The sequence below is a fragment of the Sinohyriopsis cumingii genome, chromosome 6, assembly GCF_028554795.1.
Source record: "Sinohyriopsis cumingii isolate HCF-2022 chromosome 6, ASM2855479v2, whole genome shotgun sequence".
In the NCBI taxonomy this organism is placed as follows: Eukaryota; Metazoa; Mollusca; class Bivalvia; order Unionida; family Unionidae; genus Sinohyriopsis; species Sinohyriopsis cumingii.
In genome coordinates, this window is record NC_142966.1 from 79744679 (window position 1) to 79816767 (window position 72089).

Sequence of the window (72089 nt, forward strand, 5' to 3'; positions counted from 1 at the left end):
CTTATTTTAATTCAAACAATAAAGAGCTATCAGCCTTCTGTAATTTTCACGTAAACAACCATACAATAGATGATAAACACCGATTGGGTTGCTAGTGCTTAGGCTGATTGGTTAGGTATTTAAAGAAATAGAAATGGCTATTATAATTATAGATACCTGCTGTATTAAGCATGCCTGTAAAATAAATCTCACACGAGTTACATTATTAACATGTACAAGTACTACCTAATTACTATAAAATAGGCTACATGCATCAAAATAATCTTTGAGAAGAAGATTGTTTAGGGTCGGGAATCTCGGCATATAATGCAGCCTGCAATCTTTCCATGGTTGTGCTGGGGCTTGAAGTCCGCGTAGCACGAGATGTATGCATTTTTCATTAAAAGAAAAAGAGGCTTATTGAACATCCTTTCAATGAAAAGTGTATACGAGTGGTTTATAATTGATACAGCGTACATACTGTACATATATTATATTTATATCACATGCATATACATGGGTTTGCACTTTGAATGGAGTTTAAGATTGACTACCGGCAAGTGTTTATTGACCGAGCGAATGAAGTACTCGCATCCCTACCAAGTGTATCCACTACGAAATGAAGTATGTGCCTTTTGTTGCTATTTAAAATCACCTTCGCAATTTTATAAACTGATTGTTTTCTTTTTGATTTTCTACTTTTTACATTGATAAAATCAATATAAGACAATTTATGATTTAAAATTGAAAGATGGTATTAATGAAGAAAGTAGAGAACTACAAACACATGATTAGCTCAATCACTGACATGAACGATCACCCCTTCACGGACCAGCTTATGGAAATTAGTGTGGAATAAAAACCAAGCGAAATTATAAACAAACAAGACGTAATTAAAATATTTCAATATATTTACAGTTGATCTAAATCATTATTCTACTTTAATAACAGTAATAACAACCATAAACTCTTTCTGTGTGTCTCTGTCTCTCCCTTTGGTCGGCTTGAATTAATTTTGACCATCATTCATAAGTCCAGAGGCATATTGGGATGACACAAACGAAAATCCTCCTGTTAGTTCGTCTTTTCATAGATTTTCGCCCGTATCTTTCGCTAATATGGTCCAGAGAGAGAGAGAGAGAGAGAGAGAGAGAGAGAGAGGGTGGGTGGAATTTTCATATTTAATTAATAATAATCAATTTTGGAACATTATAATAGGTTAAAGAAACAACAACTAAACATTAGATACACAACAGTATGGAGCGCTCCGGTGGACTAGTGGTTAGTGCGTCCGCGTTGGATGCGAGAAGTCGCGGGTTCAATACCCAGCCTAATCATACCAAAAACTTATAAAAATGGTAATGCTGCCTCGCTAGGCGCTCATCATTAAGAGGTTAGTGTTAGGACTGGTCGGCCTGGTGTCAGGATAATATGACTGGCGGGGGACATAAGACATAACGATTTTAATACTCACAATTTCTGAGAAAATAAGTAATATTCATAACGATTTCATGCATATATCATCACTCGATCTAGAAACGTTTAAAGTTTGCTAGGCCATCCGGTAAGCGGCTACGCTTTGCCACCACCATGTTGGCCTCTTTTGATGCTAGATTGGTTTTCATAACTTCCATGTAAGGAAAGATACGGAATCTAGCTGAGTTTGAAAATAAATATCTACTAGACGAATCTAATCCACTGGTCGTTTGGATTGACTCAGCATATATGTTTACTGCAAGCAACCAAATAATCCATTCTGAACCCTCCGAATATTCTGGTTAGAACTCGATAATTTTAACTCATGATCAGTTTAGTTATGACTCAATTACGTGATCATTTTGGGCGTCAATTGGTGGCGGAAAATTCCAGGGGTTTTCCCCGACTTTCATCAATATTTGCAAAATTCCAGAACTTTTCACGGTCGGGGAAAAAATTATCACTCCTCCTGACTTTTTCCCGATTTCCCGGTATGGGGTATCACGCTGCTGTACTACCAAGAACACATTATCCTAACATCAGGATAACAAGTGCCAACATTAAACTCTTAATGCTGAGCACCTAGCGCGGAAGCTGTGCCATTTTTGTCTTTGGTATGACTCGGTCACGGTTTGAACCAGCAACCTTCCCCATCCAAGACTGACGCTCTAGCCACTAGGCCAACAAAGTGGTCTATAGGCAAATGGAAATAAAAAGAAGAGATAAAAATACAGAGAGGGAAGGAAAAAGGGGAAATGTAATTTAGATTAAAACATTAGAACTGAAAAGTGAAATGCGACCCTCCCTTTACATGCACGCTTGTGTTTTGATGCTATCATAAATAATAGGTTAGTATCAATTGTTAGAGAAGAGGAAGTAGATTAATATGACCAAGAGAGCATTGAAATATATTTGTACAAAGTGTACTTATTGGCAAAACTAATAAAATCTACACTTCATTGTCATTGCAACAAGCCATTAAGTATGATGTGGTTAAGGAATGTATCTTGAGGGGTGATGAGTTGGTAACTGACATATATCAACACAGGTTAGGAATTTCAAATGGAAACTTGACAGACTTATATTGCAACAAGAAAGTGCAAGTTATTTCTGATCACTAAAGATTGAAAATTAAGCAACATAATAAAGACAGTCTTTCCAAAGGCTCCTATTTTAAGAGGTCATGGTCACAGTCCTGTACTGAAAGCAATAACTTTGTTGGATCAAACAAATCAGTCTGATTTAATTATTGAGAATTAAAAGCCATTTATGTTGAAAGGTTCAATATCACCTGTAGGCAATTCTACCAAAACCTAACCCAATTAAAATATTAAGGGACACAGGAGCTTCTTAGAGTCTTTTATCAGGTACATTGCCCGTACCTGAGAAACAGTCTGGACAGAGTGTTCTTATTCAGGATGAAGACTCAGGCTTTGTTTTTCCTCTCCAGTGTAGTGCATTGGACCATTGGATTATGAAACCCAGTGATCGACCTACTGAGCTGCTATGGCCACCTACCCAATACTGTTTGAAACCAAAGAATTAAAAAAATTAACAGTAGGAAGTTGAGAAGAAATTTAACTGAGCCAGATAAGCATGTATAAATATGACACATATTTCACTGAGTATAGTAAATGTTCATCTCCACAAAAATGTTTAATATAAAATAAAGTCATTTTAGTTAATATGTATGTCTTTATTGAATAAATACAAGAAGCTGGCCACAGCCTGCATATTGAGCCCACTCATGAACAACATTCAAAATGTTGGTTAGAATGGTATTAAAGTGAAAGAAAGTAAAAAACTGTACCAATGAGGATAATCAATGGGTGTTGATGAACGAAAGGACATCAACTTCCATCTAAAAATGGCATCACAGGAAGACATATGCAATACTGCTGCATTGTTACATGAAAATATCATCTTATTTATCATTACCTTCTGCATGGACAATCTCTATTATGATCAGATAAGGTAGTTCCTTCCAAACTTGATAAAACGTCACACTATCAATTTGTTTTTGGAAGGAACATCAAGAAGCAAGAGAATTTCCTTTGTAAAGTGTAAATGTGTTTGAGTAATTCAAATAATTTCATCTTTACATATTCAGAGAAAGAAGCAAACAAAGTTTAAGTTATCTGCGCTATAATTCCAATTAGATTTTTTTCCCTAAGTCCAAAAGAATGATAAAAATGAGACGTGGGCAGCAAACCTTTGAACACACTTAAAATAGGTGCATAATACAAGTCAAGAATATGGATGTGACATAATCACATCGATTAACATTTTAAACATCTGACAAACAGAATGGTTGCATAAACAGATTCATCTGAAAAATGTTTAATAAGTTTTGCCTTCAGAATATTCAGACAAACTTAGGTTGGAGCAATAAAATTGTACTAGACTTGCATTTAAGGTATGCAATGTCCCATTAATCTGGCTCCATGGACAACTTGCCATAATAGTTCCTTCTTCTTTGCCTCTTCACATGTTGCTTTTCCTGGTAGTGAATCAGTTCTTATAAAATGTCCCTGTTGTATGAGTTGTAGCTAGTAAAACAAGTAAACAAGTTTAATTGATAACATCTCTAGTAACATATCAAATCAAAAATGGAACAATGCAACATTAATTAAATATGATTTAGATATACTGGAACAATTAGTTTTGACATAATATGAACTCAGTTTAATGATGTGAAATATAGTTATCACCAATTTTTTTAAAACAAATTTGAAAGTATATATGTTAGCATTAACAGTGATTTCTTTATTTTCATGTGAAAGCTTGTAATATGTAATAAATCTATTTCTGATGCTGCTATAATGTTCTGAAATATAATTATTTTGATACAACAAAAGGTCCAAGCAGTCTAGTATGATACATTTAAATAACATCCTATAATCATGTAATTTCAACTTATAGATACTCCTAAGTGGATATCCTTGACACACGAGCTCGTCTTCCAATGCAGATTATAACGTGTTCTTGCAATTAGTTGTTTGTGGTAACCATCAAGAAAGGAATTCACAGCCTTAGTTGTTTTTCTGATCACATAAGGATTTTTTTAAAGCACTGCACATTAATTTATTTCAGATGCTAAACTCCAGGGGCAAGAAGTTTAATATAATAGTATATAATCTTCACAAAATTCTGCTGTTATGTAAATTTAATTTGCAATGCTTGTCAGTTTTTTATTTTTTATTTTGTATTTTACTGCATACTAATGTAATGCAACATTGTATGCTGGACTTGACCATGTCCAAAATTGAGTTCATCTCCTGCTTGACCTGAACTGATATTTTTTTAAATTTTATTTTGTAAACAAATAATATAAAGCTATAATATTCTCTATGTTGTTGTTGTAGTTGTTGTAGGGTTTAACGCCATTTTTCAGCACAAGATCGGCTATACAAGGCGGCCAGTATAACTGGTGGAGGAAGAACCCTGGAAAACCCAGGGAAGAACCACTGACCCACGAGAAGCTACTGGCAGGCTTTCCCACATGCCCACGCTAGCCGAGCCTTGGACGCGAACCCACGCAGACAGAGGTGAGATGGCAGTGATCTGGAATGGTGAGCGCTCTAGACCACTCGGCCACTCGCAGCTCTATGTGTATAGGCTTATTATCAGGATCATTATTAACAGAAGAAGTAAATATGTTTGCTTGGGTCTGGGTCTAGGTTTTGAAATTCCCTTAGTTTAATTCACATAGTCCAGGTTCTGCTTTCTAATAATAACTAACATTTTTATTTTGTAAGCATTAGGATAATTCTAGAAGGTTATTGTCAATTAGGTATTAGGTTTTGTTTTAGAAAATGCTAACAGTGACCTGAGGTCAATTAGAGTACTATGTAATCTTGTAATTGAGAGGATTTTTCAGTCATGCTTTAAGATCTAGCACTTTCAAGTTGAAATATACATTGTGTTCAGTATTTTATTCCGGACTGGAATCTTTTTCTTCAAATTATTGAATTCAAGTGATTATTTTCTCTGGAAATACAAAAGTGTTCTGATAAAAATCTTGGATAGAGACAGTCACTGGAATACATAGTGAATTCAAACCTGGAATTATACTACTGTGATTCAACAAAAGACTTGGAATGTGAACACCCTACAAGCTACTACAGACAGCAACAACCTCAGTTTTGGATTTAACATATTAATTACATTTTCACTTTGCATTCTAGGGAAATAAATTATTTGTTGAATTTTACAAAGCTTATTGCTTTTCACTCTTTTCTGTTACTTATCTTAAAAGCATATATCTTATGTCTTGCTATGATCTGACCTTTAAAATTGGGACCTAACAAATATGTGAAAATGGTGAGCTGTAATGTATTTTTGCATGTAGTTTCATCACCATATTTCAAGAAGCTAAAAAAACTACATATCGGATATGTAAAACACATTGTTATGGGGTTTAATGCCATTCTGCAGCACAAGATAGGCATACATGGCAGCCAGTACTAATGGTGGAGGAAGAACCAGGGAAAACCCCGGAAAGAACCACTGACCCACGAGAAGCTACTGGAAAGCTTTCTCACATATCCACACTGGCCGAGCCTGAGACTTGAACCCACGCAGACAGAGGTGAGATGGCAGTGATCCATAACGGAGAGTGCTTTAGACCACTCAGCCAACATGATAGAGTAGATGGATTTTAAATGAGCAAGTAAAATATAATAAAAAGTGGTGCGAAAATACAGGGACAGTATGCATACTTTATATTACAATACATTTAGGTATTTTATATTCAGAAGTGCATTTAATTAATCCAATCCTAACTAATCTCATATGTTTTAATTAATTAATTAATTAATTAATTAATTAATTAATAATAATAATAATAATAATAACATAATTTCATTAAAAAAATACATACTTTATACTACAATACATTAAGGGTATTTAATTATAACAAGTGAGTTTAAATATTCCATTCCTAATTGATCCTACTTGTCCTGACATCAAAAGCAAAAAAATATTTAATTAAAGTGGATTAAAAAGAGGAATAACTGTTTCATGTTTAAAGCATGATAATTTGGTGCTTTGATTTATAAGCATTCTTGATATATGTTAGCATATTAATTATATAATGTCATTTAATTATTTTATTTTGCTAATTAAATTTAAAGAAAGAAAGTGATATCATGGTACATACTGATACTGATGTAAGGATACAAGAAAAAACTAATGTTAAGTGGTAATTCAATATATGCTTCTTGTTGTATCATGTTTGAACAGTTGTAAATAATTTTTACTCATTTGTACAAATGCAGTCTTCTTCTTCTGTTTCCTTAGTACGTTCAGCGGTGCACTTTGCATATTAGTTACCTCAACAGAAGCATTTTAATAAGAAACGGCTGATTTTTTCAAAATTATAGAATATATTAAAATGGAATGTTTTCTGCATAATTTGAGTGTGCAGATTTAAAAAATGAACCCATCTTTATGATATCTTTTCAAAAAATTCACAGGAAGCATTCAAACAAATGCACTGTCCACCATTTTTAATATTGGTCTTTGGCAATTATTGAAAATTCTTGACCTCATGTTATTTCAAGCTGAAATTTGCATATTTCTTACATATATTTTATATAGAAATGTTTTGTGAACATTCAGCTTTAAGAATAAATTGACTTTTTATATGTTCCAGGTAATTCAGAAGCCCCCCCCCCCCGTGCCTTTTTGTCAACCTTCCCAACTTTTTGGCATGAAATACTATATTTTTGAGTCATATACAAGTTGAAATTATATGTTGCTTTTAAAATGGAATATTTTCTGCTTAATTTGAGAGTGCAGATTTAAAAAATGAGCCCACCTTTATGATATCTTTTTAAATAAATTCAAAGGACGCAATCAAACACATGTACCGTCCACCATTTTTAATATTAGTCTTTCGCAATTTTTTAAAATTTTTGACCTTATGTTATTTCAAGCTGAAATGTGCATATTTCTTACATATATTTTATATAGAAATGTTTTGTGAACATTCAGCTTTAAGAATAAAATGACTTTTTACATGTTCCACGTAATTCAGCATCCTCCTGTGACTTTTTATCACCCCTCCAACATTTTTGCATGAAATACTATATTTGTGAGTCATTCACAAGTTGAAATTATATGTTGCTTTTAAAATGGAATATTTTGTGCTTAATTTGTGTGTGCAGATTTCAAAAATGAGCCCATCTTTATGATATCTTTTCAAATAGATTCACAGGAAGCATTCAAACACATGTACCTGTCTACCATGTTTAATATTGGTCTTTGGTCACTTTTTGAAAATTCTTGACCTCATGTTACTTCATGCTTAAAGTTGCATACTTTTTTTACATATTGTTATACATAAATGTGTTGTGAACATTCAGCTTCAAGAATAAATTTACTTTTTCTATGTTCCAGGTACTTTCGAAGACTTTCTGTGCCTTTTTATCACATGCCCCCTAACACTTTTGCATCCAATAGCATAATCATGAGTCATACCAAGTTGAAATTGTATGTTACTCTTAAAACCAATAGTGCATATTCATCACAGTGTTCTTGTACATAAACACATTTATCTGAAATCACAATTTAGTAACTAACAATTGCTATTTTAGAATTCAGTTATCATAAGATATATTTGGTCAGTTTTCATATCTATAAAATAAAATCAATGACAAAAGGTTTTCCACTAAGTATTCATTACAGTAAGTCAGGATTTCTATAGTGTCAACTTACGATGGTGCAAGATTCAATTTTGGATGTCCAAAATTTTCGATATTTTCATAATAATTCTGACCATTGTTTTGAGCAATATTACATAGTTCATGAAGTAAAGACAATTGTGGTGTCAGAGATAGAGAAGAAACTGGTACTGAGTTGATTCTCAAGAAATATTTATGATTATGTATTTGTTTAAATGGAGAAATACTACAGATTGATTCTCTATAACTTGGCTTATGATGCCAATATACATATTGATATTCACAAAAAATGGCATGACAATTTTAAATGAATTTGTTTTCATTCTTTTACGTCTTTTCCGTCCCTACTAAACATGAACATTTTAATTTTAATACCAGTCTCTCTACATAAAACCGTAGAACAGATGACCTGACATTGATGACAGCACAGTGATCACAATCACATACATATTATCAATACATCTAGTATAACTGAGTCGTTGAGTGATACTCCGGTCGAGTCTCTTACTTCGAAAATATATTACACAACAAAAGTTGTACAAATATTTTGTAATAAGTTTGGTATAATGAATGACAGTACATCTGTATAATCCGATTCCTTGCTATAAGCATCTGCCTTTTCATACAATCAAGTTTTCGTGTGTTTTTGAACCCAAATTATGTCGTATTGTTGTCATTGTTTACATTTTGTACGGACCCATGTGCCGGGAAGAGTTACCATTCTTGCTGGCACGGGTGACCTATGCAAAGATGTAATTCGTGGTTTTTTTTTCGCAAATATTCGCACACATTTTACCATTATTCTCGAAAAAGAAATCCAAAGTATTTAAAAAGTAGGCGTAGGTGAGCGTATATGTTCATTTATTTAGTTTTTGAGCGTTTTGAAAAATTCGTTTTTCGTTTTTTTTTCCGCTGAATAAGTTGTACAAATGGCCCAGTGTCATATACGCTAAATATAGATATTTGACCTTTCAACCATGAATACATTCGGATGTAATAATGTTGGCTTCCCCTGTTACTATTGGACTCACGGTACTAATTCAACTCCAATGCTTAACATATGGAAACACTATCATATTCAAAATTCAATAACATAAAATTTATGGGTGCTGATAATGACACCTATAATTCTTCATGCACATCTAACCTTGGTGCAAGCTGATGTGTGGAGAACACCATATGACCCGCGGCATTTTGTTTACATACATGTGCATGAAACACGTGTTATTGATTCTGCACCAAATGAATCAGGTGCTACTTTCAGTATTGAGTACTCCTGAGTCAAGCCTGTACAAATGCTAAAATTGCATCAGTAGAAATTTGTCAATATTTCTTTTACATTACGTATAGGTTAAGCTCTCAAAAGGTATTTTCCTAAAATTTTAATTTTCATTATTAACCAATTATGGACCACCAAACCTGTAAATACGCTATTATTTCTAGACTGGTTCACAGATTTTCCGAGTAATTAGAACCGCGTGTCCTATTCTTATCTGGAAACGGTCCCTCTTTGTTTAAGTTTGGCCACGGTTAGAAGGACGACGGATGTTTGAGACTTAAGTCTGAGGAATTGTTAAGTATTGTCTTGATTTTTAATTAACTACAGTTTTCAGGTACAAGTACGCATGAAATTGTAACAATGAATAGTAGCATGCATTTACACTCTGAATTCACAAGCACTTGCTTTCGTTTGACAAAAACAACTCATATTAGCACAAAGCTTTTGTTTGTGTTGTGGGGACGGGAGTGTGTGGCAAAAAGACTTCTCATCTGGAAAATGGATTTTTCAGCGTACATAACGGACTATAAATTTTAATATAAATAGCTTAAAGAGACGTTTTTAGAAAGGTAGTTTTCTTTCTCCTCTCTCATTTACCGAGTGTGTTTGTGAGACTAAATATGTTTAAGAATGTTTCTATTTGCCTATGTAGATCTAAATGCATGAATAGAACAATTTTATTCTTTAAAAAGAGATACCCCGTTTACCCGCCCCCCCCCCCCATGATCTTTTATGTTAAATACTAACAGGAATTGATGCTGCTTAACGGACTTTTATAATAAGGGGCCATCCATATATGACGTCACGCGATTTTGGCCGATTTTTTTACCACTCCCTCCCCCCCTCGTCACTCATTTTTTAAACAAATTACTTCCCCTCGTCACGCATCGTCACACATGTGTGTCCCCCCCCCCCAGGTGCGTGACGTCATTTATGGACGGTCCTTAACACTAAAAGGACTTTTCTGTCAGAAAAAGGACTTCTTGTCTGCTAATAGGAATTTCCTGTGTACAACAAAGAGCCCTTAAAATTGCATATTTGTTTTATTTAATAATGCACTAAAGTAAAGAAATCAATTCATAATTGTGATTATCCTCAGGGGTCAAAAACTCGAATTCTAGGGAGGAGTAACTTCTCCATTAGGACAGAACAGGGAAATGTGAGAGCTGAACAAAAAACGTAATATATATATATATATATATATATATATATATATATATATATATATATATATATATATATATATATATATGTGTGTGTGTGTGTGTGTGTGTGTGTGTGTGTTGTTTTTGTTCTCTTGTTTCAATTATGCCCTCAATTTCTCAGCATTGTAATTAATTTAACTAAGTAGCTACCTTGTAATTGTACTTGCAAGTTAGTACAAATGTTTAGTCAACTACCTTTAATAAAGAATGGGTTTTTTTGTTGGTTTTTTTTTACTTATTGAAAGTTCACTTTAAAAGATTTCTAAACTTGTTTGTAGCAAATGTACACGTCTGTTAGATTATACTGTTAGTCAGAATTTCTTTGTTGCCGATAAAACATTATCGTATACAAACAAGCAGGTCTCCGCTTCTTTTTTTTTTATTTCTTCATTGCAAGAAAGGCCAACTGATCTTATGATCCTTGCATTTATATTCGTCATTTTATAAATGAAAAGTGTACAGTATACAAACTATATAACAGACTTCAAACTGCCTTGACACTAACTAGCGTATATTGTCGTGTACACAATGTACGTGAAACGTATACACCACTGCCACCCACAGGTGCTCGACGCGAGCTTGATGTTGAGAAGAAAAAAAATCCCAATAATCTGAAGGAAAAAAATCATACAGAGTGACAAAAAATACCTTAGATTACCGCCATGACCCGTTCTGAATTAGGACCCTCTCTATCATAATATATAAGAGAGAAGGTACGGAACTTCCAAATACTTCGTTCCACCCATGACCCTCGATTTCCTTCTGCTATTTTCGTCTTTAAAGGCACACGACCATACCATATCCCTTGTTTTACTCCTGAGATATTTTTCTATCCATCAAGCCATCATTGATTTTTCTGCGCTGTACCGAACTGAAGTTACGGGCTCCAAAACGTGCAATTTTCCCGAATTTTTTCATTGTGGACACTTGCGTACACATGTGTAAGCCGGTGACAATAGCTATATGGACAATGTTTTCAACTCTATGGTGCATCCCTTCTTGAATTACAGAACAGCGGTAGAAGCAAAAGTAAGTTTTTCACTTACCATTAACTCGATTCAACTTTAGGAATCCTGTTCCATGCAAGAATTAGACATTTGTCTTCTTCACTGCACATACATTGTATAACTACGACTCTATTTTCAAAATAGGTAAACTATGCGGCACACACGTCAACGCCGAAATATGATTTGCTCAAAAGGTTATACTTAAATAACATCCATGGATCAGAGAATCGTTTCACGATAAAGACTATTGTATCCCGGCAAAAATAGGTAATAACATGATCGCATCATGCTAGGAATCATTTGAATGTGTTACATTAATGACAGTGTACATTAAAGTATAACCTTTATAACCATATATGGACCGTATATACACAAGTTTCATCTGTAAAATACAAAATAATGTATCCTGACAAGCAGCATAGAGGGTGAACAGACCACTTTTTAGAAGGGTCCAAATGCCGAAATAAGCCTTCCTTAAAAAGAAAAGATTAAAATCGTGTAAATGACCTTAAAAATCACAATATTCTAACTACGTTGAGGATTCTCTCGAAGAGTTTATTTCATTTTTTTTTCTTACTGAAAACTCATCAAGTTAGGCCCGCCTATATTATGAAACGAACCAACTTGAGGTTGCACACTCTCTGGTGCTGTAATTAAATCATTATTTGTTATAATAAATAATGATTCATCCAGAATCATATACAGCTAGGTTAGCACGAGAACGACTAGAAGCGAGCGAGAAATAGCGCCACCTATATGATTAATTGAAAAAATATCGCGACAATTCAAAAAGATGTCGACGTTGCTACAACAATAAGAGGATTGGCAAGATACTCTGATGATTATAACAAGATCAGCTGGTCCTAAAATAATGTTTTACAAAGATAATACTGATTCCCCCGACTACAATCAGTATGAAAGAAGACGACCAAGAAACAATGCCAATAACGCTGGCACTGATGTGTGGCGGGTGGATCATGGTACTAATTAAAATTTCAACTTGGGATTTGCAACACGCCGAGCAATGTTGGAAGGGCCTCGTATAAATTTTTCATGCGCGATTCCATTATCTCATATATATGGATTTTGCAGAAATGTTAGAAAAGTTATCTTTGGAGCTGAACACTCGGTTGCTCTTGTGAGAAAGGTTACCGACGACGACGCTATCTGGAGACCTGTTGGTGATCCTGGTAAAGTAATACTAACAAATCTTTCGTTGTGGATGCCGGTAATGACTCCAACGATCGCAGAAGAACAGCGACTATAATCTTTCATGGATACAGGTGGTAAGTCCCTGTTGTCATGGTTGGCAATAACCACGGACAGTGTTCAAACTGATATTAACGGTCAATTTACATGGCACATAGCATCACAGCAAAGTGTTTCTGCACCGCGACACATATTTGTTGCTTTTCAGAATTATAATTGAGTAAACTCACAAACTCACTCCCATATGATATTTGACAGACTTTTTGTTACTGAGGTTTCTTTACGGATAAACGGACAACAAGAACCAACAGAAAACATACTACTAAATTATGAACAAAATCGTATAGCACGTTTGTACCACCGGTTAATGACGTTTATCGGACGTGATCAAAATGTAGATACTGGTTTACAGATCTCACAACATGATTTTAAAACTCGGTATCCGATCTATTAATTTTCACTGGAGCATCTTGATTTATCAAAACAATCTATCGTTGATATACACTTCAGAGCCAGCGTGAATATAGGTGGTGGTGTTAATTACAAAGCAATCGCGGTTATCCTCAGTGACAAAGCGATGTTACTTGAAGGTGGTAGTGGTCGAATGAGGGTCGTTGATGCATCAGTGGAAAATCTTTAATCCACGTTATTTAAAAACACGAGTATTATCATAAAATGTCATGTCATCACGTTAGTGTTAGTCTGACTCCTGGTAAGATTAAAAAACTTCAATCAAATTCAGCAACAAACTGCGGAATGAAAATGTCACTAAAACGAGATCAATCACAGGTGGTAAAATAAATTATCATTATCAGACCGTCAACTTAAACATTTCAACAGCGCTATTCAACCGATAAGTTTTCTGGAGTTGTGTCTATTGTGTTAAATAAATGAACCGAAGAAATATTTATTCTGGAAGCAGCTGATAAGAAATTAACCGCAACATCTTTCTGGTGGTGTCTAGAATTTGCAGCTGAAACACCTCAATTGGTTACTGTATAAAATATAATGAGTACCTCAATGGACGTTGCATCGCAACATTATAGGTACAATCAAGTACGTGAATGGCAAGCAAAATTAAAATATACCATCGAACAATACGCAATAAAAATAAAGAAATATCGCAGACGTGTGGTTATTGTTGATGTTTTTGTTTAATCAGTGTCTGCTGTTGTTGGTGGAACCGGCGTGTTTATTATCAACGATAACTATGATGGCTCCAGTAGCTGTAATGATCTGTGTTTCAGCTAGAACAACAATTGCCGGTGTTCTCAATATCATTGGCAAAAAAAAAATATGTACTTGCACAAATGAAAAATTAAATGATTATATGATAAAGTTACATACAGCGACAACAGCAGACTCCAAATTATCATCGTTATTATCAAAGAGACTTAATGATGGAATAATTTCTGATTTTGAATTTTCAGAAATGATTAAAATATATCATAATGGCGCTGATATTAAAGGTTCAAATATATCCAATAATGACGTCGTTAGAACTACTTCAACAAATTGTAATGAACGCAACTCCGTTGAAAACCACGATGATGTCAGTAAGTTCGACTAATCCTGAATTTAATGTCAGTTTTCCAACTGCGATTCCAGTAAAAGAAATCGTACTAGCACAATAACGAGTATATTACAGCTGGCCAAACATCAGATCGAAATCATTTTATGCATTGCTAGCTAATAATTTGCTTGCATTTGCTAATAAGAAAAAACCGGATGGAACACCTGACTGGCAAGTTGTTGGGATACCCACTGGCAATATGAGATTAAACAAATCAATGATAAATTTCAGCGCAGAATAAAATCAATAACCAGAATAGAATCAACAATATCAATTAACATTCATGAGCCGACCTTATCTGCCACGATTGACATAAATTCTCCTGACTACGTCGTTGATATTTATCAATCTTCAATAAGATCCGTATTAGGTTGGCCCGATGTTCCACCTGTGCATGAAGGATAACCAGAACCGAAGTTAGATGAATTTCTCACGAACGAAAAGAGATTCATGGTAACTCAAAGATATCGAAGCAAATACCCATGCGTTAAATCAGACAGATATATTATAATTGACGGAAAATAATAACCCTCGATACCTTTTCGAATTATTGATCATGATCCAAAGACCTCTGCTGATATCGTCTATGAAAAAGATTTTATAAACCTTTCTGATAATATCAAAACCGAGTACATGAACATGTATTCAATATATCTACAATGGTTCAAAAACTATATTATAGAATATCCTAATGATGATCTATAGGAGCAAATTATTGATTCGATAAAACATCTGAATCAGGTTGTATCGGACCTTGAATTCGCTAATCGCACCATCATCGAGGCGATACATGGTAGTACGAATAATAGAGGAACGTCAAAATCCGTGAGACAAATTTACCTCGATCATTATGGAATAACCAAGGCGGATTTATTGATCTCTACATTGCCGGGATTTGCTACTGACGGGATAAAAAAATCGTTCAACAATTTCGTCAATGCAAATTTTCCTAAAATTGTTGAGTCATGGAGAAAAATAGCTTTACCTCCGGTTATTCTCAAACATCACAATGATCCATACGGAGGCGGTCGTCATATCTCTCCAGTAATCGTCAATATAACATCAACGATAGCGGTTAATCTTGTTTTTGATGTAATCGATGACAGCTATCAAATAGATCTTGGAAATCAAGTCTTGCTTAACAAGGATACATTTTATATTCATTCACTCCACAAGTACCTCCTGTGGATTTGATCGTGCAAGAACCAATCAATCCTGTTTATCTACCGTGTCATAATAATCAATTATCACGAATACATTTCAAACTTACTGATTATTTGGGACACGTAATTGACCTGCGTGGGAAGAATTGATTATAAATCTGTATGTGAGATCTTCGATCTAAGATTTCTAGCTTTGTTAGGATCGTTAACTTTTTTTATCTTAATGATTAGCGTGAACATCAGAAATGAAAAATTCAGAATAATAATAAAATATGATGATAATAAAATAATTAATAATAAAATATTTTTGATGATAATAAATAATTCGGAATAATAATAAAATATTTCTTATGATAATATTTCTGATGATAATACTGAATTTCTTACGATAAATAATTCAGAATAATAAAATATTTCTGATAATAGATAATTCAGAAAATTAATAAAATATTTCTGACAATAAATATTTCAGAATAATAATAAAATATTTCTGACAATAAATATTTCTGATGATGATACAATGTTTCTGATAAAATATTTCTGATGATAATATTTATGATGATAAAATATTTTTGGTAATAAATAATTCAGAATAATAATGAAATATTTCTGATGGTGATAAAATATTTCTGATAATAAATAATTCAGAATAATAATAAAATATTTCTGATAATAAATAATTCAGAATAATGATACAATATTTCTGATGATAATAAAATATTTCTGATAATAATATTTCAGAATAATAAAATATTTTTGATGATGATAAATATTTCTTATGATATTTTCTGATGATGATAAAATTCTATCTGATGATAAATAGTTCAGAATCATAATAAAATATTTCTGATGATAATAAAATTTTTCTGATAATAATATTTCAGAATAATACTAAAATATTTCTGATGATGATATTTCTGATAATAAATAATTCATAATAATAAAAAATATTTCTAATAATAATATTTTTGAATAATATTACATATTTATGATAATAAATATTTTTTAATAATAATACAATATTTCTGATGATGATATTTCTAATGATAATAAAATATTTCGAGAAAAAATCTGAAAGATTACACGTGCTCAGGGACAGTCAATATTTTTCACTTTCACTCAATCGTTTCATCAGTAACGAAGTTACTTTGGATTGTTTCATGATCTGACAATTTTTTCTTAATTGTCTTATACGAATATTAATTGTTTTATTTGCTTCGTTTTCACCGGGTAATTCTGATCTAATTTTTTCTACTGCGGTAGAGAGAGAGAGAGAGAGAGAGAGACGAATTCCCTCACTTCGTTATCTTTTACTGCAGCTAGTGATTGAAACATCGCCGTTTGAATTCGTTTTACGAACTTGTATTAAGATGGTAGCATGTATCCACCTTCATGTTTACGTTCTTGTAATATTTCAAAATCAGAAAAAAATCAGGATTTAGTTCATCAGATATATTAATTCCGTCTTTTTCTAATATTTTAGTAGCAGAAATAATATTGATGTTTTCGTAATTCATTATATACTAAATATATATTTAATATAAAAGTGGGGTCATTGCTGACACTTTTTGTTTTGCATTGTATTTACAAAATTTACAGTATTTACGATCTTAGTTAACTTAATTCTAAGGACGGCACCACATGCAATGTTAATTAACTTAATTCTAAGGACGGCACAATACATACAGCAGCATATTTACAGTATATACAATAAGGACGGCACAATACATATAGTATATACAATAAGGACAGCACAACATATACGGGAGCCATTCTCTATGCTCAACATATTTTTGCACACACCCTCCCATATCAAACAGTGGGTGATGCAAAATGAACACCCACCAAGTAGTGATGTGGTGAGGAGGTGTTTTGTTTTCTGTTGAGCATCATGGAGAGGCTGGGCCCCCAATAATATGTATAACAATCGCGAAATATGCTCAACCACCGACGGTTTTCAGTCATGGGACTCGATCGTCAGACCTCGAGTATCACAGTTATATGCTTTAGCTATGAACTACGGAAGCATCTGACAGATATATGTTTTAGAAATCATTATAAAGTCATCTTGCTCCAATTTATTTCTGTTCTGTATATAACATTCTGCCTTGACAAAGTTGGATTAATTATTACAGAGCAAAATAAATAAGCTGCGCAGAATTACAAAACAACAGTCAGTGCCTCTAGAAAAGGAGGTAACTGTTGAAATTCTTTTTCAAGGAGTATGGAGTTATCTCCCTTGGAGTAATAGGGAATAAAGTGACAACTGCAATTTACTGAACAATAACAAATAGAAGAAATTAAATAAAATAGTTAATCAGTATAAGCGGCATAACTACTTAATACCTACTGGAGATAGTTTAGTTTGACAGTTATCTCTAATAATAATGGAAGGTGATTTTTTGTTTATAATTTTTTGAGAATGCAGATTGGTATATTTTATCTGCTACAAATTGTACCGATTGAAATATTATATCTTCGCCAGTATCTGTATTTGTTGATTGAACTGATTTTGCAATTTTCGAATATTTACTAGTCCCTCCACATGCAACTCCAGCACCACGTCGCAGACACGGTTTTGGTACTAAACTTCCAAATGCTGTGGTGCAACAGCTGAAACAATTTGCATGTAAGTGTAATATACAAATACCAAGAGGTCCAAAAAGTCCAACATACATGCATTTATAGGTATTACAGTTGATGGTGAACAAAATCGTTGCCTTATTTCGCATGCCATTGCTACTTAGGCTTCTGAGCACGTTCGTAACATGAATGTCGTCATAGCAAACATTTCTTTGTGCTACTTAGGCCATTGAAACAAGTGCAGTAATTACAAGCACCAGAATTTAAAGTTCATAAATGGGGTCATGATTTTAAAAATCACATGGCTATTATTCCTCAAAAATAAAAGCCAGGTAAAGACGTTAGACAACTTTTAACAAATATGATTCCTAAAATCATATCAGTATTGCAGCGCTCTGGTATCACATGAGTTAAAGTGGATATTGTTCTCAGTGCGCATTTTCCCTCAGTCACATATTTGGGTTCTCCAGAGGTTTTTCAGAAGATTATTTTTGGAGCCAAACAGTCACATTAGTTCATAAGAACAATGCCAGTTTGGCTTATAGGAGGTAATCCTGGTTGTGTTGTCAACGTTAACATTATTATTGATCAGCTGATGAATACTAATGTTGATCAGCCTATGAATATTAATGTTGATCAGCCTATGAATATTAATGTTGATCAGCTGATGAATATTAATGTTGATCAGCTGATCAGCCTATGAATATTAATGTTGATCAGTCTATGAATATTAATGTTGATCAGCTTATGAACATTAATGTTGATCAGCTGATCAGCCTATGAATACTAATGTTGATCAGCCGATGAATATTAATGTTGATCAGCCTATGAATATTAATGTTGATCAGCTGATCAGCCTATGAATATTAATGTTGTTTAGGAAAATTTACAATTTAAGGCTGTTTCTGAAGAGTGAATTTAATCTTCTAAACATCATTTAATTATTTTGTATGATGTTGCAGTATATAATAAAAAGAAAATGTTAATTCTGGATATATTTCATCTTGTGCTATGACAAATTAATAATTTAACTTGTGGCATTGCCACTAATAAAATATCACTTTTTTTGTATCACACTTTGAAATATATCTGGTTCTAGCAACCCAAAAAATTAAATACCAATTTTTTTAAAAACACAAATGCAAATAAGTTTATCAAGACTAAAGTGTTTTTTGATGATGGTGTATTTGAAATTGGTCTTGAGCTTGACAAATTCAAACCTTACTTAATATGACCAGAGGTCTTTTGTGAAGGAATTCAAATGCAAATTAATGTGCAGATCAGAACTTACTATTGGCTTAAAATTACGCAGTTTTATTTTACTGCTACTAATGGATCATTACAATGATTGTTTCAGTTGCAACCAGTAACATTGCAAGCTATGCAGAGATTGCAATGCAATTTACAATGTCCATTTATCAATTTAAAGCATTTTTGTTTCACAATGAAAAGTAGAATCTTGAGCTGGTGTTCATGGAATGGATGCAATTTCAGAAATATCCTATTAAAGCTAGTTGTGTACACATGGTGAATGGAACTATTTGGACAACTCTTATGAAATTCAACAGAGACTGTTTCCTGATTGTCCACATCTAAATGGGAGGCAAAAAGGGTACGGAAACATCCTTATGAATCCAGAAGAAAGTGAAGATGTTGGTAGAGCAGATGGGGATTCGATACCACCAGCATCTCTCCCAGTTGCCTCGTTGCCTGGGTCAGGAACAGGTCAGAGTCAGGATGAAAGAAGCAGATTTGTATCTAGAGAAGCTCAGGAAACTACAAATGAGGATGACAATATAAGGGTAAGTTAAATCTCTCCAGAAAAATTCCTTGTATGTGGGGAAATTTTTGCACTGTTACCATTATGCAGATCTAAAATTGTAAAAAAGTTTGCCTAAATTTTTTTTTCGTGAAATGTGTTACTCCATAAAATACTGAAATGATAATGTTTTCATAGTTTTGATATAAATGAAATAGTTGCCCCCAAAAATATAACAAAATGGAAATTTCCCATATTGGTGCATGATGATCATCAAAATAATCAAAATATATATATTTATGCACATGTACCTGTTTTTAATATTTTGATGTACAGTGCCCTGATGGTTAACAGAGACTGATGGTTAATCGGGTGGCAGATAATCAAAGTTATACTGTAATTTCATATTGACATGTGGTTGTCACCAAAAGAATGCTTCTGCTGCCTAGTAGGTCCTAAATAAAATGATGCCAATTTGACATCCAGTATGGCCACCATGCCAGTCATACTGAAAATCTTTAATATTGTTATTGCTGTTTGATTCTAAACAGAAACTTTTATTTTAATATATGACCTTTACCAGAGGACTTCTTACGATACCTAGTTGGTCCTAAATGCAACTAGTGTTGATTTAACTTTCAAAATGGCCACCATAGCATCCTTCTTGTTATAACTCCACTTTCTGAATGGAAAATCATATTGACATAGTTTTCATCCAAAACTTCTTACATTGTCTACCTGGTCCAAAATGAAATTTTGACAATCTAACCTCCAATAAGTCCCCAAAGCGGCCATGATGAGAAGTTTTTGACTACTCGTCATGAGTGGATGGTCATATTGACTTGAGGTTTTTACCAGAAGACTTCTAATGATGTTTAGTTCATATATATATATATATATATATATATATATATATATATATATATATATATATATATATATATATGTATATATATATATATATATATATATATATATATATATATATATATATATATATATATATATATATATATATATATATGACCATTTTTAAAAATCTTGCCATTATTCAAAAACACTAGAGTTGGTTTCAAAACTTAGATGTAAAAAGAGAAAAAATTATGTTGTCTCGGATTGGTGAAGAAAAAGAATCCTGGCATAAAAGGCTTTCATGTTTCTGCAGAAGATACTGATTCACTTCAGAATATGGTTACCATTACTAAAAATTGAAACAACTTAATAGATCTAACCAATTTTGATAAAAAGCGGTCATGTATAAGGGACTTAATTTAAAGTTTTTACAAATGATGCTAATCTGTCAGGAGATGTGGTTCCCATTATGAAAAGTAGAAAAGCATGAGAAAAGGCTTCTTAGGTAATGCTAACAAGAATTCAGCCTAATCTGACACTAAGTACTTTCACATAAAAGTCATCCAGGTTTGTGTAGGGGCCCTGGGTGGCCATGTGATCTAAAGTGCTCACCTTTACCATTCATTGCTGTCTCACCACTGTCCACTTGGATTTGAGTCTCAGGCTTGGCCAATGTGGGTAACTGAGAAAACTTGCCAATAAAGCTTCTAGTGAGTTGGTGGTTCTTCCTGGGGGTTTTGCTGGTTCTTCCTCCACTAAATATACTGGCCTTCCTGTATAGCCTATCATGTGCTGAAGAGTGGCATTAAACCAAAACAACAGCAATAATAACAGATATGTATAAATGTTGCCAATCCACAACCAAATATTGCCACTGTTACTAATGATAGAAAAACATTAAAATCAAATTTAAAACAGTGCTGAGCAGAACTGGACATCATTTGACAGAAACATAATGGTGTTAAAGGCATTCAGATTTGTACAAATTTTGTACAAAAGTTGCTCAGCAAAATTAGACTAAATTTGATTGAAAGCATAATGGTGAAAATGGCTTTTAAATTCATGTGATTGATATTGATCACTTGTCAAATTTTACTGCCATTGCTCACTGAAATATGGTAGTCTATGCATTTGGGGATCATATCAACTGAGACTCCATCATGTTCCAAGTCCTCTACACACTGAAGATGACCATGCTACTGGAAGATATGGTATGGCATCTTTTGGGTCATCAGCAGTCGATGTCCTGCCATTGTTTGGCGCTGCATCATAGACCATCAGCAGTCGATGTCCTGCGCTGCATCATAGACCATCAGCAGTCGATTTCCTGCCATTGTTTGGCGCTACATCATAGACCATCAGCTCTAATTATTGTAAACTTCACCTTCTGTTAGCAAAGCGACAGCTTCCAATTGTATCTGGTTGTAAGTCACTATTGACATCTGAGTCTTTTCATGGGTGGAATGCATTCATTGGCTGTTCAGATGTGAATCGTTAATGTCAACCAGCATGCCTGCTAACATTTTCAGAACTTTACTTTAATCAGCACCATATATCAATTATTTTGCTGACATGCTGTAAAACTCTTAGTACATACGTAATACATATTCATCTGGACATGCATTTCAAAATCTCACTAATCTGAGGATCATCCTGGAGTCTTCCACCTAATTTTTGTTGAGGTAGATTTCAGTATAGGTGTTGCTTCACCTTTTGTACCTTCTCAGTGTTGTTGTGGATTTCATCATTTTTGACCATCTGTTCATGAGACAATTGTTAGTGATCACTTCTGTCTCCATGATGACCAAAACTTAAAACTTTGCATGTTATATCAGATGATCCAAGTTTCAGATTATATCATCTCAGAAGGACCTATCTTGGCATACGAAGGCATCCTGCTTTAGAATCAGCCCCTCCAGAAATCATAGTTTTCATGCCCTCATTCCAAAACTGCTGAACCTGCATGCTTGTCACATTATCAAACAAGCCCTTTGACAGAAACATGTCTGCTTAGAAATGGTTGACAGAATTACTTTGGCAGGAAGGGCCAGCACCTTGAAAACCTGTAAGTGGAAATTATGTGTCTTTGCCCAATATTGTAAGCAAAGGAAACTCCTTGAAAGCCTTTGAGCTACAAATCACCAGTTTCTTTGACTTTTAAAGAAGTTAATCCAGTGATGTCCAAGATTACTGTTCCATGATTCAAAATAAATTCAGTCCTCATGGAAGGTATGATGTAGGCCATACGAAAGATTTCTTGCCAGTTCTGACTAGTCTTTACTGAAGACCTTGGCAAATTTCCTATATAAATTTCCTGTATGCAATGGTCACCTGCCTTCCAGTCAGCAGATGTTTCCTAACCCAACAGTGGTTTCTTCCTGCCAATCAGTAAGTGGCACATATCTAAACGCATTGCTTAGATAAAGAAATGTAATGTGAATCAGTGTGCAAACATTTCTTATCTTCCATGTACTCACACTACTCCAGTCATGTATACAGTGTAACTCAAAGGTGTCACTAAGTCAGATTTAAAAGCGAAGCAATTTTTATCATTATGGTAAAGGATCAAAGTATTTTTGTTTTCTGGATGGTGGGAGAAGTTGTTGTTTTTATCATAGCAGAAATGGAAGTCGCCTTTTGCGCCAGTCTGACAGATATAGTTTGATATCTTCATCTATTTGCCCGTGAATTAACACAGTCCCTGAATATAAAGGTTTGTTTTTGAGAATAGATATGAGTTACATTTGTTATCATTTTGGTCAGTGGTCATTCAGTGTTTATAACTTGTTTCTAAGGACAGGCAACATTTTTGTTCATGGGTCACAAAAAATAGCCACATATGGCATCTTTTCATTTCCTATTCTTTACTGACTTCTCACATAAGCTGTCTTTTGATCTCACTGAGTTGAGCAACTGGCTTAACTTATGTAATTTCTAAAACATGAACAAACATGATTATTTGAAATCAGTGAAGATTTAATTTATAGAAACCTGTGTATAGAGGTCATTAGTGTATAATGGCCAGTTTGCCTTTTCCTATGGGTGACTTCTGGTGGCTGGTTTGACTGTTCCTAGGTTTAAAAAAATTAGGGGCAATCTGATTCAGTCTTTTTCTTTCAGCTACTTCAAGTCAGAAAGCATAGAGGTAGATGCTGGTTTTGGCTAGCTACTTATATCAAAAGTCCATGTGGAATAAATTGTCTCAACAATCCTTGACTGACAAGTATGGGGAGGGTTGGATTTGCAAGGTAGTAGGACTCCTGATATATCATGAGCCTGTAAGTATTGGCAGAAAATGACATTATACTTCCAAAATTGTTTTGAATTCTTATATTCAATGGACCATTGTTGCTATTCCAGCAACACCTGGAGTCAGGAGCAGAAGAGACAACTGCCAGAATACAGTCCCATCCAGTGGAAGAGTCGGCACAATCTGAAGCAGACAACAGGCCAAAGTTTCCAGAACATATCTCATTGCAAAGTCGGATTGCAACTTTTAGTCATGGCTGGCCTCCATATCTGGATCAGACACCTCAGCAAATGGCAGAAGCAGGATTCTTTTTCACTGGTAACTGAACTTTGCCTTTCTGTTGAAGGTCTTGGCTATAAAGCTTAGATAAGACATATGTATAGATTTTTTATGCTACTTGTGGCACAAGTTACTTCCAAAGTAATGAAACTCATGGGTGCATTTATTGTGTTAAAGGAGTTTCACTTACTGCTACCAAAAAGTAAATAGTGGTCATAATGACACAGTTACTACATGTAAAAATACATGTTAGGAATTTTAATGAATGATTTGTAATTTGGACTGAATAAAACAAACAAATTGTAAAGTAGCAAGTAACACTGTAAGTTGATAATAATTTAAATTATAAGACCAGTTTGTAAAATACCATTAAAGTATTACAATCCTGTTGAAGTGGAGGTATCTGCTGAGTTGTTTTCCTTGGCAAAACAGTTTACTCCTATTACCAATGACAAAGTAACTAAGACCACTTGACCAAATACCTTTAAAGTGACCAAATACCTTTAAAGTGGGCTTAGTTCAGCAAAACAAGAAGTGCAGGTGGAAAGGTTGCATTCTTGCTCTGGATGATTCATGATCATTAATAATTTCACATGCTCAAATAATTCACTTACGAAGCACCTATAAAAAACTAAGGAAACCACAAAATTGCATGTCCTAGTTGTCCTTAACGAATGAATAATCAGCTAGGACTCTGTTCCTAGATGTCCTTAACCAACTGTGTAATCTGCTAGGACTCCAGTCTCTTGCTAAATAAAATATAAATAACATTCAGTCTCTAAAAACATTGATAAATAAATAACTTAAATAGGCAATATCTAAAAACTTATAAATAACATAACGTAGGAAGCACACCCTAAACACCTCGACTAGTAATACCATAATAACCTTGAAAATCTCTCTCCATACATGATTTCTACTAAGATCCTCTATAAATAGCATAGAACATTCCCCCTTTCTAAAACATTTTGAAGAAGACGAAAAAAATTGAAAAAAAAAATTGCAAGAAACACCAGGCAAATGCAACAAGAAACCAGCGATGTAAAGCAAGCAGGACCATTCCCGAGCTCTCCTTCCCACTAATGACAGCCAACCATTCAACTGTAAGCAACCTTTATGGACCCACAGATTCAGGCCAAACTATCAGGGTTCCTTGAATCCATAAAAGCCTGGGGGAGGTGGCACCATTCCCTTTCCCAGGAACAACTAGCAGGCTGTGGTACAGTCAGAAAAAAGTGGCACATGCACAATTGTGCACACGCCACTATAATTAAACTTGACAAAAATGCTCAGAGCATAAATATCTTAAGGGTTCAAAAGTTTTGGCAATATAGGTCTGATATTGCCAAAAAAATTGAACTCTTTTAAGATATTTATGCTATGAGTATGGGAAAATATTAATGATCATAAACAAGAAATGTTCTTGTGTGTCTGATGTATGCCAGTAATGGGGACAAAAGCTGTATGGGAAATCTTTTTAGAATGAACAAGCAATGGTATATACCCTTTAGGCAAAACAAGTAAAAGTTAGTTTGACCAAGCCAAAGTAATATTGTGTGTCACAGCGCACCACTAAATGTATATAAGTATCAGAATTTCTTGACATACTTAATTATGTACAAGAAATGGCTTTTGCTTTAACAACATAGTGCATAAAAAAAAACGTGCGAGTTTAACAGTCGGTCCCAGAACTATTTGTAATTTGTGTTATCACATGTGAATTGCTTTAAGGCATTGCACATATTCAGTGATATTACTTGGAAGGTATTTTTAATGTATATTTTGTACTTTTGGCATTTAAAAAACATTAAATAACCCAATATGCATTCCTCCTACAACACCTCCAAATCTAATTGTTAAGAGCAAAGAACAAAAGAAACCATTAAATAAAATCCTGTACAAATTTGATGGTCAACCCAGACTAATCAGATACTGGGAATTGAACAAGCAACCTTCTGGTTAGGAGTCCAGTGCCTTAACCTCTGAGCCACTACAGCTACTATTAGTGGGGATCTGAATGGTTTCCAAGTAATGATGCCAGGAGTGGGGCCCCAGGAAGGTAAGGACAGACATAAAAATTGATGCTGACTGCACAAATTAACTCCTGCTGTAATACCAAATAACTAAATGGAAGGGCTTTGAGCACTTTCTAAGTTATGAAACATGGCCTGTTTTCTGGGGCAATGAGAGACCCATGTGACAATGCTGTTTGTACAAAAATGATTTGTCCTTTTTGTGCAGAGAAGCTCAAAGCTTTTCTTTCTCCTCTACAGTTTCAAGATCAGTGTGCCTTTGCATTCACAATGTGACATCTATCATATGTCAGCTACCCAGGTGAGTGATATCAGGCCCACTTGTGCCCTTTTGTTTTCATATGAACTCCAAGCATTATCAGAATAACCTGGCATATGTTTTTTAAAGACTACCTTCCCTAGCTATAATGTATGTTTTACTGGAACAGCCCCAAATATTACTACCAATTTTTAAGACAAATATAAATGCCTATAAAAGACCTGTTCTCCAAAAATCTATGTGACTTAGACCAACAGATAACATTCTGAAATTAAGGTAGGGCTTTTTTTCTCAAGTTTTTAAAAAAATAATACTGCTTGTAAAAATGATGCTGATCTGATGCCAAATATAGCCACTATTTCTAATTAATATAAGAACTTACAAAGTGCTCAACTGAAGGCTTTATTTTTCCAGTGATAACCCCCATATCTGATGATAAGTCTGCCCTAATGATTGATCTCCTTTTACAAAATTTATGCCATTTTTTACCTATTAAAGACAGCTTTGTCTTAAAAAAGTCAACCCCACATTTACAAGGTGGGTACTTTATCATATGAGGAAACAAATATTGTCAGTTGAAGTTAGCTGAGATCTTTTATAGGCATAAATGTGTTTTCAGATCATGTAGATTTTATATCAAATAATACTTATATTACTACCACACAGATCATGTAGATTTTAAAACAAATAATACTTGTATTACTACCACACAGATCATGTAGATTTTACATCAAATAATACCTGTATTACTACCACACAGATCATGTAGATTTTACAACAAATAATACTTGTATTACTACCACACAGATCATATAGATTTTACAACAAATAATACCTGTATTACTACCACACAGATCATGTAGATTTTATATCAAATATAACTTATATTACTACTAAAAATCTAACAATTTTCCTCAACTCCAGTAAAGAAAAACAACCTACAACAAATTCAAACATCAGATAAATATTTTGGAAACCATTGTTGCATGATCCAGATTACTTTGCCAATTGCCATTACTTCAGAGTATAGGCCAGTGCGAGGTAAGTGAGTAATGGAGTTGGCAAAATATGCATTCAGCAGATTTTTTTCTGAAAAAAATGCCCCTTACTACAAGATCAAACTTGGTATGCACTGTCTATCTATTCAACCTTTCAAGGCCTGGATTTTAAGAAGATTTGTTCCTCAGTCTAACAGTGATGCAGAATATCTTTATTGAATATCTTTATTAGCTTTACTGCTTGTAGAACATAAGAGTTTATGAGATGACCTGTTGTCCATTGGCTTGTTTGTAATCATTATTCCTCCTATAAAACTTATTGGAGGATTGCCATGAAACTTTATGCATGCATTGAATCCAAGGTCTTGTTGGTCCTGAATGAAAATGGTGCTGATTTGTCATCCATTATGGCCATTATGACAATCAGCTTGAAAGTCTTCTTATCACTACTCCCTGTGAACTTTTTCACAAAAAGACTTTCAATGATCTCCAGTTGGTCGTAAATGAAAATGGCGCTGATCTGTCATCAGTAATGGTGACCATGGCATCCATTTTAAGTAATATTGTTTTCACTGCTCCTAAATAGAAAGTGATACCTATATGGAGTTTTCATCAAAAAGCTTCTTGTGCTGTCTAGTTGGTCCTGAATGAAAATTATGCAGATCATACATCCATTTTGGCTGCAGTGACAATCAGCTTGAATATGTTTTCTCTGTGCCTACTAAATATAAATGTGTATTGACATGGGATTTTCGCCAGAATACTTATGATGTTTAAGTGCCATAAGTATACACATTATGCATGACAATCACCAAAAACATGTCCAGTTTCCTAATAGATTTTAGTATTCATTCAGAATACCTTTATTTTTCCATAATACCATTATTAATGAATTTAAAACCTTGGGGCAACTTGGTTTTGTCATCTGTCACATGAATAACATGAGATGATTTCTTATCTCCACACAGTTTGCAGTTATTTTTTCCCAATGATGAAAAAATAATCAACATTTTCATTGTTAATTTAATAGGATTGTTTTTTTCTTGTTGTCCTCATTTGCAGTTTTGAATAAAGAAAACAAAGTAATCAATTATCTTTTTTTGAAAGATAAATATTTATTTATATATTTTACTTAATTAACATTTACATGATGTTTTGAAAGGAAAAAATATTAAACTTTACTAACCCTATGATAAATGCATTAAACAAAGATTTTCAGAATTGTGGAAAACTGTCTCAAAATTATCAGTGTTAAGACCAAAAAGCTTTTACAAAAACATATTGAAAACATTTATATAAAAGAGAAGACAGTGCTAGTTAATAGGGTGGCAAAGTTGCATAGTGTTTCAGAAAAAAACTTTATGCCAATGTGTTCATTGGTTAAGTGGACACTGACACTGTTAAATCAGGGCCAAATCCATTATTTTCCTTTTTAGCAGGAAGTCAAGCTTGTCAGCCACATTTTGCTTTTGGAAAAAATAGGTTGTGGTTATACCTTTTTGGATGTATGTAATTTGGACACTGACTATGATGTTGTTATTGGATTTCATCAGAAGGATAATTTGCTATCACTGCAGTGGTATCACAGCTTCATATTGTGATTGCCTAAATTAAAAGTTGAAAAGACAAAGACACACACAATTGCATGTGCCCAAATCAGAGAGGAAGTAATGATATTTTCTCCTGAAGTTGAAAGCAGAATACATTTATAACCTTTGCAATTACTAGCAGCATGTTATTTGATTTGACTGTTCAATGGTTTATTTTGTATTTTTGGGAAAGCGGATGAAATATGGTCCATCCCAGCCACTGCTTCTGTTGTATGATGGGCACAGATCACATGCATCCTTGGCAATCATTGATTGGGCAAAACAACATAACATAACCCATTTCATAGCATAACATAACCCATTTCATAACATAACCCATTTAATAACATAACATTACCCATTTCATAACATAACATTACCCATTTCATAACATAACTCATTTCATAACATAACATAACCCATTTCATAACATAACCCATTTCATAGCATAACATAACCCATTTCATAACATAACATAACCCATTTCATAACATAACATAACCCATTTCATAGCATAACAACCCATTTCATAACATAACATTACCCATTTCATAACATAACATTACCCATTTCATAACATAGCATAACCCATTTCATAACATAACCCATTTCATAGCATAACATAACCCATTTCATAACATAACATAACCCATTTCATAGCATAACATAACCCATTTTTCATGGCATAACATAACCCATTTCATAACATAACATTACCCATTTCATAACATAACATAACCCATTTCATAACATAACCCATTTCATAGCATAACATTACCCATTTCATAACATAACATTACCCATTTCATAGCATAACATTACCCATTTCATAACATAACATTACCCATTTCATAGCATAACATAACCCATTTCATAACATAACATAACCCATTTCATAGCATAACATAACGCATTTCATTGCATAACATAACCCATTTCATAACATAACATTACCCATTTCATAAAATAACATTACCCATTTCATAGCATAACATAACCCATTTCATAGCATAACATAACCCATTTCATAATGTAACCCATATCATATTACCATATCAGATTAGTCTTGTCCTACAACCACTTTATGGTCTGAACTATTTCAGAAGATAAGCAATAACAAAAGGGCTAAATTTATGCAAGAAATTACATCATTTTTCCTAAGCATGCCATATGAAATAGCATGAAGAGAATTAACTTAAGTCTGTCTGGGTCAAATCTTCAAGCATCTTTTAAAAAATATGTGGAATCTTCCCCTCAATCCATCAGCTGTAGACTGGATCATTCAAACCAGCATCAGTATTCAACAACCAAATCAAGGACTCTTTATATATACATGGAAAGAATTTATTTTTCATCTTATGCTAAGATATTACAACATTTTCTTACTAAATTGATAGAGTTTTAATGGCCTAAGGGCTAACATAAAAAACACTATTGTAAATATATTAAATGGATGGCTATAGCCTATACAAATGTGTGAACTGGTATATGTGTGGTCCAATAAATGATTTTCAGTTTGCAAATTTTTTTTGAATGGGAGTGATATGAGCAAAGAAGAATATTTACCAGCTAAACAACAATTAGATATGCATATATCTTTTTCATTTATTGACAGATAAGTGAAAAGAAGTGATACAAAGTAATTAAATGCATGTTTTCAGTTTCATTTCTCCTAACCTGGAGGGTAGGTGTATGGGACCTGTCCCTCCTAAGAATATTTCTGCCAGCATCTCTGGGTAGATAGATAGGTAGGTAGGTTATGTTAGCATCATCAAGTTTTATTCATTGTCAGTATTGTAGCGGTATCCAAACAGTTCCACATCTGTTCACATTGTACCCTATGTAAATGCAAGCAAAATGAAATATGACTTCTTTATTCCATTAAAAGACTTCTTATGATGTTTAATTGGCCTTCAATAAAAACTGTGCTGACCATACATCCAATATGGCACCATGATTGTCATCTTGTTATCTCAACTCTTTCTGAATGGATGGCCATATCTGCATAGTATTATTTTTTAAAACCAAAAACTCTTTGTATCATTCTGAATGAAAATGATTCCAGTCATACATACAATATGGTCACCATGGTGACCATCTTGAAAATCTTGTTATTTATCCTTAACAGATGGTCATATTGATGTGAAATTCTCACAAAAAGACTTCTTCTAACATTGTAAAGCTGGACTTAAATCAAGATGGAGCTGATCTGACTTCCACTCCACAATGGTGGTCATCATGCAGTCTTTTTATCAGCATTTATCCTTAACGGATGATCATTTCGATATTGGGTTTTCACCAAAAGTTATTTTATGATGTTACTCTTAAGTGACAATGATGCTCATCTGACATCCTACAAAGGTGACCATCTTGAACAGCTTGTTATTGCTACCCTGACTGAATAGATGGTCTTGTTGACAAGGGGTTTTCATTAAAAGAGTTCTCAGGATGTCTCGCTGGTTGTAATTAAAAATGGTGCCCCATGGGTCTCAAGATGGCCTTGCTACTCCTGAGCAGATGGACATATTGACATGGGGCTTTCGCAAGCAGACTTGTTACCATGTCTAGTTGGCTATAAATATTAATGGTGTTGATTGGTGGTGGCCATCTTGAAAATCTTATCATTATTCACAAAAACACTTCCCACCATATTTTGTGGTTTATCAATATTATTTCTTTTGAAAATTTCACATATTGATAGATTGGCATAAAATGGAAGGTAATTATTAACCTACAATTACAATAAATAGCTGATGACAGTAAGGGATGTTCAGATAATTGTAATGGACAAAAATGTCATTGCAAACAACTTGAGGGCTACCAATGTCTAACCTTGCATCTTGGAACCATCTTGTCTGATAGTTGACTGCATTAATAGCGTACACCCTTTTCATATGAAAATATTACTGGGAATACATTTTGCCCAAAATTAATTAACTTGCTAAATTTGGTAAAATGTTATTCTCATTAATATTTTGTGTTTGTTTATGCTGTGTGTACTGGTTTGCTGCTGAATTGCTTTACATATAAAAAATTCATTTACAGGTAACCAGGACTACACTAGATGCTACCAATGTGGCGGTGGTCTTCGCAACTGGGAGCCTGGAGATAATCCCTGGATAGAACATTGCAGATGGTATCCCATGTGTCCTCATGTTCTAAAAGGCAAAGGCCAGAGATTTGTCAATGCTGTACTCAAAAAACAGGCTGAATTGGTATGAAGTCAGATTTATGTATTCTAGTTTAAACATTAGAATAAGAAAAATATTAGGACTTCCTGGCTTTATTGTCTGGTGTGGTGGAACACCCTCAAGGTTAGTATCAACCACCAGATGTATTTCAATCGGACTGGTCAGCATAAATCACTTAACAATAGTGTACATGTGTTTCAGATGAATTACAAAAATCAACAAAGATTGATACCTCATGAATTGAAATTAATGTACACTACTTGTCCTCATATTAAAAATGTATACTCCTATAGAGCAGCTATCCCAGAATATTCTGGGATGTTTCAGACTGAGAACACAGACCCAGGCTGCTCCTCATGTCAGCTATCCGAGAATGTTCTGAGATGTTTCAGACTGAGAACACAGACCCAGTCTGCTTCTCATGTCAGTGACCATTGTGCAGTTATTACATAGTCATCTGTTTTAGATGATGCCGTTTGTATTGGTTCTGTTAAAAATATTCTGTATAGCATTTTTGTTTTACATCATGTCTAGAACATTCACCAGGCATCTGAATGTGGTCTTGATATGTTCTTGAGTGTTACACACTTCATTTAATCAGCTCTCTTGAGAGTTTATAGGCAGTTTTTGCTTCAAATTTTCAGCAGTGCTCTTCAAACATGATTCCCACCTTGAGGATCAGGTGACCCATATAATATTGTTGTTATTGTTGTTTTCTAGATGTTTTGGGTTTGTATTGTCATCCATTCATTGCCAGTATTGACTGTACCTCCATTTCAGTCATTTTTATTTCATGAACTAATGATTCAATGAATATATATTATGCCTCCATGGGCATCAGGCTTTTTACCCAATTGCAGGTTTTAATGTGGGTTGTGGTCCAACATCACCCTCTTACAAAAGGAAGGAGGGAGGCAAGTCTTCTTTCCCCAGGTGTTCCAGGAAGGTTGATAAACATTCTTTTCCTTCAGCTGAGTTTGCCACTAGGAACAGCTGCCTTGCTTCACTTGGGGCTCCCCAGAACCCAAAGCTGTAGGTTACCCCGGCACCAGGGGAACATGGAGTCACAAAGTTCTGTCTCCTAATAGTGAGAGAGGATGAACACATCCTGTCAGACCTTGTGGACTCTCGCAAGTTTGATGCGGAAAAGGCTGAGGTCTCTTTTTTCTCCCTTCACAGTCACAAATTCACATTTAAGTGTAAATAAAGTGTGTTGTTTGCTTTTTTTTAACAGAAGCGGTTGTCATCTGAAATTTAATTGTTTATATCTCAGATGATTACTTTTCATGTTTAAACAGTAGGATAAATGTATGCTGTTAAAGAGCTCAAGAAGTAAAAATATAAACTTATTGCAGAAGAATTGCTCAACCTTTTTTAAATTGACTGAATACACAAGACTTTTGAAATTATTTTTTATTGTCCAAATATATGATCAAGATAAAGATCACTGATTCTTGAAATGGTATCTGGTTGTACTCTTGATGTCTCAGTCTCTCCATGGGTGGTCTTCATCAATTGGTTGTTCAGATGTCAGTTAGTAATGTAGACCAGACCCTCCACAGTGGAGTTACCATTGGCATGCCTGCTGAGGCATGATCATGATTTGTAGGTATTTAATGCTTTATCTTGGAGCATTAATGTAGAGTGAAGGTGGAGGGGATTAATTTCCCCACTGCAACAAGTGGGGTTGGAAAAATCATGTGATGATGTCATAAAAATAGTATCTATGTTCAAATTAAAACACATTTTTAACACATTATCACCAAACGTGCATGTCACATGCATATGGGAAAACTAGTTCTGTCACAAACTAAAACTGGGATTTTATAACCTGTAATCTATGGTTAGTTGGAGATCACTGACAACAACAGCTTTTACAATTAGTAAGACATGAAACTAGATAGGGAGATGTTGCATGTGCAAATTGCACTCATAGAATCATGACATTCAGTTTGTAAAAGCTCAAGAAAGACCTGAACAACACAACTCAGTGGCACAAATAAGTTGACTAGGGTCCTTTGCTTAAACAATTTCCTTCAGGTTTCACAACCAATGAGTCTAAACTTTCACAGGTCCTTTGCTGATGCAATTTCCTTTAATGTTAAAGTATTTATTATTTTGATTCAAAAAATGTGCAGAATTTGATGTCAGGTTTCACTCTGGATAAAAAATTCTGGCTTCCTTTATAATTTTAAAGAATAAAAATTGAATAATGTTCTATAATTGAACTAATTTTTCAATTTCTGTAATGAGTTTATTAATTGTCACAGAAGCTTAATAAAAATGAGTTGAGAGGAAAAGGGATCATTATTTGATAAAATTGATATAAATTTGTTTTTCCTAGCATTACTCATGGCACATCAGCAATAGATCTAATGAATCTCAAATTATTATTTTACTTAAGATAAACTGATTCATTAAGGAAATTTTGTTTTGGGAGACTTTTTCTTATTGATTTCAAAAACAATTAATTGTTTGCTGCTATGCATCTTTGAAAATGAAAAAAAAAACATTAAGCTTTTTGTTAAATCTTTAGCCATGTCTTTGTTGATAATATTATTAAAATGTTTTGAAAATATATTGATATCAGCCCAGATTCTATTTTTTGTCATCAAATGAATAGACAGAAGACTCATTTTTTTTATGAGAGAGGGAGAGATGTTGTAATGTAAACTTTCATTTGCTTATAATTTGAGATGACCCTTATGATCACATACACAACAAACAAATGGCTTTTTTTCTGTTGCACTGAAACAGCACATCAAAATCACTGTACTAATTGGAGAATATATTATTATTTATTAAAATTCTTTCATCCCATTTGCAGAAGCAAATGATAGTCTTTTACTATCACAGAAATTAAAGTGAAAGCATAAACATACACTTTCAAGAAGCCTGCCTGCCATTGCATCATAGATTACAATTTTGATGTATCACATGACCATATTGTGTACAGTTTATATATATATATATATATATATATATATATATATATATATATATATATATATATATATATATATATATGTTTAGATGAGGTAACTCTTATAAGCATCAAAACTTGACCTACCTTAAATGCAATTTTCAGATTTTTATATTGAACACAAGCTTATTTTCAGAATTTTTCAACATTTTGAATCAAACAGAAAGAAACAGATACAAAGTAAACATTATAAATGCTGGCTGGCACTTGGGAATAGAAAGAACCCCGTCACTTTTGGCATCTTAAGGTCAACAGTTAAGTTCGCTCTGTCAAATACATGTAGCACATAATATAGAAGAGGTATACCAAATCAGATATTTATGATGTTGGATGAAAAATCATCAGAAGTTGCACATTATCTGATTTACTTCAAGCACAAGATTAATTTATCTTGCACACAGGGTCAGTTTAGAGATATTTGCATCCACTGAGTGAGAAATGGAGTTGGCTGCTTCTTTAACTAAGGTTTTTTCCTTTTCTTCCAGCTAGCAACCCAGCGAGCAGAGAGCAGAAGGAAAGCACAATATGGTATACATTATACAAATAAATTTAATGTTGTATGTGTGTATGTATATGTGTTTATGTGTGCATGCATACACAGCTTCGGTTAAATTATTTTCAGTATTTCTAACTTGGTATGCTCTTGTGCAATTCACTTTCATATTTGAACTACAATTTGAAATACCACCATTCCCTCAGTAGCACCCCAACCCAGGACATGAATAATATTAGTGTCACATCTTAGTTAAAGTTTTTTGTTATCACTTATTTTTTCATAATCCTTTACTTGATTCAGGTCATATTAGGAATGTAATATAATCACATACTCCAACACTTGTTGAACTTGTTTGAGGTTTACCATCACTTGTCTGCACATGATAATCAATACATGGTGTAATGAGCCTGTGTGGGGTAAATGGGTCATATTCAGGCAGATGTGACAGTTTTTCCAGTTCCCTTTGGGCAGTCAATTAAAATAAATGGTTGCCAAAATATTGTTAGTAGTAGTAAAAACAAAATGTTCCAGTAGGTGGGGTAATGAAATTTTCCGTCACAGCCAGTCAGTAAAGAGAATACTGCACAAGAATATTATGGGTTTATTTCAACCAATCAGAGTCACATAAAGTGATATTTAAATATGTTGTCATATCAAATATATGAAACTGCACAACTATATTTAAAATGTAAACTGTGTGATAAAGCCATTTAAAGTACTGAATGTGCCATTAAAAGCAAACCAGCCATTGGACAATATGATAATGTTTGGAAATCACTTTGTGTCAAATATTTTGAAACATTTTGTACCCTGTAATTTACTACAATTATTTTATTATCTTGTATATGCGGTTGAGAAAATAAGCAATGTCACCATTAACAGACAATGTAACAGCTAAGTACATCAACTTTTTCTTTCCTTCCACAGTTTCAGTATGTGTATGAATTGGCATTCACAAGTGGCCATGTCTGTTAAACACAGGTGAGCAATAGCAGGCCCAGTTAGTCATATTTTTCTATGTCCTCACCATATCGTGGGAAAAGCCATTTAGCATGCTATCCATGTCCATCCATCCTCTTTAACCATACTGATGCCCTAGTGGTTACAGCATATCTGACTTGTGACATGGAGGGTGTAGCTTCAAATCCTGCCATTCGATCAGCCTGGGTCAGCTGTAATGGTTGTGTCCCTGGGCAAGCAATTTTGCCTATACATAATCTTCTTGTGTCCATGTGCTATAAAACACTAGATACCAAAAACCAAACTCTCTTGTCCATTCGTAGCCTTCACATTTTGCATTTTTTACTTTTGAAACCAAGTTTGGTTTTCATCTTTTTCTGTGCATGAGGTCGCAGGATCGAACCCCAACTGAATCATGCCAAGGACTTATTTTTAAAACATGTTACTGACAGCTGCCTCACCACATGCTCAGCATTAAGAGGCTAGTGTTAGGACTGATCAGCCTAATGTCAGGATAATGTGACTGGGTGGGACATCATGCTACATGTCTGTGGCATGGTGCCCCAGTGCTAGACATCACTATAAACTGCCACACTGCAGACATCATAGCAATATGACTGATTTTTTGTAACGCTACATTAAAATTCCAAATCACAAACACACACATCTTTTTCTGACAAAATTTAATGGAGTTATGGCCTCTGTTTAAATTGGAACTATGTTCTTTAAAGCATCAAATTGGAGACGGTTCCTTGTTGTAAGAAACTGTTTATGGTTTTAGTTATAAAGTTACATATTTATAGTTATAGTTTTGTAGTTGTATAAGACTATGAACACTATGGAAATCTCCCAGTGATTACTGCGTCAAAGAGCAGAGAAAAATTATTTAGGTGATGTCCATAATTATTAATTTCGTCCACAATCTTTGTGCCCTTGCCATATTCACAGGAGTGGTTGTTTGTAGGTTGGTTGGGTTTTTAACAGCATTTTCACTAGGAGTTAAGAACTATTCTCAAGAAATGCTGAGTAAGCTGACCCATACTGGCCTGAGCAGGTAATGAAATAATGACTCTTGGATTACAAATCCAATTTTCTTCCTTAGTAAGCTACTATGGCTTACTGTGGAGTGGTATATATAGTGTTTAGCACATGTATCATGTTTTGTTTACTTAAATTATGTACATACCTATGTGTTCTCAATTAAGAACTTGAATGACTTGATTAAGTAAACCAAAATTTGGCAAGAGGTTCTAAATTGTAAACATCCTAGATCAAGTTTTGATTTTAATCTTTTCATTTGAAATTTTAATTATGGCATCTTTTTCACTTACAGATTCACTTTCATCATGAATACTGTTCTTACTTGAAACTTTTAATGAATTTTATGGATTTAAGCAGAATTTTAGACAATGCTGAAAAGACCTGTGACATGTTCTGTTTGTATCTTTGTCCACAGAAAATTGACCTATGACCTTCTTTTGTCAAATAACTTTGCTGATTTGTATTTTAATCAGTGTTTTTCAATTTCCAGAATTTAGTATTTGTGTTATGTGAAGGTATTAATATTTGTATCATGCATATTTAATTTGAAATCTGTATAATGCAGACACAATAGTATATGTGATATGTGTATATTGGTATCTGTGTGATATGGACATATTGGTATCAGTGTCATATAGACATACTGGTATCTGTGTAATGTAGACATAATAGCATATGTCATATGGGTATGTTGGTATCCGTGTGATATGGACATATTGGTATGTTTCATGTAGACATACTGGTATCTGTGTAATGCAGACATGCTAGTATGTCATATGGGTATATTGGTATCTGTCTTATATGGATATATTGGTATCTGTGTCATATAGACATACTGGTAACTGTGTCATGTAGTCATATTGGTATCTGTGTCATGTACCCATACTGAACATATTGATATCTTTGTCAGAGAGGCATATTGGTATCCATGTTTTACGCACATATTGGTATCTGTGTTATTATGGACATAGTTTACACCAGATAAACTATTCCATTTACATACTGTTTTTGGGGCCATGATTGTCTGAGTGGTCTAAAGCACTCACCTTTACCGATTACTGCCATCTCACCTGTCCATGTGGATTTGAGTTTCAGGCTTGGTTATTCTAGATATGTCAGAAAGTTAGTAGTTTCCCATATGTGGGTGGTTCTTACTGGGTTTTCCCAGGTTCTTCATTCATTGGTTATACTGGCCGTCATGTATAGCCTATCATGTGCTGATAAATGGCATTAAAGCCAATAACAACAACAGCAAACTCAGTTGTGAAAACTGTGGAGATTATCACTAATTGGTGATGGTCATGGAAATATGTAGCACTAGATTCTCCATCAATATTCATACATATTTATATGAATTATACAGTTTATTTATATTGTTATATCTATAATAGAAACATTGCAGTGCTGGAGAAAAAAAGTGCTCAGTTGATTTGGAGGCTCAGACTTTAAGGTCTTTTGAAGCTTTGTTTTGAAACACATCATTCACATTAATTTTCATATTCTTAGGTACTGTTGCAAATATTGTTTTTGTTGTATGCCACACTGTGGCATAATCTGTTTACACGATTTAATAATGTTTTGCGTTAATTTCACATGTTTAATAAATGGAGTTTTACACATATGTTGTTAATGAAAAATTCAGTCTGCCACTACAGCTTCATGGTTTGCAGCTTTCCAACTGAAACATGTCTGAAAGATTGTATTGTATATTAGGGTCTCAATTAGGTCACATTAACATTTAGCTGTTTGATGATGCCATACTATTTTATGCTTGTGTTGCAGGGATTGACAGCTCTGATCCACTGGAGACACTTGCAGCTATCACACTCCTGGAGATGGGATATCCAAGAGACACGGTCCGCAACTCTATTATCATCCTCCGTCGACAGAGAGGTTAGAATTTGTTTAAAGTAAAGCATTTTTTTTCTCCAGGCCTTGCTTTCATAAAACCTTTCACCTTGTGTATATGTTGAGCTAAAAATGTTGTGTCTTTACAATGTTCTTAGAAAGTGAAATTTAGGGTTAGAATATCTCAGTTTTTTGTGCCCAAATTAACCAGATGATTTCAAAACATAGGTTTACTTCAGTTATTCTATTACAGTTTACATAGAGCAATCAAACAAAATTTGATCTGAGTCTTTAATCATAGATGAGGCATTTTATCATTGTGTGATTCCTGCTGAATTCATTCACTAACACAGGAAACTCTGGGTATAGGTTCAAAAATTGCTAGTTCTCAAGCAGGACTCCAGGTTGTGAGTAAATTGCTTGAAATTTTGACAAAAAATTCTGATTGGCAAGTAAATTGTACAGAACAGTCTCTGGCTGGTGACCACACCCCCCCCCCCAAACCCCAAGGCTCAAGCTCATTGATATCAATCACAGGGGCTCATATTGCTTACAGTTTACCTGTCAGTCATTCATTTATTATAAAAAGCTATATTGGAGGAAACTTCTCATGTGATCTGTTTAAGAATGAATCCTGATATTTCAAGCTACATTTCATGTAGCGCAATTTCATGACCAAATGTTTGCAAACGGGGACTTTTTTAAAGTTAGTATCCATTCCACAACCTACAAATTAGACCTTCTTGGAGCCCAGCCCAAGGGATTTTAGTAGTCCCCAAGAATATTAGTTCCTTGAAGCTTGTGGTATGTTTCCCTCAGATGTGTCTCCATTGTGGTACAGGATAAAATGGTCATTGAATTAAAAATTGGATCACTTAATTGACAGCATTCTGAGTAATTTTGGATTACTGTGTAAAATTAATCAGCCCTTTTTGTAATTTGACATGTTTTTTAACTGATAATAGTAACATTAGATATATATCGCACGACAGTCAAATGACAAATCCAGTGACATGAGTCACATGATCAGAACAAGCAAAATACTTTTGAATCTACAAAAGCCATATCTGATTGGTTGCTTGATATTGATGGAACAGTGGAGTATACAGTTGCACAAGGAAGTAGTTCAAAATGGTGATGGGTGTTAATGATATGTAATACCATGTGGATTTACAAGTTTTGAAACTTAGGATTTAATACAGAAATATTCCTTATAGATGTCAGAAGGACCCGTTAACTTACAATGACTTGAGTACATGAGGAAAAGCAGTATTTGTGTATGAATACCGATATGTGCAGTTAAGAGCTGAGACAGATCTATCTTCAATAATTGCTGAGTTTTAGGATCTGATGAGATCAGACCTCAATCCACTAACATACCAATACAGATTAGGGAAGGCTGATTTATTAGATTATTTTACACTGTTTGGTTAAAATCATCTGTAGAACCAACAGTATAGACCCTGATCTTCAGGCCAATGATGTAGCCATATTTCTGGGTCGGTAGTTTCACAGTGAATATACATTATATGCAGTAAAATTTTCACACTGTATCATAAACTTCACATAAAAATGACATTATGTCATGTGATAAAAATAGTGAAATGTTGCTTTGAGTCACATTGGGCACAGAGATCTTGACTAAACTTATGAAATACACAATACTTTATCAATAGATTCACAAACTCCATCTCATTAGACATGAAAATATACAGTACTATATCAACAGTCACAGATTCCTTTTCATTAAACATGAACATACAGAACTGTATCAGTACAGTCACAGACTCCTTTTCATTAAAAATAAAATATACAGTAATGTATCAATAAAGTCATAGACTCCTTTTCATTAAACATGAAATATACAGTACTGTACCAATAAACCCAGACTTCTTAGCCATATTATGCATGGAATATATTGGCTGCCAGTGGGAGATGGAAGTCGTGGTCAGAACCACATCACATATTATTGACATGCACAGGGTTTTTACTAATAAAAATGGTAACCATTATGCACAAAAAACAAAAGGTGGCAATTAATTCTTTACTCAGAGTATAGGAAGATTAATTTTATCAAATATGGTAATATAATAACCTCCCTTTCAGAACCTGGTGCCAATATTACTGCCCCGGAAGTCCTTGATTTCATCTGGAAAGAGGAAGATAATGAGAGGCAGCGACAAGAAGAGGAAGCCAGCCAACCCCGTCATCCTGATGATCTGAAACCACCAGCACTACCTACTTTAATGGAACGTCTTAACTTGCATGACTCACCTGCAGTTACCCAGGTTGCTGTAAAGCAGTCATCATCAGTTACTGCTACAACATCCTCCTTTACAACAGTTACCATCATGACAGCCTCAGTTACCATGGCAATCAGCTCTACTTCAGTTAGTATTTCTGCTGCTTCTCTCTCTCTGTTGCAGACATTGTTGACAGTATTATTATACACACTGCCATTTAGTTCATAGTTTAAATGATTAATTAATATTTAAATGTGGAGAGACATGTTTATGATTGTAAATGTTGCTTTAGTCATTGAGGATTACCTCCTTATAATGGTTTGAGATACACTGTTGATCTGCCCAAATTAATCCTCTTTGAGAGATTGCAAATGCTCACAATTATAATATATTAATTTGTAAGAGATGTATCAACAGTATTGAGAATTAACCTAGCTAAGTATCAATATCTTGCATTTCTTCATTATTGTTTTTCTTGTTTGGAAAGGCATGTACAGCGAGAGTGCATCATTGCATGGTTTACTTGCTGGACATGACGATCAAGGGAATTTGTGATTTCCTGCCTATGGTCCTATTACTACACAGAATATAGGATGGTGATAAAAGCCCATACTGAAGTAAGAAATAGATAAAATTGAATTGTCTTTTATGATGTGCTGCATAAGCATAAACAACACAAGTGTAACGATGCTCAATGTTGTTATAACTTACGATGCCTAGGACTTCATTTTTAATTTAATAGTTCAAAACTGCAGTCACAAGTTACCGTACATGTGGCAACTGTTTTTCCCCCGGTTTTATATCCCACCTTATTTCTTTAGGTTAAATCTAAAGGCATGTGACACTGTTTACTAAGTAGAATATTTACTCTGAATTAGTTCTTTGGGGCCACATATACTGCATGGTATATTTTGTTTTATTCATTTTTTAATTTAATCTTGGTCATTAAAGTTTACATATACGATAGAGGAATACCAGGTGTTTACTAGCGAGTTTCTTTGCTGGAAATGGAGATGCAATTTTGTTTGCAGAAAAAATTACACAGCATTCAGTGATCATTCATTGGATTGTACCTAACTGGTGACAGCTTTATTATTTTTTTATTTCTTTGTTTTACTATAGTACTGTTGTTGGGATTTAAAAAATCTAAATTTTATGTGAATTATGTTTAATCTTAACATTCTATTTACTGAAGAGATGAAAATTGACAGACAATGTAATAATCGGGAGTTCTCTGAGAAACATTGGGAGATATTATGAGATCGGGAGATAGGTGTGAAACTACCCCAAAAATCAGGCGGTTCTCCTGTCTTGAAAGTTGACAGATATGAGTTGTCCAGGCTTGTAGAATTTAAGTCACCAGCCCAGGGTCTGTGCCTATAAAAAAAATTCTTTCAGCACTGATTATGCATACCAGATATCTGAGATTTTAAATATTAAAATTGTTGGGTGAGTCAGTCCACCAGGAGGTAAAATATTTAATTATATTCCACATCTACCTCACAGGGAACTTCAAGCACAACATCTGTTTCAACCTCATCCTTATCCTCTGGACCAACGCAGAGTGCCAATGCTGTAGGGCAAGAACAAGGACAAGATGAGGGTCAAGGACACAATACCAATATTGGAGGATATGGAAATAAGAGATTGGGATCAATGCAGGGAGATGGTTAGACTTCCCCAAATATCTTTTTAAACCTTTAAATCCTTTCAATCTCACTCTCATAAGTATATAGAGATATATGTATTACTTATATGGTGGTGATGATGATAACTTGCAAGTGAGATATATGGAGATAGAAAATACATGTGAGACAGTGGGTTCAATGTAAAACATATTTTCAATGTTGCCTCTATAGCTTACAGTAGATAAGTAAAATAACAAGACTATGTTACAAGTCAGATTTATGGGGACATAAATCATTACTTGGATACAGGCAAAACAATTTGTTTCATATAACACTTGTTTTGTGTGTTGCCTATGTAGTTCATGGGAGATAAATCTGCACCAACAAAACAAGTTCAGTACATCTTGCATGTAAACTGAGAAATCTAGATTATAAACCAAACAGTAGAAGGAATTTCAGATAAATTCTGAGATGCTGCAAATTTTATCCTATGCATTAAGTGCTATACTGTAACATACAGAACACATGATATACACTTTATACTTACTATTTCTTTGTTTGACTCTGTTGAATATATTTTTTTACACCATACTGGGAGAGCTGCCTTAGAAGAATGTTAGTCCCCCTTTTGCAGATTCAATGAGGCAAGTGTCCACATTTACCAAATCCTAGAGGCAACCCTGCCATGTCTTTACCAGTCCATTTATCAGGAAAAGTATTGAAAAGAACAAAAAAGATTTATCATGATTTATGCATTCATTAAGTGTTAATGAGGTCCTGTTGTTATATTTGTTTTAATTATTAATTAGTATTACAGTGCATTATGATATGTCTGAAAGTTTTTAAAGCTATGTTAAAAATCCAAATCACACACACATGCACTCAGTGCAGTATGTTATTAATTTTGGCTAATTTGCTTGTTGAAGTAATTAAAAATGTGTTATGCAGTTGGTAGCATTAACATGTTATCATCCCTAAATTTGTTATTATTTCCTTGTAAAGTCCCTTTATTTTTCCCTTTATTTTTGAGTCCCAGTACCCTTTAAAATCCATATATATTTGAAAAATATGGCTGGGAGGCCTGCAACATTAAAGCACAGCATTTTAACAAGTCATTTGGGCGACGGGTCACATCGTTTTATAATTGTGGGTGAGATACAGGAAATGGGGGACATTGTTGCCATAGCTTTGTTCAGAGCCAGTTGTCTACTGTCTTGCTTTGATCCAGTTAGTTGTCTAGTGTCTTGCTTTGATCCAATTAGTTGTCTAGTGTCTTGCTTTGATCCAGTTAGTTGTTTAGTGTCTTGCTTTGATCCAGTCAGATGTCTAGTGTCTTGCTTTGATCCAGTTAGTTGCCTAGTGCCTTGCTTTGATCCAATTAGTTTAGTTCTTGCTTTGATCCAGTTAGTTGTCTAGTGTCTTGCTTTGATCCAGTTAGTTGTCTAGTGTCTTGCTTTGATCCGGTTAGTTGTCTAGTGTCTTGCTTTGATCCAGTTAGTTGTCTAGTGTCTTGCTTGATTCAATTAGTTGTCTAGTGTCTTGCTTTGATCCAGCTATTTGTCTGGTGCCTTGCTTTGATCCAGAGTAGAAGAATTTAAATTGCCATATGTTGTTTGTTATATAAGGTTCACATTTATTAGTGTACTGTCATAACATAATCGCTTGTACAGTAATAGATCACACTGTAACATAAATTGGATTGTAACATAACTCATACAGTGACATAACTTATAGCAGGAACAATGAGTAGCATTTGTGGGCATGTGACACACAGAATATCTAAATATATGAAACACACTGAATAAATACATGAAATCATTGCTTTGAGCACCTTGTAGCCCATAATATAATTTAGATTGTTTCATTAATTTTATATCTATTACTTGATATATGTAAAAATTCTCTGTTTAATTGCCGTAAGTGAAATTCATTTGATTTACTTTAATTAACCTAATTACACTGACTCTCCAATTTCCAGACACTATATTTCCAATATATTTTAACAATTTTCAAATATGCAAAAGATGTTTTGACACCAAGTACATTCTTAAAGCCAATGAGTAATAAAACATTCAAGTTGTAACTTAAACTAAGGAATGTTCTTCCTTACTCAACAAGATATGTTTGAATATATAACTGTCAAACTGAAATTGCTTTGATTAAGTATATTACTGCCAGGATTATATTGCCAATAGGCATCCATAGATAAAGATATTGCCAGTAGGCATCTATAGATGAAGATATTGCCAATATGTATCTGTAGATGAAAAATATTGCCAATAGGGATCAGTAAATGAAGATATGGCCAAAAGGCATCAGTAGATAAAGATATTGCCAATAGGCAGTGGTAGTTCAAGATATTGCCATTGACCATCTGTAGATGAAAGATAATGCCAATAGGCATAAGTAGATGAAGATATTGCCAGTAGACATCAGTAGTTGAAGATATTGCCAATAGGCATTGGTAAAAATAGCTGACATGCTCCACAACTCATGATTGCTCTGAATTATACAGAGATGCCAACATCTCTGATTTGATCATGCAGCTTTGAGAATTAGGTCATACTTCCAAGAAAAATCCAAGCTCTGATTCAAATGTGAGAAACTCCAACATTTCTGTCATTCAGAAATGTTTGGAATTATCTGGCTTGTTTTTGGTATTCTGAAGCAGATGTCTTTTCTTCATAATGTGTTCACCATTTTGGAAAAAGAGCCATGCAGCAAATGGAAAGCCCTCTATTTTGTTGGTTGAATATTAGTTCATTCCTGCATTTTCATTGGTCACAATTCTATCTTGCTTGTACATTAGCCCATATTGTTTTTGTTCAGTCATTCTCTTCTACTATTTTAGTCTAGTAGTCATCAGTTGGCTGTTAACTGTTGGATTTGTGAACTCTTGGATTTTTCTCAAAATGCAGTCCCTTGAGATGGATTTGCGACCAAAATGAAAAATGATATAGCATAAATAGACATTTTGTAAAAAGTTCACTGAAGATATCCTTCTAAACTACTTGGATGTTTGTCATGAAGCTTTACACATGCATTTATTTTGAGACCTTTATCTTTGTTCATTTTAATCGCAATTTTAACACTTTTATATCATGCAGAGGAAATGGGACCTAAATGCCTTTCACAAGGGTATGCTGAGGCAGCTGACCTGGATTGCCCTGGGTGGTTATTCAACATAATCTTTGATTATGAATATATCAGCTGAACTATTGTGACTCAATAGGGCTAGTTGGTCCTAAATGAAAATAGTCCTGCTCAAACAGCCAATATGGCCACCACAGCAGCCATCTTGAAAATCTTATTATCATTACTCCTCCAGAATGGCTTGACTTATCAACACAAGGCTTTCATGAGAAGACATGGGGTTTAAATGAAACTGGTGCTGATCTGTAATCCAGAATGGCACCACTGGAGCCATCTTGAAAATCTTGTTGATAATCCTACTGAATGGAGGTCATATTGACATGGGGTTTTCACCAGAAAACTTCTTACAATACTTGACTGGTCCTAAATGAAAGTGGTGCTACAAGGACATCCAATATGGCCACAATGGTGTTCATTGTGAAAATCTTGTGATTGCTACTCTACCTGAATTGATGCTTATGTCAACATGAAGATTTCACTCAAAGACTTCTTAAGATGTATAGTTAGTCATAAATGAAAATGGTGCTGCCTGGATCTTCAATATGGCCATCTTCAAAATCTTGTTATTGTTATTCCTTCTGACCAGAACATTATATCAGTATGGAATTTTTACTTGAAGGCTTCTGATGGTGCCTTGTAAGTCTTAAATAAAATGTGTGCCAATCCATCAGTGGCCATGTTGTGAATCTTTTGGTACTCCTCCTAGATGGAAAGTCATATCAACATTGGGTTTTCACCAAAAGATTCCTGATAATGTCCTAACTGAAAATAGTGTGAATCTTACATCCAGTATAGCTGCCATATGACTGATTTTGAAATCTTATAATTCAAGAATATCAGATGTCTTGAACACTTGGCAGCTTATAAAGAGAAATAGTCTTATCTTGAAGTCCATGCAGTGTCTTTTCAGACCATAGAGCATTGGTTCTTTCAAGGGACTTTTTCTTGTGAAAGTTTTTTGAGACTTTGGGATGAAATTTAGTGTACTTTTACATCATCACTGGAGGATGTGTCGCATATGATATAGTGGTATCATCAAGGTCATCTCCATATTTTAACATTTTCCATAACACTTTCACTTCTGCATTATAAATTAAAGCTGCCTTAGATTACATGATCAAACTTGGTATGCACATCATCACTAAAATGTTTGATGCCTGCTACATCTTGGGTCGTATGTTCAAGATTAAGATCTTCACTATCTATTTTATTTTCCATCACACTTGATTTTCCTCTCTATAACATCATAGTGTATGAGACTAAGGGATGCAATTTGGTATGCATATTTATCATCATTAGTATTTGTACTGTCAACCACTTAGCAGGACTTCTCTGCAATGTCAGTGTTGTGATGTTATATGTTGAATTTTTCCTTCACACTTTCCTTTCCTCTTTTAGAGCCATTTGAGATGAAATGATGAAACTTGTTATAATTACATGTATACACCATTACTAAAGGATGAGTTGCCTACCAAATTTAGGGGTCATATCTTCAAGGTCAAGGTCAATATGTTGGGTTTCAGTCACATTTGCTGTTCTACTTTCTAACTTAACTGTTGAAGATAATGAGTTAAAAAATTTGATAAGTTTGTTACATTTTATTTGGTGTTCTGCTTTCTAACTTAACAGCTGTTTGAGATAGATGAGTTTAAAATAGTTTATAAGTTTGTTACATTTTATATGCTGTTCTGCTTTCAAACTTAACAGCTGTTTAAGGTAAATGAGTTTAACATAGTTAGAAAGTTTGCTACAATTTATTGATAATGGTTTTAGAAGCATTATCCAGCCAGGGTCAATTGCCTCAGTGTAATCTTGGCATAAGCAGTTTTGTAACTGGATGATCCGGGTTGGGATTGGATTATTACAATGAAACTTAAAGCACTTTTGTGAATGAGATGTTTCTTTTTAATGTGATTAAAAAATGATTAAATCTGACATGAAACTCATGTGTATAAATTCCAACAGTGGTTCTAACAAAATGAGTTAATCAACTGTTATAAGGAAAATGATATAATTATTGACTTGAATGAATCATGACATGCAACTTAAACAAGCAATCAACAAGAATTAATGAATAGAAATTGAACAAATGTGATTGATTAATGGATCTGTCACCATGGATGATCAATATTTAGAAATTAAACACAAAAATTACAATTATTAATCTACCACTTAGGGTGATGAAATTATGGATTTACGTGATTATTCATCAAGAGTGAATACAATATGGAATTTGTAGAAATATGGATACTGTTTGATCTATAAGTATTATACACACACACACACACTCACACACACACACACACACATATATGATTTTCACTCAAACAGTGATATTGAATCCATTCAGATTTTCACTCAGATAGTGATATTGAATTCATTCAGATTTTCACTCAAATAGTGATATTGAATTCATTCAGATTTTCACTCAGATAGTGATATTGAATCCATTCAGATTTTCACTCAAATAGTGATATTGAATCCATTCAGATTTTCACTCAAATAGTGATATTGGATCCATTCAGATTTTCACTCAAATAGTAATACTGAATCTATTCAGATTTTCACTCAAATAGTGATATTAAACACATTTGGAGTTCCACTCAAATAGTGATATTAATAAATTTAAAACAAAAGGGAACAGAAAGCTATTGGTGTCAGTTGACAAGCACAAGGTATCTACAGTCCAAACACTCTTTTGGATGATTAAGGTGCCACCATATATGGCCCGCCCCTCCCAGCCTGCCAAAGGGTCCATCTAGAACCCTCCTTGTTTACTGCAGATCTATTGGTCCTGAAGCTTTGGTCCCTTGACAAGAGGCAACCACTGTCTTCCTCCAAGTCAGTGTCATCCCTGACAACAGCACTCAGGTTATACAACAAACCTCCAAATCATATAACTCTGCATCCATTAGCTATAAGCTGTACAGCCAAAATCACACCTCCAAATTCAGACACACCTCCAAATAGCCAAGTATCAGACATCCAAATTAAATCACATCAAGACATATGGACACATCTCCAGATACCACAAACAGCTGAAAAGATAATGACCAAAGCCATGTAGTACATGTAACACGGTCATATACAAATGCAATGATGTACATTATGGATGCGTATGCAGATGGAATTGATTACATAATAGATCATTTCATTGGAATTACTGTATAAGATTTTTATCATAATTTCCAGGTTTGTATCTGAATCTGTATCCAACAACAAAAATCTTACAGAACTCTAAGAACTTAAGCATTTCTTCACCTTTTAATACATGTAATATTTAAATGAATTTAACTGAAGTGTTCATTCATAAAAGGGTGAGCTTGAAAACAGACTATAGTGCATTTAATAACATGGCATTGTATGACATATGACTGACTGTCTAAAAATTTAGAATAAATACTAGAACATACAATAGATCAAACAATTCTATCACATAATGTGGATTGTGAAAAGAGAAAACAGTTTTATAATTCACACACCTCTACAGTTGAAGATTTTGCTTGCATGAGAGAACCTTATGTGTTGTGACATTACTGTCTACCTTGAGTCTGTTAAGTATCCTGGCTATGGTGCAATCCAGAGAGTGTAGGTATATTGGTTTTCTCATTGCTTGAACTTTGCTTGTGCGGCATGAGGTGAACTGAGGTCATTGTTTTGAAATAACGTAAGACACCAAAATACCCACTATTGTGTAGCACTGTATGTGGATTTGAAACCCAAGAACATTTTAGTTCAGGTATAATGCATAAACCTGAAGAATATGTTAATTGTTGTACAAGTAGTTACCTAAACTAGGTAAATTAAAATGTCATCATTACACTTGCACTTTGGTTGGCACTTTGTATAAGACATTTTGCTGACGTCAGAGAGCTTGTTGATAAAATAGGAAGTTTTGGCACTGAAGTCTTAAGTTTACTAGTTACACTATTGAAGGAGTAGGCAGATAAACTTTTATTTGTATGCCGTCACCTAGGCAAGATATTTTTCGAGAGGGCTATAAAAGATTAAACACACTAATTACACATGAGAAAATATTTAATGAACTAGAGCAATTATGTAAAATTTAAACAGAAAGCTCTCTTGAAAATCTTAGGATGTTTTTGGTCCTACAGTTGAGTGCATGTACTTGACACGTTAACATACAGTAGTAAATAACTAAACAAATGACTTATTTTCTCCTATTTTAATCTGAATTTTTTTTTAAAAGTTGGATTTGGCCCAAACATCTTTCACAACATCCCATTTGCCACCATCTTGGTGTAAATTAAAGGTTCATAATCATATTTGTAATTTTTAGATTTAATTTGTGACAGATGCAGCTATCTTCGTTAAACAAAATTTATTTATGTCATGAGAAATTGAAACGTGTATTTCAGCAATTTCTGTACATTCCTTACTGATGGAAAAAGTACCTTAGTAAACCAGTATATTGGTAATACCACAAACCTTTAATGGCAGTGATGTTGAACATTTTTTTTATTGTTACTCCTTCATAATGGAAAGTCATATTGGCATGGAGTTTTCGCCAGAGGATTTCATATAATGTCTTGTTGTTCTAGATTCAAATGGTGCTGATCTGATGTCCAATATACCCATCATTGTTGCCATCTTAAAATTCTTATTGCTAGACCTCTGAAATGAAATGGGGTTTTCATCGGTTGAGTTCTTAAAGTGACTGCATTGTCTTAAATGAAAATGATGCACACAGACTCTAAATATCAGCACCATAGTGGCAATCTCAAAAATATTGTCTCCACACCTTCCAGATGGATTGCTATATCAACATGGCAATTTCACCAATAGACTTATTATGATTCCTTGTTGGTCCTCAATGAAAGTGGTACTAATCATACATCCAATATGGCTGGCAAATTGGCTTTCTAGGAAATCATGCTGTCACTACTCCACCTGATCGGATAGTTGTATTGACATGTGGTTTGTGACTATAAGACTTCTGATGTTGTCTGCTTGGAACTAAATGAAAATGGTGCCAATCTAATATTCTATGTTTCCATTACAGCAGCTAAATTGAAAATCTTGCTATTGCTGAAGAATATTTGAGATGGTTTCAACACACAGCAGTTGAATTCCTGGAATTTTTTGTACCCAGTAGCTTCAATTCCTATGAGGGACACATATATAGATTAAGCTTCATGTCAAGCATGTAAGATTGAGCTCAGTGTTAAAGTCTTTTCATTTAAGGTCAGTTTGAAAAGTTTTTACTTTTTAGATAAATACAAGGTGGGCTCAGCAAAATGTGAATCTCTCTTGTTTTTCAGACCTTGGAGAGTTGGAAGAGGAAAATATAAGACTGAAGGAGCAGACGACATGTAAAATCTGCATGGAGAATCCAGTCAGAGTGATTTTTATTCCATGTGGTCATTTAGTCTGTTGTGAGACATGTGCACCTGCCTTCCGAAAATGCCCAATATGTCGTAAACGTATTGAGCAATCTGTCAGAACTCTTCTCTAAAGAAGATAACTTGATGGAAATGTTTAATATGTAATTGCAAACAAGGGTGTAATTTCCCATCTAGTGCTGGGCCTCGACAGTGCAGAATAAGTTGTCTACTAACTTAAGTTTAAATAAACGAAAATAAAACATGATTTCTTTGAATCATTTCATACACTTTCACACAAAAAATAGTTGATAGTCTTAGTTTTGTTAGACATCATCATCATACACATGCACATACTTGTGCACACAATCATATAGTCATAACCATACAAGCATTACACCAGGTTTATGTCTTTAGAATCCATTAGACAGGTTCCATCTCTATCTCAAATACTGAGTGATCAGTCCCATTAAGTCCATTTTTGCATGCCTGAGGGACCAACAATCACATTGGTAGTTTTGAGGGCTGGATTTGCTTTCAAAACAAAATATATCTATTTTTTATTCTCCATGACCACACACACACACACACACCTGCACACAAATTCTTTCGGTAAAATTGAATGGTCCATCACAAAGAAAATGATTTTTCTGCATCCTCATTGCTCTGAGGGAGTATCAACAGCACACCAGTTAGAATATTCAATCTTGTTAGTTACTTTTGGAGCTCAGCACTCATTGTATGTGGTTTTGCTATGCTGACTAATGATGTACCCTGCAGACTTACATGTTTGTATGGTGTTTGCATTATGTGCAAAAATAAAAAATGCCTCTCCTTCTGGCTGTAGATCACTAAAGTCAAACTCTTGTCAACCGTAAGTTCCAAAATTTAGGTTAATCTATCTCTAATTTTGCTTTCTTTGCCAGTGGCTCACCCTTTCCCAGAATCTTGCTGCCTTTTGTCATTTTCAAAAATGAATGACATCCACATTATTAAAACTGGAGATAATATAGGGAGTAATTGTATTCCATCTTGAAAGAAATGTTGCAGTTGACCATGAACTAACCAGTAATTTCTAATAATCATAATTATCATTTAAAATATTTATTTCAACATGCCTCTTGCTTTATAAACTGACTGTATGTGCCCAGTAGAGATAAGAGACTGATGAGAAGAATAACTTAAAGTAGAAGCTTAAAATAAACTTAAATAATTCCTAACATACAAATTCTTTACAATGCAACCTGAGAAAGAAATTTATTTTATGAATACAGCTGATAATAAAGATTGCAAATTGTCAATCTCATTAAACATAATAGACCTTTTTTGTTGGTATATTACATCATTTCCAACTAATTGAAAAACAACACTCTTTTAATTCAAAGAAAAGAATAAAACAAAAATCGTTTTGGTTCATCTTGGTTTCTATAACCTTAAAATGTAGATATACAAAGTTAAATGTATAACCTCAGTAAAGACAATGAAGAGAGATATGAGTGCATGAAATGCATTTAAAAGCATTAGTTGCTTCATTCAGTTAGTACACAGTATGCACAACCAAATAAATTATTAGCATTCAGTAGCAAAGAAATTTTACAGACATCCACTGAAAAGGGTATATTTTATGGGGTTTTAACCTCAAACTGTATATATTTTCCTCTGTTTTTAACAGCAACAAAAATGTAGTTACCAATCATGGTTACCAGTCTCTACCTATTAGAACTATTTTTAACAGCAATTTTTTTTCTCTCACATTATTGATGTCCATTACAAGGCGTTGCAGAGAATTCCCACAAACAGGCTGAATATTGGTATAAAAGATGAAGATGGGAAAGTTGTAGTCTTTCGTTGATTACCTGTAACATAATTTAACATTTATAAAATAGCAACCTGGCAGAAATATTCTTAGGAGGTCTTTGCAAAATAGTTTTTAAATCAGTAGAAGAAAAAGCAGATCAAAAACAATTATAGATTAAACATGAAGAAATCATTTAAACATGAATTACCACTGTATTATTTATTTAACTGATCCAATAAAAGTAAATAATGCAGCTACTAGATATTGTAATGACACAGACTGGCAAAAAAAATGTTAAACTTTTGATGGTAATGAAGTAAAAGCTACCAGGAATTAGAACAATTATCTATTGAGCAGAGGTTGTGAAAGAGTTAAAGAGTTGTACAACAGATTGATGACTTTACAGAGTTATGTTTACTTGTCTTAAGCAACACAGTAACACAAGCTGTACGAAAAAAGTGGTAGAATGACAAACATTCTGAAGCCAATTCAAGAAAAAAACAAAATGATTAGAGATGACTACATTAAAGAGTAACATAGTACAAATAAAGCAATGAGAAGAATACAACATTTTACAATCCAAAATGGAACAGGTACAACATAAGTTCAACAACGGAGTTGACAATGAAAACATTATAAATTGTGAAGAGCTTAAAAGGCTAATTAATTATTATAAAACAAAATGTGACTGACAAGTGGTCGTTAACACCAAGTATTTATCATATTTGCAAATGAAGAATGATTTAACTTAACAAAAAGGTTAGAGGATAGCCACAGCAAAATAGGTAATAATAAAGTGAGATAAGATGTAAGTGAAAATGCCTTGATTTATCTATTGCTGATTTAATTTTTTTTTAATCAGAATATTAAATAACCAGAATTTACAAACTCACAAAAATAAGATTTCAGCTGGAACAACACAATCGAACACGTAAAAGAATATGTTGATCAACAGTTGGCAAAAAAGGAGTGAGGATAGTATTGATTAATTAGAGAAAAAGATGAAACATATTAGAAAAGAATTAATGATAAGTAATAAAGTTGAACGAAAAAGGTATGCATTCAAAACGAAAGTAGATAAAGGTTCTCTTGCATTATATGGTAGTAATAATGCAATTTAAGCTGAAGTAAATTAAAACACGGACATTAGAAATTGAAATAAACACAGAACAGGGTTTAAAGAGTCAAATTTAATGCTACACCTGATGAATTTAAAAAGGAAACTGAAAACAAAGAGGATTTGGGGGAAATCAAACTTATGCCTGGTTGTGTATTGCTTTTGATTTTCAGGTGATATGTCAGCAGTATTAAAATAGGATCAGATTTAATATGAGTAATAATGATATAGTAATGATATTATAATAATCATAATAACGATATAATAAAGATATGAATAATAATGTTATAGTATTGATCTAATTTTCATTGAACTTGAATCTAATTTTAAAAGTCCAGTTAAAGCAGAAATGGCTCAATATTTTAAAACTAAAACTGCACCTCACAAATTTGGAGTTATTAATATTGAATATTTTATCATTACCAAGTATCACTGACATTTACATTGTGTTGCAGTTATGCAAACTTCTGTCTAGAAGATAATGATATAAATATGGGACTTGGAAAAAAAAACAAAAAAAAAAAACTCAATAGTAGATGCAGACCTGCCAACCCTTCTGAAAACATCGGGAAAGTCTCCCGATTCCCCGACTTTTACGAAAAATTCCTGATTTTTGAATTCCCCGAGATTAAAAGACGTATTTAAAAAAAAACAGAAGCATCATTATCCGTTTCCCTGTTTCTGGTTTTTCTGTGGTATGTTTCTTAGTACTTTACCTTATCATGCTTGATTTCTGGTTTTCATCCGCCAATACAAAGAGATTGTTTCACAGTTTGGTTCTCTTTATCCGACCCCATCAGCAAATCTCGGCATCAATGGATAAAGTTTCTCAGCAAGAAGTGAAAAAAGGAAGAAAAGGAAGTAACTGAAGACTTTTCACTAGCCAGGGAAAAGAAATGGGATAAAAAATATAGGAGTGATTGGAACAAGCAGTTTGCTTTCATTTGTCCATCGAATCGCGGGGCCTATCATGCATCCTGCTGCTGATTATCGGCTGTTTCCAAGTTCAATTCTGCATCAGAATTGTAGATTTGTTAAAGCTGAAATTGTCTATGCAGATCATCAGTGTTGATTCCTTCCATTCGATTCGAGAAAAAGGCCAGGTACTTAAACGATACTACAGATTGTTTAGACACATCTGCAACGCTTGCATGAAAAAGTAAGTCATCCTATAGTGGGTTGTTCTCAGGAAAAATAAGGATGAAAACAAATGGGTGGATTTGGTCGACTTGTTTCTTACCCTTGGGATGGAATGCGATCAATGCTTTCAATACAACACAGCAACATCAATGCTGAGAGAGCATTGTCAATGGTCAGAAAAAAACAACCAGCCAACGAGCCAGCCTGTTAGCATCAACCCTGGAAGCTATTCTTGTTAGCAAGTTTGGCACCCAAGGACAAATAAATGGTGAACTTTTGCAGAAATGCAAATCTGCAACATACAATGGACTGAAATAACAAAAGTTTACATTTTTATCATGATATATACACCTTACTCTTGTACCTCCTGATTTTTTAACCTTCCTCCTTATTTTTAATGGTAATTTGGGGCCAAATACCTGATTTTGATTTTTTTCAATGTTGGCATGTCTGTAGATGGTTATTTGCTTAGGCAGTTCAAGTTTAATTGTTACATTAGAAAACCATATTTCACTGATTCTTTTCAGGAAAATGTTGGAAAATATTTGTACAAGAATACCCCATGGGATAGCCGCCCCATATTTTTAGCTTGTACCCATTGCATTGTAGTACGGCTGTGGCCAGATGATGTTTTGGACCTTGTCAAGAGTCAGTATATGGAAGACAAAATATCCTTCTTTACCTATACTCCTCAATCCCAGGAGAACATGGGACTTTTATATACTCGACACCTGCAAAGTATGGGATCCTTTTCAGCATGGCGATTTTGAAGAAGGTGGCTTCTCTATCCCAGGAGGGTGTGGTATCATACTCTTCCTGATATACACCACGATCTACTACTACTAATAATGATGATATCGATAATAAGTCCCAAGGATACCTGATGGTCGCATCAATGCAGTAAGTGCCAGATTGGATTTGATCCAAAGTCCATTCCAAGGGAGGAAAACTAGGGTTGAGAGTGAGTCAAACCCCATGGCTAGGGTGGAGCAGTATCCTCTTGAGGCTTATTCCTTTTTTAATGAGGAACAACGCGAAGGGAGCGAGTCTTTCCAGCCTGGCCTTGGGAGGAGAGACACCTTTTCAAGGCCTGAAATGGCAAGTCACACCCCTCTCAAGGCCCTCAGCTTGGTGAATGTCAGAACAGAATCTTTAACTTGTGACCAGTCACCAGTCGATGGGTCCAATCAGCTTTGCGGGGACAGGGAGTTAGTTGATACCCTACTATCTCCATTTTCTTCAACAGTCTTGTTTTGATAGTAAGTCGGAATATAAACGTCCAACTTGAATAGGGAGCTGGATGAGCAACATCACCTCCTCCGTGATGCTTTTCAACCCCTGTGGGATGTGGGGGCATCCATTCATTCAAGGTACAAGCGGTGATGAGCGTTCCTATCCCCTACAATATGTATAGGTAAGGACAGTCCCTCTACTTCTTGTGCACAGCTGATTATGAGGGACAAGTAGGACTTTTTTCATCCTTAAAACTCACTAGTAGGGACAGTCCCACCACTCTTAAGGAGTTTATGGAGGAAGATACCACTATTCCAAAGTGTCCTCAATTATAATCCCCCATGAGCGAGAGCGGATCGATGATGTCAGTTTTTCGTTGATTCGAATGATTTGGCTGAGTAAACAGCAGAGATGTTTCCTCCTCCCTTTGGGGTCCCTTCCTCCTCTCACCTGTCAGCTCAGTTTTGTGGAGAAGGAAGAGACATGTATTTTCATATGGCAGTAAACAAATTTTACAGCCCTCTTCCCCAAGATAAGTGTCCACGTTTATAGTGTAGAGGATACGAAAATCAATTCCAGCATTACGACCATATCTTGTTTTACTCCCTCGTTCGACGACGCTAAGTGAGCTTTCCCAAAGCCTTTCAGAGGGCCAGGCAACACAATGGACGCGTTTGTTCCCACTATGCCTCAAACACTGGTTTTAACTACTATCTACAGGGTTAACCTTTCCTTAGCCTTTTAAGACACCCCACCCCCGACTTTGGGGAATCACAAGTGGGAATTTCGATGTGAAACTGTGCTTTCCGTTCAGTCTAGATGGTGTAACCAGCTCAGCTTCTACGCCTACAGCGGTTACTAAGGTCATTTGCCAACAAATTGAGGTATACTTTGTCAATGTCCATGATGCTTTAAGCGGAGCCATGCCACCTCAGCAGGAATTTTGCTTAGGACACATCAAGGGTATTACTAGATCACAGTAAGAACCTTCTTAATGATGCTTCCGTGGAGGCAGAGAGACTCGTCAGAGATCTCTTTTCCACCGTGGCATATCAGGACCAGACAGAGCAGTAAAACGGATCCCTTTCAGGAAATCTTGGCCCATCAAAACTTGTCAGGAAGTGTTGCTCTTCCCGATCACTCTTAATGACATTTTACAAAGTTCTTGCAAGGAATGCAGACTGAGAAGTCAAGGAAGCAGCAGTAAAATCCCATCACTCGTCTCGAGTTTTAAGGTAAGAAGTATGGGGGCTCGTCCACCTTTGTAAAGGAAAGAGAGGGGAAGCCGTAGTTATTTGGATTCTCTTCTAGCACTTATTCCTTTTCCTTGGATCCTGATGGGTGTTCGGTTTACCCGATTTCAGAGGTTTGGTTGGTCTTAATGGAAGACACATTGGTCCTTTCTGTACTAAAAGGAAACTGGCTTTATTTTCGAGAAAATATCCTCCTGCGTGAATCCCCATTCTGTCTTCCTAGTCGAAACTTGTTCCATTACGGAAGAGGTAGGTGCACAGTCGTCTGGGGAATGGAGGTAGGGGCCCGGGTTGAAAGAGTATTATAAGGATCTCACCTTTACAGATCACTGATATCTCACCTGAAAGCGTGGGTTCGAGTCTAAGCTTGGTCAGCGTGGGTGTATTTGTCAGTAGCTTCCCATGGCTTGTTTGTTCTTCCTCTGCCAAATATACTGGCCGCTACGTATTGCGTATCAGAAGGGAAAAAATGAGCTAAACCAAGAAAATCTGACCTGCAAAGGGAGGCTGCGGAAGAGGTGGAAAATGTATGTATCTGACTTTTTACTTCTTGATGTTGCTGGTCTCCAAAAGGCGGAACAATTTGGCTAATCAGTGATACTTTCGCCTTAAACACAACTAATGGAGGAACCATTCAAGATAGAGACTACAACCTCAGCCATGAAGGTCATAAAGTCAGTCGACTAAGCTGTCTCCATCGACCATGAGGATGCACACCTTCATATCCTAAATGTTTGTAAGGGGCCCTGGGTCGCCGATTGGATATAAGGCGCTCGTCTTTACCAATCACTGCCATCTCAGCTTTATTCTTGTGGGTTCGAATATCAGGCTATGGATATGTAAGAATGGTCTCCAGTAGCTGTTTGGGGGTTGGTCGTTTTTGCCGGGTTTCTTTCTCCTATCATGTGCTGAAAATCGCACTAAACCCACAGAAAGAAACCTCAGTTTTCCTCTTGACAGGAAATACCTACGTTTAGCAAAGACTCGGAGGTCTTCTAATTTCAAGCGCTGCCGTTCGGCTTACCTTCCATTTCCAGAGTTATTGCATGGGTGATGGGAATAGATTCTGCATAACTGAGGGATCTGAAGATTCCCATCCTCCAATATTTCGATAAATGGTCGATGCATAATCGTCTTAAATAATCCATATACAAACTCTGTCCTGCTACCTACTCTACAACAACATGGCTAGGCCTGGTCCTAAACGTAGAGAAACTGGAATTAATTACTTCTCAGGATTTATTTATCATAGGGATGAATTGTCTCGCCAGCACTGGACGCGTTCATGTTCCAGTGGACATAATAGACATAATCGTATCTCTTTTGGTGGCGCTTCAGGTCAATATATCATTAGTTCTTCTACATCTGTCCCTCCCGTGGACCTAGAACTGTAGCAGACCTGGTTTACCAGGAAGACCATACTTGTGCCATCCACAGTTTCTCCTTCCATTGAAATAGATACTGCACAAAGATTACCCGTGAGCTCGGATTTCTATGAGATCAGTAATTCATCACCACTAGATTAGGTGGTTTAATCGGAACTGGTTTCTGCACGGAGTCTCAATGCACACCTCAGCACCCCAGACCTATCTGTACATGCACAAGTCATATTTAGGATGGGACTCTAACTTGGGGCCAAAAGGGTACTTCCTCAGGGTTCCTGGTCCCAGAAAGAAGCTACACTTAGCATAAACAATTTGGAAAGAAGAGTGGTACTTTTTCCAGCTCTGCATGGGTGCGTCAACGAAATAGGGAGTCATTGTGTGATTGTCCTCTCTGACAATACGTCAGTTGTAGCATACTTCAAAAGACAGGTAGGTTCACGTGCTCCTTGTATATGTGTAGAGGCTTAGAACCTCCGTCACTCGATAGCATTGGAGGGGATTATCTTCCATATTAGACATAGCGGGAAAGAATAATTATTCTGGGGGACAGTCTGTTCGGGAGAGGAAAAGTAATATAATCTCAGCAACAATCCGTAGGCGAATCATTTGTACGTACTGTTGAGCAGATCCATGGTGGACTTGTTCATGACGATATTTAACAGGAAGTTCTCCACTTAATATCTTCCCAGTACTAGATCAGAGGATATGGGCAGTGGACGTCTTCAGTCTAAGGTTGTATCTTCTGTACATTTACGGATTCTTAGCTTTCAGAATGATTTCGCAAGTATTCCACAAAGCGGGACCTCACTGCTCAACTCAGTCTAATAGCCCTTATGTGGCCCTAACCAACTCGACCTGTTGTAGACCAGCTGCAGGGTCTCTCCACGCTTAGCTCATTTCGTGCAAACTATCTGTAAGGATTCAAGATGGAGACTTCCGCTTTAGTCATGAACGCCATAAGGCCCAGCGAATGGGAAGTCTCCATCGAACATCATGATGCATACCTTCATGTCCTAATTTTTTTCCTGGGCCCCGAGTGGTCTAGGGCGCTCGTCTTTACCGATCACTGCCTTTTCACCTCTATGCGCGTGAGTTCGAGTTTCGGATTGGCAACGTGTGTTGGCGAGAAAACTTGACAGCAGCTTCCTGTTGGTAAGCGGGTCTTCCCAGTGTTTCCAGGGTTCTTCCTCCACCAAATACACTGCAAGCCATGTGTAGCCAGCCCTTATATTCAGAAAGCCACAAACAAAACTATCTGCCAAGATAATATTTAGCAAGGATACCAACTGCATTGTCCAGAAAAGGAGATGATACATGTCCATGGTCTACAGCACAAATCTGAAGACATTTTACAGCTGTTGCAGTAGGAAACGTGTTAATCCTAGCCGTCTCAATCTTGAGTGTAGTGGCAGATTTGATTCTTTTCCTGTTCGAAGAGAGAGTATGCATTTTTCTTTGGTAGCCCGATCCCCCCTAGAGATCTGCAGTCTCAGTCTTATCTACGCTGGGGGATGATCAAGACAGACCTTTCTGCCTAATTAAGGTGTTACAGTTCCACGTAGCCGCATCGAAAGGGAGAAGATAGCGCAGACAGCTTGTCTTCGAACCTACTAAGGGCTTTGCTAAGATCTTGGATCCACCGTTTCCAGGTGTATTGTCCTTAGTATAAAGAAAGCTTAACACCGTGACCGAGAAGGACCATTCTTTCATGAGAATGAAAGCCCATGGTGTCAGGTCTATTGCTACTCCCCGCCAGCGATGGTATCTGAGTAAGCATGCCACCACTCAATATACTGGCCTATCATGCACTGAAAATGGCGTTAAACCCACAAAACAAACAAACTATTGTTATTCCATGGGCCTATTTTAATCATTCATCGTTGGAAGATGTTATGAGGGGCACATTTTAGCGATCATATACAAAGGGGATAAGGGAATCATACCTCATTCTTAATTATAAGAAATACTACAAGAAACAAAGTATTTGAATTTATTCGGTTTTTAAAAAAAATACAAAACCGTAGATTCATCAATACACAATAACAATATTAATGCGAACAAAGCACCGCCCAACGACCTTTGATCTTCGTTGCGCTCTCGACAGTAGTTTCAAAAAGAATTGTAGTTTTGGTCTACTTAAAATTGAAATTTAGAGTCATATGATGAATAAATGCGTAATGCAACAACTTTTCCATTTGGTCTGGAATGAATGGATTTTGTTTCTATGTTGATCCAACTCAGTTCTGCTTTTCTGATTGTGATGGACTAGGTTATTCGGTCAATTCAGTACATTTTGAGAAAATTTAAGATGCATAAATGCAAAAATATTAGTTACAATTCTTATTACCAGCTAAAGAAGATATATGTTTATGCCCTGTCACTTTCATATCGCTTTTGGAGGGACCCCAGCTATGACCTACATCATACAATGTGTGTCTTTTATCGCTGGTAAAACATTGTATCAAAGAGTTACATGTACAAAAAATGCAAAGCAGCTGTTGATTGACAGTCCATTTAGCCAGCGGAAATACTTTTTCGTCTTCTTGGCTTATTGACTCTGAGGCTCGTAATCTCCTACCAAACCCTTCAGTTGCATTTTTCTCGTATCTAGTGTTTTGACAAACTTGTAAAACGGTACGTTTCTGATAGATATGCGATAGACTTAGGACTCAATATGCTTTTATATGCCCTATTGTTAGAGACCCTATAGAGCACTGATCCTAGCCAGAACCATTTTATTTGGGAACACATTTGAATTTATCTCCTAAATAACTGTTTGAATGATCAGAAAGGTATTTTAAATTATCTGTTGTTGACATTGCAAATATCATTTTCATTCCCGTGCTTGTTTGAAAGCTTCGTTTGTGACTCAGTGAACTCATCTACATCAGTAACTTTATCATTTATACCTTCAGCTCATTCACAAACAAATCTAATCAACCAAAACCTAAAACAAATACTATATGCGTCTACATGATTTCTTTACAAAGTGGTTCCTTATACACTATACTACTTTTAGGCACACACTTCGTACACGTGCGTGTACTATCAAGGTGGTCAGTGTCGTAAAAATACTGTACGATTTTGATAATGTAAAGTAAACGGAGACAAAAATGAGCATATAATAACAATTTTTTAAATATTGTTATGAAAAATGAAAACGTGCTGTTAATATTAAATCTGTTGAAAAATGACTCAGGAATTTCCGTACATTCCTTACTGACGGAAACTACAGAAGTACCGGAAACTGGAAAAGTACCTTAGTACTTACCATCAGCAACTAATACCCCGGTATACCGGTAATACTGCGCATGTCTAATGGTTAGCAGCCTTTTTGCAAAAGCAAACAATGCACACACACATCTTCATTTCTCTATAAAGAAAGTAAAATTTTTGTGTGCAAAATGCAGAACTTATGTTCACTGTACATTAAAGGTTTTGTACTTTTAAGGAAATAGTTTGTCTATCTGCAACTGCAGAGTGACTTCACCCACCCTAGACTTCAATGCACTGACTGACCATATCTAATGTCAGTTCATTTCGTGTCAAATTAAACTTTGGATATAATTTTTGGGCCAAACCGAAATATCGAGACAGAAAGACAGACAAACAGACAGACAGAAGTTTCGTAGTAGCAAATATGAGATATTATTCAAATCAGCTGTAGTAATAAGAAGCCTGACATGGGTGTCTGAGAGAGAGAGAGAGAGAGAGAGAGAGAGAGCGAGATGGGGGGGGGGGTATCGGCGGACAATATCACAACCACTACGGCAACTAGGACGTCGAAACAGGTTGGGAAGATATACTGCCCAATTGATCGCCAAATTAAATAAAAACCAAATCCCTATTCTTCATCTTGCTGCTGCTGCTTCTAGAATTTCCACCCTTACCTCCTTTTTTAAGTTTCTTTGGACACTTTTTACAACTGTCCTTTTCCTGAAATTGATAGCAGGTATGGTCATTTTTGTTTCACTTTCATCCTGCCTTAGAGGTTCCTTTTATTTGACATTGTGAACATTTCGGAGCCCAATGTTCTTTCTCTTGCCAGACATAACAAGCATATTTACTTTTATCTTTCGAGGAGTAGCCTGGAATTTCCTAGAGGTCTTCTCTGAAGCGTATTTTAGACTGATTCTTTGTAAATCTCTCACAAGACGTGTAAGCTGTTGCGGTTCTTCCATGTGAAAAGATTGAAACTACGTGTGTGTATTTCCCTTTTCAGAAGGGGTCACTTTAACGACACAAGTCGTGGCATTGCAAATCCTCTAATGTTTTCACATAATAGTCTTGTCACAAAATTCATTCTGTCTTAAAGTTTGCTAGGTTGCTATCCTTTAGAGAATTCAGATAAACAACATTCGCCCATAATGTTGCTGCGATGGTGGGTCAAAATTCCACTCAGCAAAATCAGAAAGTGTTTTAGAGCCACACAATATTTTTCACATCTCAGTGTGATGAAATAAAGATTCTTGAATGCACTTATGCGCAAAAAGCCATACAAAATTTAAGAATGTGAATTTTAATCGCATATAAATAAAGAATACAATACACACTATGGACCTGTTTCTTCTGGTTCTTTTCATCAATCAATACTTCTTTAAGTTCGTTTTCATTTCTTGGGATATAAAATTGATGATCTATTCGACGACTTGGTCACAAAGTGGACTTTTTTCATGAGCAAACGTTAATCGTTAATCTCATTGCTATTGGTATCAACATGCTGCCCACAAACTCGAGTGCATCTATTTCCTTCAACACATTCTGCTTTTAATCTACTAAAATAAATTGAGATGATAAAATCTCTAACCTGATTAAAGCCAAAGGTCATGCAAATCAATGGTAACAAATTTTCAGTTTCTAACCTAACATATCAAAGCTATCAACACAGAACAGTTCAAGATAGCGAAATAAGAACAAACACACATATGGTCTCAACGTGAAATTTAATGTTAAAACTGTCCATATGTTTAACATTACGGGTCTAAATAGTTTAAAACGTGAACTGTATTGTGAAAAAAAATGTACATAGTTTTAACCCTTATCAGCTTCTATCGCCTACAACGTGAAAAATAATGTCAACACTACACGTACTAACCAATGTGTCGTTTTGGAATAAGCAGCACATAGTTATTTACTCTCCAAAACACACTGATCTACTATCCAACACTCATTCATCTGCTATCCAACACAGTTATGTACTGTCCAAATGGGACAGATAAAGTCAGTTTCTAGACGAAAACATGTGCTAATGCGAAGCAAGAGTAATTTTGTTTCCACTAAATTAAATGTATATATATATATATGTATATATATATATATATATGAATGTATATATGTGCATGTATATATGTGTATGAATATATGTGTATGCATATACGTGTATGTATATATGTGTATGTATATCTGTGTATATATGTATATATGTGTACGTATGTATGTATGTGAATGTATGCATGTATGTATGTATGTATGTATGTATGTATGTATGATTGTATGATTTGGATTTTTTAACAATGATGTCTGCAGTGTGGCAGTTTATAGTGATGTCTATCACTGATGCATTATGCCACAGACATGTAACATTATGTCCCACCCACTCACGTTCCCCTAACACCAGACCAACTAATCCTGACACTAATGTCTAAATGATGCTCGCCAATGCAGCTGATAATACCATTTTTATAAGTTGTTGGTATGATTTTATCGAGGATCTAGCCTGCGACCTCTCGCATCTGAGGAGGGTGCTGTAAATACTTAGGCAACCGGAGCGGTGTATGTATGTATGTATGTATGTATATATGTACGTACGCACGCATGCATGCATGCATGCATGCGTGTGTGTGTGTGTGTGTGTGTGTAAAAATGTATGTATGTATGTATCCACCAATCGGTCAGGTTGTATTTAAGACTGTGACACCAAGATTTTTAATTCAATGATCTATGTGTGCGAGAAAATATATATGTGACATTCCATGTGTTAGGTTTACAAATTATGATGTATAAGAAGAGATTAAATCACACAAATATATCGATCATCACCCAATTTGTGATTACCATCCCATACTCAATTTATTTACTTTTTAATTGAAGCCGAACACACGCCCTTACTATTTTGCATCCTCGTTTTAAATACGATCGAATACTTCCTTTTGAGCACTATCCAACATCCATACATACTATCCAAAACGATTCATTTAGTGTCAAAAACCCTACAACTGCTATCCAACAAAAAGGGTATGATGTAAAAGAAGGGGGATACATTACTATTACATCACACTAAAACTTTTTTTATATTAACCCCGTAATAGGAGGACCACTGGGTCGGGGAACCATCCCATGGTCACCTTACAATCAAATATTTCTGGTTATCAGATAATCTAGGAATAGTAAATATAATCTACAGAAAAAGAAAGCACACACATACACACGCATGCATACATGCTGATGTCACACAATCTAGGTGACATGGACTTTGTTATATTACAGTATTTTGTTCCTGTTTAACATCAAGTCAGATACAAGTTACATGTTTATTAATGAGGTTCATTTTTGAAAAAATTGGTCCTCTTTTCTATTTACCTTAGCGGTATATGTTTCAATGTTCTTATGCATTGCAACTATTTGCTTAAAAACAAAAATAGAAGGATTTTTCAAATTGAATCTGCAAGTATAAATATAATATTTTGCCAAAATAAGCAGGAAACTACACAAACTGTCCAGTTGTTCACTTCCTAAGAATGTTTCCTTTTTGGACAAATATATAATATTTGGGCAAAAAGATACTAAAACTTGAATAAAACTGTACCAAAACAGTGACGTAATACTGCAATCATAACAGAGATGCTCAATACTTTCATTTTCACTCTTACAGAAAGTACATTTTTTGTCATCTAATACGTTATTTGTTTCAGAAAATCATTAGTAACGATTATTCTATGGATGAATTTAAAGTCAAAAGAGATCAACTTGGTATCCTTGGTACAGCATTTCGCCCGGCTATCAATCTAAGACCGCTCCTCACTACTTATATTTTTATTAAATACTTGCAAGAAGTTTCTTTCTACGCAGTGTGTTGCCTTTTAGCATTTTTAAAAGATCTTTGTATACAAACTTGAGTGACTTTTGTTTTTGCAAGTTCATTATTTTATCCTACTGCTTATAAAAATTATTATATACTAAATGTTTTTATGGCGTCATTCCATGGTTTTGGAATTTTGGATATTAAGGAGAAGTATTTCAAGAAATAATCGCTTCTAGCTTTTTGTTTTATTATTTCAAAATATATTAAATTACCGTGATCATCTACTAAATCATTCACAATTTCAAAACCGGCTTCTGTCCAGGATTTGTATTGATAGAACATTTTGGGGGGGGGGGGACAAAATTTTAAATACTCATGGATAGATACTCTTTAGGACTTTGCGGTTACTTTTTTAATTTAGATACTGCCAAAATTACATCTCTCCAAAAACTCTTTTTAATGAACTTACTAAATTCTTCTAATTTCCTTCTCCCTAAATTCCAATTATCCTTTTTTCTGAGTATAGTTGTATTGATTAAGTTCTGCCACGTTCCATTTTCCTTTTCCAGCAATCTTTAACCCATCTTATCTTAATATACCTAATGAATGAATGTGTGTGTATCAAATGTAGTCCTCACACCACACCAATACTTAATTATTGTACGGATTGGCTTTCGCATGTATTGATAGGTCATCTATATACAACTGAATTTTTCCGGAATTATAAGGGGTCGAAATATTGTCATTCGTCGCTGCCTTTGACTGGATTGAAATCAATATCCCACAAAGACACATCCTGCTGCATTATCGTCATACGAAATAATGTGGCTGTTGTTTTTCCCTAACTGTTCTATGACTTCTAAGCCACAGTCAAGTTAGATCTCAAGAATTTTTTCTGCGTAAAGTTAGGTTCAAAAGGTCTCATACACAACGTCTTTCCGTCTCGAGTGACTTCTGTCTTGAACACGTTGTACTGTTGGAACTCGCAATGATTTTGATAGTTACGGGTCGCATTGCAGACTCTGCCAATACGAGCAAATGTTTGGGTAGCTGTCCATGGAAAATATGATCTTTAATCACTTTCACTCGTCTTATATGATCTTTAACTGTTGCTCTGCTCAGTTTGACTGATGTGGTTTATTTCGCCTTCTTTTCCACATCAAGGGCCAACACTACTTCCCAATCAACTTTCTAATATGACTTGTACAATCTGGGTTAATTTGGCTGTGGCACAACATAAAGTGTTGTTGCGAATCACGTCTATAAAACTTTCTCTCGGTAATGCCATAAAAAACTGAATATTCGTAGATCGATTGATCTGATTTTCGAAGAGGCATTCGATACCAAGGAGAATAATTTTCACATAAAAGGGTTCTTGAAGAGGGCTGCTAGTATTATTGTCATTAATAAACCAAGATGGCGAAGAAGTCTCATTTCCGCTGGCTAAATGGACTGTCACACAGCAGTTACTTCGCAATGTTCCCCGTTTAACATTTTTGTTACGTGTTTAGGCTGGAATAAACAGTAACACTGAGAGTGTAAAAACAACAAGCTTAATTAAAACTTAACATATAATTTATTTATCTGGAAAAATTCTGTACAAATGAAAAAATAAGAACTTACGGTTTCAAGAATCAAATAAATAAAAATCCAAGAATAATCGACGAATTAAATTGCAAAAGTCCTAATGATAAAATGTTCTACTGGATTCAAGTTCTAGTCCCGACGAAGAATCAAAGATGGAAAGCGATGACGTAAGCCGTATCCTATACAATGCTGTCGTTTACAGTTCCTTGTAAATAACACTGCTGTGTTGGAAATCAGAACAAAATTTGTAAGCAATGTCTTTCCGAAAATTCTATATGAGCACTTCTCAAAATATTTCCAGAGATAAAAGAATTAATCCTTTTGAAATCCAACTGATCTGAAGAAAATTATAGATCAAAATCTGGCTACAACACATTAAACTGACATCAGTGTAAAAAGCCCCAAAACTGAGAAATCTATCTCTACACATCTCTATTAAAACTAGCAAATGCGTAGTTATGGAAAAACCAGAATTGCGAAATCAAAGAGTGTTCACGTGATCGTGTTTATGTCACGTACACCAAAAATGACCCTGAGGAAATCCAATCACTTTCTCTACTAAATAAAAAAGAGTTGTTTACATCTTAAACCCAAATTCCCATCATGACCTTGACAACAACCAATCATTTTAAAATAAAAATAGATTTTTTTAATACTAATTTTGAATTAAGGTCAGCATCCAGGCCAACACCTGGTGTTTATGAAGGAAGGATTAAGGTCAACCGATTTACTGAAAAAATATCATCTCCAGTGAATAAATTTACATTATAATACTAGAATAAAAATTTAAAACTGATAAACAATTAAATTAAAATAAATACGAATTAAATCAGATATATGTAACAACCTACCTGGTGTCCCTTAAAGAAATAGCGCTCAGGTGACAGGGAATGAACACGTGTTTTCTTTAGCTGGTAATAAGAATGTCAATAAATATACTTAAAATTTTGCATCTTTAATTTCCTCAAAATGTGCTTTCTTAGTTTGTAAATCCGAATTAAATGGCTCACGTAATGGGTTCCGAAACTTGATACACACCTCAACTGTAATTTCGACTACATTTCTAACAATGGCAGCGTGGCGACGTAGCTGATGGCCACAAAACAGGAAAAAGGCATAGCCGTATAGCTGACAACAGGGCAACATTGTTGGAAACAAATCAGCACAGTTGGCAATATAGCAACATGGCAGGCAAAGGGGCAACATATTCAACAGCAAAACAATGTAGCAACATAGTGGCGTTACCGGAAAAAGGGAGGAGCCAAAGGAGAGTACGTTTGAATAATATGTATTTAGAAACTTGAAGTTCGAATGATGAAGATGCATGTTTACATCAACCACACTTATTTTTCATTACAAATATGTTGACGTTATTGTGAATGCAAAACTCATTGTTTGTACATAATGTCGGCATTATATTATTTGGTGAATTGGTGAATTTATTTTGCATATGTTCATGGGAGGGTCAAGCCTCATATTTTGTGTTAATGTCATGGGAATGATAGTGCATATTGCGTCCAATTTTATGTCTTTTCACAGTATTCGTGTTTGTTTTTTTATTAATATATTTCCTTTCTTCATTTCATTGATGCATTATAAGTTATGGGAATCTTTATAGAGACTAATGCAAGTCATTATCATACACATTAATGATTCTCATTCATTGTGTTTAGTGTTTTCACTTAATCCATACCCATTCGATTTCATTCTTGCTACACATGTACCCACTGACCAACCTAGCTACCGCGCCCCAAAGCTAAACGTCTAAAGGTAAAATTGTTTAAAGTGATGAAGTCCTGAACATAATCAGATTGGGTTTAATACCATTAAGCGTAAGTGATTTATTTTGTATTTATTGTAAATAAGTTACACAGAAAATGAAATGAACATAAACAAATGCAGTAATAATATCGCGATCGGTGTTGTTACATTCACGGGACTTTCTCAGCAGTATGTATATTAGGAAAGCTGGTGATAGGTATTTGTTGCTCGTGCTGTAAGGACATTAAAATGAAAATATATGTAAATAAATTGCGAGCTGACACATCTAGACTCTTTACAACAGCAAACACAAGTCGGGATACGAAGATCCTCCCAAAAAACATCTCCATCGAAGACAAGAAGACTAAGATAAGAGTTCTTCAGATGGATTGACACTCTACAAGCCGAAAAGGCTTTCTTGAATGCAAGATAAAACTATTTCCTCTTTCTTAATTTCCGAGTGTTGAAACCATATTCTTAAGCGATACAATTTTCTAGTTGGCCACTGTGGTTGTCATATTGGATATTAGATCGGCTCAAATTTATTGAGGACCAATTAAACACCATCGATAGTCTGCCTGTCGAACTCCATACTGATATGACTTTCCTTTCAGGAAGAGTAGCAATACCACGATTCTCAAGATGGCTGTTACTGTGTCCATATTATGTTAAATTGGCACCATTTTCATTTAGTGCCAGCAAGATATAAGAAGTATTTATTTGGGTCGATTAGACCATCCACACGGTAGGAATACTGACTGAATATTTTCCAATATGGCCATTCTAGTGGACATTGCTGATGTGCAAGTAAAACCATTTTCATTTAGAACCAAAATAGACATCACGAGATGTATTATGTCGGAAACTTATTAAAGATGTGACTTTTCGTTTAGAAGGTATAAGTAACAACAGACCATAGCATAAGCTCTCTTGGTCTATGGCCAGTAGAATTAGAACTCGTAGTGTTTCGAACGGCTAGTAATTATTATACCAATTGACTTATGAAATGCAAAATAGTATTGCTATTGTGGGTACTTCATTTTAATAGGATTTTTCACACATCGCAAATAAATTCGGCAAAATAAATTGTACTGAACTGAATCCAGGTTAAAATTTTAGGTAGAGTATTTGTGGAGGACATCACAATATCCAGTAGAAGTGATGACGTTTGGAAGTTGAATGATTACAGCATCTTCTTGTCCTGCAGTACAGGCTGTAGTGACAATGGGATTCCTTTGGAACAGACATAATTTAACATGCTATAATAGATACAATTTTGGAATATTATGATCAGGTGGAGGTTAAGCAAAATCTCTAGTAAGGAAGCCATCCAATTTACAGTATATGATACGAAGAAAAGAGTCAGGTTTTCAGATACTAGCATACCGTTACCCAGGTAACTTTGTGATCCTCTGATTGGTTTCAAATTTAACTGGTTACTTTCAAAAGCCTCTGGAATGGTCGAAGAAGGTACCTAAGGTTGAACCACTGTTATTCGCAGTGTGGCACAATAACTTCGGAATCAAATGGACGTTGACCTTGTAATCGATAACATTTCAACATGTCTTTCATTTGTTTCGCGTGGAAGGTGTTTAAACAGTGCTTGTTACATGGTTTTAATTTTGGAAACAGTTTACAGGAGTCAAGCTATTTTTTTAAAGGCACACTAAAATTAGTAATATATGTGCAAATAATATTTACTGATAATCACTGAACCTAGAAACAAGAAA

The 72089-nt window shown here is 34.8% G+C and overlaps 1 protein-coding gene across 7 annotated transcripts; it reads left to right on the forward strand.

Annotated features, from left to right (window-relative positions):
• The first annotated feature begins 9627 nt into the window (after positions 1–9627).
• On the forward strand, positions 9628–52332 carry LOC149797300 (baculoviral IAP repeat-containing protein 3-like). Of its 7 annotated transcripts, XM_089962015.1 has the most exons (10): positions 9637–9713; positions 18114–18206; positions 19655–19962; positions 24132–24339; positions 32225–32394; positions 35839–35881; positions 39633–39743; positions 41805–42088; positions 43448–43610; positions 52005–52332. In XM_089962015.1, the coding sequence occupies exons 3-10, from the start codon at positions 19789–19791 to the stop codon at positions 52196–52198; spliced, it is 1347 nt and encodes a 448-aa protein (XP_089818141.1). In that variant the 5' UTR covers positions 9637–9713; positions 18114–18206; positions 19655–19788; the 3' UTR covers positions 52199–52332. The 7 variants fall into 7 exon arrangements, with proteins under 7 accessions (XP_089818139.1, XP_089818146.1, XP_089818141.1 ...); XM_089962013.1 differs by lacking the exon at positions 18114–18206 and having other exon boundaries at positions 9628–9713; XM_089962020.1 differs by lacking the exons at positions 18114–18206; positions 52005–52332 and adding an exon at positions 42429–42558 and having other exon boundaries at positions 9628–9713; positions 43448–43585.
• The last annotated feature ends 19757 nt before the right edge of the window (positions 52333–72089 follow it).

Excerpts from the sequence above, each read along its gene's own strand:
- LOC149797300 (XM_089962013.1), top strand. The coding sequence starts at position 19,789 with ATGAATCCAGAAGAAAGTGAAGATGTTGGTAGAGCAGATGGGGATTCG. Across the intron at positions 35,882-39,632 it reads CAGAAGGAAAGCACAATATG|GGATTGACAGCTCTGATCCA; the intron begins GTATACATTATA and ends CTTGTGTTGCAG. Across the intron at positions 42,089-43,447 it reads TGGCAATCAGCTCTACTTCA|GGAACTTCAAGCACAACATC; the intron begins GTTAGTATTTCT and ends TCTACCTCACAG.